Below are 72,089 nucleotides of genomic sequence, written 5' to 3'. Positions count from 1 at the left end.
TATGTTTGTGTGGCGGGACCGTGGCCGTGCTAGATTACAGTTTTCTTGTACACTGTCACATGTACTCTCAGCAAAATCACGAGTTTCATCCACTTCGACATCAGGGTCAGCTATAACCTCGGCCTCTTCCAAAAAGAATCCCCAATCTATCTTTTCATCTAACTCAGCGAAGTCATTAGACGACATCTTTACGCGTGCGGTGGAAATGGTTTGTTTTGATTCTGGGGAGAGCTGACGTAAAGTTTAGTTTGCATGTGCGCAGTAAGAAATACTGTGTTGCATCTTGGTCGTCAGGGTTAAAATTAGCATGTTTGTAATGAATATTCATAGTTCACACACAGTTACGCAAACGTACTTGTGTCAGGGATTACCGGATTATGTGTAAACGATATGTTTATCCGTAACGCGCATCGGAACAAAGGAAAGTCAGTGTTTCCAGACCGGTGGGTGGAGGGACGCACAGTAAGTGAGGCTACCCACAATTCTCCATGATCTGTACACACGGAGATCACTCACTGAACTGAAGCAAATTTCTTCTGTACACAGAACAACTCGGTCCATATTTCAAAATTCTGGCAACATAGTTCTGATAATCATAATTTTCTAATTTCTCATTGTGAATAATGAGAAGATCAACCCCTTTTCCGCGGAGGAGATAGCAATTTTGTAATTTTGTCGACGTAGATTTTTGACAGCCATACACAATATTTCCAAGGAAACTAAGGGAATAAGTTGCATCTGTGTTGGCAAAAGAAAGGGTATTGATTTTTTTTTAATGTTCGTAACAAAGGAAATTTGCATGTCTAACAGGTGGCATGATGAGACCATCTTAGTTGCTGATAACTTTATCTTGACAAGTGTGCTATTTTTAGCACCTTCAAACATCAACTTCTCATTCAATTTACTCTTGAATTTTTGACATAATCAATAATTTTGGAACATAGTCTTAACAAATAATCCTGAACTTAAATTGTAAGTTAAAAATTGTTAAGAAACTGATAAAATTGAAAAAGCCTTTAGCAAAAATAGTCTGAGTGAACAAATCAAGGGGAATTGTGGGTAGCCTCACTTACTGTGGGACGGTGGTTTTTCTTTGAAAAATCACCGATGCAAAAGTGCTGACTCAGCATTTTTTCACAATTTTTATTATATTAAATAAGGTGGAATCTTTGTTATTGGATGAGTAGCTTCATACATGATGTTTATATCGGAAATACTACATGTAGACAATACTTAAGAATCAAGAGTGTAATGAAATAATATTTTTATCCACCATGGCTATTGTTTTCTTTGAACAGGTCAAATTTGCAATAAAGTAATGTGTAGAGCTCAAAATCACAGGGTAACGGATAATTGAATGTACATTATCTCAAAAAGTAGACTGGGAACAGCCATTATACAAGCTACAACATAAGTGATTTCTACAATATGACAATATTCTTGGTACTGGGTAGTCCTCCACCTTAAAAGTCTATACATGCCACAGTCAAACATTTTTAAAGTGCTTTTCGCGGAGCTGCACAACTTCTTGCCGATGGAAGATTACTTCTGAAAACAGCAAAACAACTTGTCTAGTTAGTGAACACACTCTGCTGTGTACATCATTAGTATATAATTTCTTCCTCTGAGTACTTGCTACGAGTATGTAATGGTAAAAACAAGTTAGCAACATTTACAACCAACATGTTTGATATACTGTAGACAACTGATATAACAACATCTGGGACAAAGTTATCGTCAAAATAATCAAGGAAAGGTCTATAAAACAGATCATTTATAGTGGACAAAACGAAAGAAGTATACAACCTGATTTGTTCATTACTAGCCTTCCCAATAATGTGCCACTTACAGTCACTGCAATATATATATATATCCATCTGGATTTCAAAACTGGGTACATTGTCACCAAACGGCCTCAACATTCTTAGCTAAAAGTAATTTAAATAACAATTGCTCACAGCGCCCTCGGACAGGCACTATAAATAACCATTACCGCCAATTTTGAATTGCCACTTTCCATCTGCGCCACACATAAACGGTAAGAATTGTCATATTCTATATCCTTTGCAAGTTTATAATTTACTCAGCCTGCAAAGTCCGTTTAGCATTTAATTAGGATCAACACTATCCTTACACTGTTCTGTATTTGTCTGTATTCTCCCTTGTAGACATCTTCAACCTGATGAAGTCCTACTTTTAGGACGAAACGTTGTATCAAATTACCAACAGAATAAACAGAAAATATACAAGCAGATCAGTAGACGTGTGCAATTTTATTCATCTACTATATATATATATATATATATATATATATATATATATATATTATATATATATAATATATATATATATATATATATATATATATATATATATATATATATAATATATATATATATATATATATATATATATATATATACACACAGGGGTGAGCAAATCCAGTGGTCCGAGGTCCGGGACCATCGATTTTTTGCCGCGGATTATTAGTTTTATATATATATATATATATATATATATATATATATATATATATATATATATATATATATATATATATATATATATATATATATATATATATATATATATATATATATATATATATAATTTCCGTTTTCATAATCATAATTTACAACATATTTTGTGTACGTCATAGAATTATTCAGTAGTTATAAATATTCAAACTATTACATTGTACTCTTGGTGTGAAATCAAAATTTTACACTTTAAATTTTTGTTTGTGATGAAGCGTTTGATTTTAACAATGACAATCTTGGATTGTTCCTGTAGATATTACTTCATGTAACTTATAAAACGTTTGTTAAGCCATGTAGTACGTGTTCAAACATCCTTGACGGTATGTAAGAACTGTTAAAGGTGTAAATTTCACTTTTCTGTGATGTACACAACATTCAGGAATTTTCCCAACACATTGATGTTCGAAGCATTTAAACTTATTTTACTTATGGGGAACTCGAAACGAAATTGTCTCTGACTGATATGAAATCACAAAATAAATTGTATTGAAAATAATATATTACAAACGTGCAGTTATTGTTAGGCCAAACACACAAACATGCACAGGTATTTTCTCACACCCATAGGCATCAACCCAGATCACATGTGTCATACATACTTATGCTTATGTTTTAGAATATTCCACGACACCTGTTGCAAAAAATAGTTTTCAGCAAGATCAACCATCAAGGGGAAGCAATGTGCAGAAAGCATTAGTGAGACAGCAACCTAGACTGAAAAAGGAACACCTGTCGTCCAAGATTATAGCAAGACTTTTACACTGGAGAATACGAACAAAAGGTCACAGGGGATGGTGAGGAAAGGCCACTTTTGTGAAGAATGTTGTAAGAGTTTTACAAAGAAAGAAGACATGAAATACCTCACACAGATTCATATTTATGAACAACAGATTGTCTGCAAAGTGTGTGGTAAAGGCTTTAAAAGCAGTTACTCTCACAAAATCCATGTCAGGACACATAAAAGTGAACAGCCATATGTCTGCAACGTGTGTGGGAAGGGTTTTGCATGGCGTGGAACTCTCACATATCACATCAGGACACATACAAAGGAAAAGCCATTTGTCTGCAAAGTATGTGGGAAGGGTTTCGCATGGAGTGGAAATCTAAAACGTCACATCAGGACACATACAAAGGAAAAGCCATTCGTCTGCAAAGTGTGTGGGAAGCATTTTGCAATGAGTGGAAATATGAAAGTTCACATGAGGACACATACAAATGAAAAGCCATATGTCTGCAAAGTGTGTGGGAAGGGTTTTGCAACGAGTGGAGATCTAAAAGTTCACATCAGAACACATACAAATGAAAAGCCATTTGTCTGCAAAGTCTGTGGTAAGGGTTTTGCACAGAGTGGAAATCTGAAAGTTCACATCAGGACACATACAAATGAAAAGCCATTTGTCTGCAAAGTGTGTGGTAAGGGTTTTCCACAGAGTGGAAATCTGAAAGTTCACATCAGGACACATACAAATGAAAAGCCATTTGTCTGCAAAGTGTGTGGGAGGGCTTTTTCAAGGAATGGACATCTAAAGAGTCACATCAGGACACATACAAAGGAAAAGCCATTCGTCTGCAAAGTCTGTGGTAAGGGTTTTGCACAGAGTGGAAATCTGAAAGTTCACATCAGGACACATACAAATGAAAAGCCATTTGTCTGCAAAATGTCCGGGAAGAGTTTTACTGTGAATGGAAACTTAAAGGTTCACAGCAGGACTTAAAATGTAAAGACGTTTGTCCACAAAGTTTCTGTTCAATTTGTGCACATGGTTGAAGTCTCTCATATCACATGAGTACTCATGAAAAAAGTAAACACAATGTGTTCAAAAAATTTGTATTTAGAAATTTACACACATTATCAGTGCCTTTGAATAGGTAGAATTTATATTAAAAGCCATTGTCTGCAAAGTCGTAGATAAGAATTCGACAGAGTTGGGTTTTTTTCAGTGACAAATTAGAATGTTCTAGCCCTTTAAGAAGAGCATATACAGTGTCTCGTCCAGGATTTTTACGCTCCCATATATGCCTATGTATATATGCAAATGGGAGGTATTCGTATAAGGTGGCAAAATGGCGTCTGTGTGTATGTATGTCAGTATGTATGTATGTCTGTTAGTCCGTCCATATCAAAAACTCCTAAACCGTAGCACCTACTGTCTTAGTATTTGGTGTACAGGTGCACCTAGGGGTGGAGATGTGAATTTGTTCAAATGAACATGTCAGTGCCAAAAATATGCAAATGAGGGGGAAAAAAGGAAAAATCCTGCAAATGGCTAAAACTAACTCAGTAAGCATTGGTCAGATTTGGTTGAAACTTGGTATGCAGATTTCTTTAGGTATTCTAAATTATGTGTGCAAAATTTGGGATGAAATTTGCATGTTTGTATTTTTAGGGTATTTTTCTGTTTTAGTCAAAAAATCTTGTTCTCTGAACTCGCTCGTCTGATTGCTATGAAACTTAAAGGAATAGTCCACCCAAAATAACAACCTGCCTTTAAAAGTTGAAGAAGATTATTTTTGTAGCATTTATGATGAAAAGATGAAAAATGTGCTGTTTATTATCCTAGAATTTAATGTTTTATTAACTGATGTGTATGACGCCATTTTCGCGATATGGAAGCGCCACCTATCGGAATTCCTCAGAGAGGCTTAACTTTTGATGACGTAAAGTTTTCGTGTTTGGTTGAGGAAGTTAGGGGGTATCGCTAGGGGGTCTGGTCTACCGTACGTCTCTATTCAGCTACTGCCCCATAGATACACTTTGCCTTCAACCTATAACTTTGAACCGGAATTCAGCGACTCCGAACTCCAGGATTTCGAACTTGGTGTTTCCGACGAAAAGACGGACACATCGATAATTTCAGAAGTAAAAGAAGGGCACGTGGCTCCACCAGTTACCGAAGGAAGCTGTACAAAAGCATGGTTCTTTTGGTAGCTCACCGTTACGTGGCCATGTTTTGAGCTGAACCACGGTCCCTCCACCGTGGCTGAACACATCTTCGATATCGCCTGGTGACGAAACGAACTCTAACTTACCCACAATGGTTGTACTTTTGGGTAGAACATTTTGATCAGCATTGCAAACTAGCTGTTATCACTTGAAAAATACGATGTTGGATTTCAAACTCCCAAAGAGAACTGTATGACGACATTGCTCCGCATGTTTAGCCATTGCAACACTGGTTTTAAAATACGGTTAACTCTTTTTATAACAAAGAATGATCAGCGAAAATTGCCAATTCAAAGTGCTAGATTTTCAGTTACATATAGAAAAAGAATGAACGAATGAGGAAAAAAATTCCAAACACCGTTCCCCATGGGGGAGGGAGGAGAGACAAAGCGGACGACCGGAAACGGCTCAGCCGTCCGACTCTAAATGGTGCGTCCCTATCTAACAAGCAACATTTATACATACATACTTTCATATTCTCCGGGCACTAAATTAAACTTCAAACACACTTTCATGTTCTAGGAGGACTAAATGAAATTTCAATTTATCCTTTCAACGTACAGTCATAAAACACACTAAAATGTTCCTGTTCTCACAACTCACATTGAACTTTAAACGTAAGTTACCGGTAATTAGAAACCACCATGGAAAGAGATCGCGAATCGAGTAGCCGTTGCTGCTGTCAACTTGGTGCAGTCTTGGAAAAAAATAATTGAAAATGGTCAAAATCTGAAAGCTACGACTTCACGACCAGTCATTGGGAAACTTTTGGGAAAAATTCAATACTTTACAGCAACGTCCGGGCGACAGGTCGTGGAGAGAAACGACCGAAAAAATAAACCTGAAAGCCACGACCTCGCGGCCGGTCTTGGAGAAAAATGTCGGCAAAAATTCAACACTAAAGTTACAGCCACGACCTCGCGACTGGTCGTAGAGAAAAATTACAGAAAAAGGGAATGAAATAAACTACCTTTCGACAGATCGGGACGGGAAGATGGCAAAATTAAAAAGTCATGTCATGTATATAGCAATATGGAGAGAAACAGCTCTAAGAAAAAAAAAATCTGAATCATGGTTACTCTAAGCTACAAGAGTAATGGTGTCTGAATAGCCTGACTGAGAAACGTTAAATATTTTCGATCACATATATTGAGTATCTGATTCCCTTTTTTCACTGTGGAACTTAAAGTTTTCAGGCTTTAGCTCAATGATGTTATTCTATGTGCTTGCTTAAGTTGAGTGGCGTCTTTGAATTACGATACGATACTCTCAAATCGTTTCGTAGTTACATGGAAATTTCTAGAAACCCCACAACAGAGAGCCTCGTTTTCACTACAATCCAACATGGTCGTACGCCGGTCGTGCAGCGTGCTTATATGAAACGTTGGTTCATTTTGGACCATTTATTGAAATCCATGTGATAATATATTTGGGGAAAATCCCTTGTAATTCCGCACTGGCAATGCAGTAACAAACTTCACTTACTGCTTCTTGTTTTTATTTACAATTTAGTGGCAAAATTGCTCATTATTTTTTTCGACGCCACAAAAATATGACTCGCCGCCGTGGTATCGTAGAAATATTGAACTTACAGCATGGATGCCCGATAATAAAGTTTACTTTGACGTGCCTATTTTTTTCTAAAAGGAAGGAAAGACTTATGTCTGAAATTTTCCGACATCAATGAAAGTTGTCATCTACGCATGTACTTCTTTCTCGAACTCTTTTGAACCTATTCTTGGCTCCAGATAACTCGTTTCAACATATGGATCGTTTCCGTTGACTTGATGTGGATGCTGTAGTTGCGTTGATGTGGTTAAACATGCCCGAGCAAAAATACAACTTTCTGATTTCAACTGATCACGCAAACTTTATTATGTTTTAAATACCAATGCGATGTCATCAAAATAATAAGAATAATAAGTTAACTTTTTGTAAGAAAGATGATCTCAACAAACTCTCCGGCGGTTCAGAAAAATCATAAATATTTAAACCATGAACCTCTTGTCTTTTATGGAGAGTCTCTCCCACAATATATCGCCCTTGTATGTCCTCTTTTCACCAATGCATTTGCTTTCCAGTGTAAGTTTGTGGTACAGCATCATCTTGAAGTCTTTTCCTAATCCAAATTTGATTGTGGATCGTCAAACTGCCGACGAAGTCCTTCTCTTGGAAACGGCCTTTGCATACGTAAAAACATGCACTGCACTTATAATTTTCAAAACTTATGTCAGTGGCAATCTTTACCGGCAATAATTTTTAGAGGCGGTGTTTTCACTTCGGGTTTCGAATCATTCAGAATGCCTTATCGAATCTCGCCCACGATTATTGGTACATCCCTAATACTTACCGGCAGGCACGATGCTGAAGTTTTTTCGTATTCGTTTCGTATTCGTTTTCGTATTCGTATTCGTATTCGTATTGAGTCACTGACAACATTTTTTATTTTTAGTCCAAATTTCGTACGTATTATATAAAAGTTCTGTCTTTACAGAAGTAAAGTGCTTTTTATATGACAATATATCAATACTTCAATATTTGAGAATGTAAGTTGAAAAAGATCCAATCTTTTTAGGCCCTAGATTGAAAGATATCGTTGCTATCATTAGAGGAGAGATTTTAAAAACAAACGGCCAGTACACAGGCACTCCTCCGCTGGGTAGTCTGTTGAATAGATCGATTTTCGGCTCGATCTATCGATCCCGTAGTCGATATGCGCGCCATTGTAACCAAAATACTCACTAGGTTACAGTGGCGGGCATACTGGCCACGGGATCGATAGATCGAGCCGAAAATCGATCTATTTAGCAATCTACCAAACTATTAGCGCCTGTGGGCCAGTAGTCTTTGGAGGAAAGATTTTTTAAACAAACATCATTTTCGTATTCGTATTCGTATTCGTTTTCGTATTAACTTCTATCACAACAACCAACTTCAACATTCTGTTGACATCATTAGTATCGATAATGGAAATTTAGCTGACCCGCCCAATTTGACGAGTTGTAAACTTAAAAGGTAATTTTCTTGTTTTAAACTGATATCTCTGAGAAAGTGATCGTCATAACGACAGTGAATGCAGGGCTCAACGTTATCGCATGCCCGTAAGTCGAAATTTTAGGGGCAAACCTTGGACCTTGAAAATATCAGAGGCTTTTGTAGTGTCACGAAAACCTTAAAAATTATATATATATGACATGCTATATTTAGACTGCTGTCGCAAAGGAAAACGAGATGAATAAAATGGCATCATAGGCCTATGTCCCGATCGGTACATTTGTTTCCCTAATAAAGATTAAATTAATGTGTGAGCTGTTGTCAGAGTCTTTACTTGAGTACGGCCCATCTCTTTTTCTTTCCTTGCGTTTGCGTCAACTGTCATTGCCAGAACATGTTAATCAACTTGCGTTATGGTAAGATACACCAGAATGCATGGAAATTAATTTGTATCGCGAATATCGAGAAACACCTGTATTCTATGATAAATAGGCTTCAGCTAGTCTAGTAGCTGTCGCAACTGGCTCAATCGGTTTCCGTCATTTGTTACTGTGCGATCCAGTTTTAGAGTTACGCAGTTTGCCCCGCTCTACAACTCCGTTCTGCAGGTCACTCCAAAAACTTTCAGCAGTACTATTTTGGGGGACCAATTAAGCCGCTAGCCGTAGATAGCTACTTTTTTCAACAAAAACTCTGAATAGAAATGCAGCAGCTATCAACTTTCGATAGATATTTTGTAGGCAAGAGAACAAAACTCAAACGTATATGCGCATTGAATCCTAGCTGTGATATCGCAGCGGTACTTGTGGCGTGTATCGAACTCGCTCGGGTCATTGAGGTATCGCCACAGTCCCATCCATGGTCTGTTCATGGAAGTTTTTACATCCATGGTCAGTTCTACATAATTGCAGTCGCTACCAGGCAGATTTGCCATGATATTTCAACAAAGTTGCTTGCTATTTAGATCTAGCTGTAAACAAGAACCTTTATGAAACATGCTAATCTGGTCCAAGCTTGATGAAATCGATGCTTTCATCTGCTTTCCAAAGGACGATTTCCGGAAATGGTCTAGCCGGTCACATGCCACTAACGCAAATATTCATTACGCACGTGAACGCATGAAACATGTTGCAGTTACTGGTTGCTTGTTTTCCCCACAGGCGTACGGAATGTTTCCTAGATCGTCGTCGGATGGGAAGTGACGGACACTGCATGCACCGTGAGGCCGAAGGCCGAACCTCGGTACTTCCCATCCGACGACGATCTAGGAAACATTCCGTACGCCTGTGTTTTCCCTTGTCAGCTATATTTTGATGACATTTTATGCTGGGATTATGATTGGTTCAGTTGAAATGATGTGACAGCACTAAAACTGCTTCTGATACTTGATTGGATTGGGATATTTTGACAGATCATTCAAGATAACATCAGCAGACACATTGGCAGCGCTGTGCAGTGGAGAGAACGCGCTCAAACCTTTGAGTAACTCCGCTCAACGGCTATGCTTATTCAATGCGTATTTTGGGTCGCGGCCTTTCGGGACAATGCTCCGTGAACACTGAGCGAATACAATTTGATCACGTATACGGTATGGAGAAATGTCTTGAAAAAAATTCAGTCGCAATCTCATAAAATTTGGTCGCCTATGCGACTGAAAATGGTCGCTACTTTGAGCCCTGATTGAATGTATACATGAATTATCGGTCGGTCCGGTTTTATGTTATTATTGCTCACATCTTTACTCTGAAAGTTAAACTACCTATTGTGATTGATTTCTGTTACTTTCTACCCTGTAGCAGCACGTACAACTTTGTCCTAACTTGCAATTTTGTAATTTTTGCCTTACCACACTCGCTGAGTTTTGTAAAGTATTGTATTGTATTGTTATTATAAATTTATTTCAGGTCTACGTAGAGCCATGTCAAAATGAAGTAAAATACTTGAAATACAAATTGTAAATGGATATTAGTTTTCTAAAGTGAGTCCCAAAAGGATGACCGGATATAACAGTTTTCACATTTTTTTATTTAGATGGTTGTCCTGGACAAGTCCCCCGTTCATCATAGCTTTCAACAGTCACCCGTTTTGCAGCGCCTCACAAAAATCTGCCCTCCCCGCAAAACAATGGTACAGTCCAGGGCAGCTCCTTTGCATCCGCTCTCACGAGTCCCATTACTTGGCACTGACCACCTGATTTCGGGGTGCATCCAGCTGCCCGGTCAAGAGACATGGCAAGCGAAGATGCTGCCTTACCAGATCCCAACCGATTTTAAGTATGTTTTTTTCAAATAAAATGAGGTGAACAAAATTCTTTAAAATCTACAAATGCAAATTTATGTAAATTTAACCAAATTTGGCAGATGAAATTACGAATCAAATTATCACAATATTTAAACCTCAGTAAATATCGTATATTGCACGTTTCATACCTGAAACCTGGACTAAAAATAACATTTTCTGTCAGTGACTCCAATACGAATACGAATACGAATACGAAAACGAATACGAAAACGAATACGAAAATAACTTCAGCATCGTCCGGCAGGCATAAGCTATTTATGAGACTCCCTAGATCAGACCCCCTAGCCAATGCACCAAAACACGAAAACTTTACGTCATCATCCGGGCATTTCTCCGATATGCTTTGCGAGGAAGTAGACAATATGGCTGCGCACAGTCGGCTAAAAAGGTCTCCATATGCCTGATTTTGATATTTATTTTCATAGATAACTTCAACAAATCGCTGTTTCTGTGCAAAAAGTAATGATAAATGCTTTTATGACATACATAGAAACCTGTATAAGGCAGATTACATTTTGGGTGGACTATTCCTTTAATATTCATGTTCCTCAAGATGACCTCAGTCATGCTTGTACAAATTGTATTGATACTGTCATATTTGTAATTTTGGGGCAATTTTCCCAATTTTTGATAAAAAAATTTTTAATCCAAAAACTACTGATTTGATAGCTTTGATATTTGGTATACAGGTATCTAAGATTAATCTCAATATAATGTATTGAAGGTATGTTGAAACTGGTAATTTTTTTTTATTTTTGGGGCAATTTTTGCCTTTTTTGGTCCAAAAATTTTTCTCCTAAAACTTCTGATCTGGTAGCTTTGATATCTAGTGTACAGGTTCCTAGGGTTTATGTTAATTAAATATATTTAAAATTAGGATGAAATCTGGAATTTTGTATTTTGGGGGGCAATTTTTGTCATTTTTGGTCAAAAAATTTGTTTCTAAAAATTTACCAGTCTGATTGCTTTTATATTTAGTAAACCGGTTCTTAGGGTTTTTGTTAATAAGATATATTGAAATTAAGTTGAAATCCGGAATTTTGAATTTTTGAGTAACTTTGCAAAACTTTCAGTTTTACTGGGATATCTTTCATTTTGTATTGTTATGATTTTTTTTGGTAATTTTATACCTTCTTGAACTAAGAGTATATAATGTGGTGATTTAGTAAGCATTTGATATGGTAAACTGTATTTGGTGTTGAAATGCGGTAAAAAATCCTTGCAGATTTTGAAAAAATTCCAAACAAATGCCAATAAAAAATTCAGCTAGAGAAGGTTTGACAAAAAGAAAAGGTGGGAGAGTGGGGAAAAAAGATAATGTACCTCATCGATCTTCCAGACACCATCCCTAATCAAATGGTCCACCCCGATGTATTTTTGTGCACAATTAACCATGCAATTAATGTATTATAGTTTAAGATGTCAAGTTAGGTAAGGATTTGAAAGGAATAGTCAAGTTCACCACAGTTTAACTTTATCTCTTGTGTCATCATCCTTGTGTAATTGGTTAAGTTTGTAAGTTGTTCCAGATGTGGATGCACCAACTGTTCTGGAAGAAAACAATGTTTACTTTTCCCTGTAGGGTTTCTGAGTTGATGATTGTATGTTGAAATTTCTCCATGTATCTGGTGTATGGGCAAAGTGTAAACATTGGTTGCATGTTATGTATTTCAGTCTATGTCAAATATTGTAAATGAAAAATCAAGAACAGTTTACTGTGTGCTTGTAAAAGATAACATATTTGTCAATACATAAACTACCTTGCAGATTGATTGTCTTAAAGATTATCACAGAAGTAGAAAAGGAAAAGAAACTAATCAAAGTGCTGTAACATATTCACTCTCAGTGCCTGTATAGGCCTATACTTAACTATTTTATCATTACATTCAGCTGTTTGTTATATCTTTATCACTCTCCATGGGCCAAGGCACACTTGGGGTCAATGTCATCACTCTGTGACAGTCTGTGTATGTCAGTCTGTCTGTATATGTATGTCCATGTTTCATACAATTGTTGACTTGTTTAGATAACTATATGGGAGCGAACAGTGATGTTGTCACTATTTTTTAGAAAGGGGACATTCCCCGTCCCCCTTGCTCAAAAATGTAAGAGGCATTTGATTAAGAATAGCAGGGCCCATTATTTATGCAAATGAAGGTTGATTCTGCAAATCATATAAACAACAAGGCTACAGTATTTTATGTCCATAAAGTCCCAATTTATCAATTCCTCAACATTTTTTCATCACTACTCTAGGTTTTCATATCAAGCACTAAGATCTTTACTGCTGCTAGGTATGTATGTATCTAGGTAGGCATGCTTGCAAGCTTGTCTATTTGTGTACCCGGTATATGAATGTAGGTTTTATGTCCACCCGATGGAAAATCCCAGAAACCCATGTGTGCACTACCTCTATATTTCGGTGTAAAATCATGCATCCTGTGTTGAAGGACTACTATATTGTAAATGAAAATTGAAGTCTCAGAATTATGCAAAGAGCTAAAAATGTAAAAATGTTAAAATAAATCGATCTTCGATACTACTTTTCAGATTGCATCAATAATCATTCGTAGTTTAGTGATAGTTGATTTGCATTTTATGTGTAGTTTGTTAATTTTTTATAGCAATGTTGAATTTTGAACTTGTAGGAAACATTTTAGATTTTCCATATTAGTGACATTTTTATGATACGGTCATCTAAAAAATTCTTTTCTGGTCTCTACTGATGTTCTCACTCATTTTTCTTAAAATCATAAAACAGGAAATATTTTGTTATATTAAATATAAAATAGGATATATTAAAGCACATTTGTCTAATATTTTGATGTCAGAGTCCAAACGACACAACGCTTTCAGATACCTCTAGTCACAGCTCTTAAAAATTGGCCTGGTACCTTTGTGGGCATCACCTAATCACAGGGACGTCAGAACGTCAAAAAGCCTGTATTAGTCATTGAAAAACAATACGTTACTAGATCTAAGAAACAAATGCAATTGAAAATAACGGTATGGTGATCTTGTTATACTTTTAAGTGGTGGTTAGAAAATTATAGAAAACTGTTTATTGCCATTTTTTATTCACATCAATGTGGCTTACCTTTTTTCAAAAATCTTGTATTAAATTTCTTATCCCAATGGAACCAAATTTCATGTTATTATTTCAGTAATGAGTCATTCTTTTACGTATTAATGGAGGTGACATTTACCTTTGTGTAAATAGTTTAGGTTAATTCTGTCATTTTTATCATGCATTATTTTATCAGATGCTGCTAGTCATATTACTTTAAAATTTGTTGTGTAGCTTTCCAGGAGTGCTCTCATCGAGGTACGTTAAAATTAGCCTTATATTGGTAAATTTAAATTTTTTGGATTGTAATTTTTTTTCTCAATCTTTCATTAAAAGTGTTTTCCTAAAAGTGTCTAATTTGGTTTCTCTTCACGTTGCTGAATGAATTTGTGCATGACAGTTGCATTTCAGAGAACATTCTGATAGAAGGTGACTTTAAATGCACGTTACGTGAACAATCGGACAGATTACCATAAATTCTGAACAGAAGTACAGTAATGTTAGTTTTGTAAATAATTACACCAATTCATTTGTCCGTACCAACTTTAGTACACATGGAGAAAATTCCAACACATGGTGAATACCTTGTCCATCACCAATTCTCAGCTGAATCGATTCTAGTCTGGTCCCCAGCCCCATTTCTACTTGGAATGGGGCTGGGGACTTGGAATCGGAATGGGTAAGCGCACCCTGCTGGCATGCTGCACCTTTCAAGATCAAACTGAAGTGACAAAGAAACTATACGGTGATTGAATATATGCAGCTATCTCTTCAAGAAATATCATTTCTGGAATGTATTACCTAGAAAAGTAACGGTACAAATCCCACAATTTTATAAAATCTTCCGTAAAACATGGAACAGCATCAGTCAAATTTTCTAAAGGAAGAGTGTATTCTGTGTTTGATGTATTTTGTAAGTCTTCGGCATCAGCAGAGGAGGTAGATTGCAGAGTATGGAAAGGCCTTGTAACACTCTTTACAAAGAAAAATCTAAAACAAGCAAATTATAGTCATTGCCACAAGCACTTAATTTGAACAGCGACGAAAACATTGTTGTCATTTGGAAAAACTTTGGAATATAACAAAATAATTCCAATCATGTCGATTTCGGTGGAAACTACTGCATAATAGATTTCTACCCTGTAACAGGTGTCTTTTTTAGTCCCCACGGACACCGTCCAGGGGGACTCATTGGTTTGGTCATGTCCGTTCGTGCGTGCGTGCATCCGTCCGTCCGTCCATTCACACAGATATCGCAGAGATACCTGGAGCAATTTCATTCAAACTTGGTACAAGGATTACGCCTTATGTAATAAATATGCACATCATTAGTTTTCTGACCCGATCCAAAATAGCCGTTTGACGGCCATTTTATTAAAAAAAAAACAGAGGCTATGTCATTGACAAAGACTGAAAAAGAGCTCTATTTCTAGAGCAACTGCACTAAATTTCATTAAACTTTTTAAAGATGTTTGTTGCACAGATCTCTGATTGCACGCAATGAGATATATCAGTATTGCATCAGTTAATTGATAATTTGCATATTTGATGATTTTTTGTAACTAGGGTGATATGACCAGAAATACTGCCACAAATTTGACGAAACTCGGTACAGATTTTAAACGCACTGTCTCATAATGTCGTACAACAGAGACACTTAGCAGTGTCATGGGAAAAACTTGCTAATTTGCATATTTAATAAACTTTCCTAATTAGTGGGCTATCTCCACAACCACGTCATCAAACTTGATGGAACATGGTACAGATGTTGACCCAACAGTACTCCAATACTGTGTGAAGACATTAAGCAGTATCATGTCAATTGATTGCTAATTCGCATATTTGATGAATTTTCATAATTAGTATGATATGTCTAGAAATACTGTATCAGATTTGATGAAATGTGGCATAAATGTTGATCTTTTGGTAATAGTGTGCATAGATATGTAGAAGTATCATCTCAATTGACTGCCGATTAAACATTATTATTTCAATTGGTTGCTAATTTGCATATTTGATCAACTCTCATAATAAGTATGATATGTCTAGAAATGCTGTATCAAAATTGATGAAACTTGGTACAGATGTTGATCTTCCAGTAGCGATATTGCATGCAAAGATATGTAGTATTATTATACATCTACCATCGAGAACAATATAATTTTGCGTGCTTAAACATGAACGGTTTCAAGGTGCCCCATCCCCTGCAGCTGTATCTGGGCGTTCGCTGTTGAACAGTTTCAAGGGACGTGCGCTCTGTACATACGTACGTGTGTAGTGCACACACACAATCCAGAATTTGCAGAGCACATCCGAGATTGTGTTCCACATTAGCGTGATAAAATCGGAAGAAAAATTGTCGACATTACATGAAAATGGTCACTACTCTGACAAATTTGATGCCCCAGTCACGAATGTAAGATGTATAACAATAAGGTTATCATGAAAATATTCAAAGGATGCACTTGGACATTGGTACCGCGCATCACCCCCGCTTCGCTTTGGGGGATACGCTGCGCCAATGTCCTCGTGAATCCTTTGCGGTATTTTTGTAATAACCTCATAGTATCATGTCAATTTCCAGCTGATTTGCATATTTAATGAATTTTTGTAATAAGGCTGATGTCGAGAAACGGTTCATCAAATTTCGTGAAACTTGGTACACGTGTTGAGCTCACATTGCTATAACATTGAACAAATACGCTGTGCAGTGTCATGTTAATTATAATTTACATATATACTGAACTTTCGTTTAAAGTGATATGTCCAAAAACACCTCATCGAATTTGATGAAACTTTGTACAGATATTGATCTCACAGTGCTGTAATACAATCCATTGACACTTAGTGGAATTGTGTATGAAATGTGGTGGTACACGTGATTATTTTCAGTGTCATGATAGAATGCAAAAGTGTTTGGCAACATCCAGTCGATTTATTACTAGTTGACTTATTTAATGGCCTTTTGTAATTAGGGTGGAAGCCCGCATTGTTGTAACGTTTTCACAACCATGGAACTCATCCTTAATCACAGAGCCAATTAATGAAGAGGACTCTATCCTCTCCAAGGACTTGTAATCAAAGTACCCATTAAACAAGTGGGGACTTTGTCATCAACGATGACTTGTTCTGAAAAAAGTAGATTCTTTGCACTGCATCTTTAGAACAGATAACTTGAGTAAGCTCTGGCAAAATAGCTGGCACCACGTTTGTAGAATTATCTTCAATAATGTGTGAACTTATCATACTGAACAATTTTTTTACTACGATTTGAGTCAAAGTAGATAACATTATGTTACTTCTATTGTCAATATTTTATCTCTGTTTGACGCAATCCTTAAGTCTTGGGCGATAGATTGCAAAATATCTTTAAAGGGAAACCTAAGTCCAGCGACATTAACAGTTTATCCCTTCCAAAATCACCCTTGAGTAAAATGCAGCTCAAATTTGCAACATAATTGCACGCGCTGACGACTACGGCGCGACGAAAAGAGACTTTGAAGTAGACGACATTTATGAAAATGAGCTCGGAATTCCATGGGCGCGAAAGGGCTCATGGGAGAAGCTTGCGTGACGTCATTGGCGATACAGACGATTGTAGCTTGCAGCTGGAGGAGTACTGTGTACAGTTCAGCGCGTTCGTAAGACGACTATGGAGAGTTCGGACAGCGATATTTCTGACATCGAGTATTACTTTTCCCTGACTGAAATCAAACCATACTAATTTGAACCAAGATATGTAATAATTAGAAAGCATCTCAAAACATCGTTCATATCTTGTTTGCTTGCGTTTGAGGGAGTCACTGTGCTTGTACAGACCCCGAACTGGATTGGAGACACTGAGTGACTCTGCGATCCTTCAATGCTACGTTTCTAAAACAGAGTTTTCTGTATCAGTCGCTTAAAATTAATTTTTGGTTCGTGAATGATACGGAATGATTGACTGATTGTATGTGTTGCCGTGTAAGTCGAGCTTGGCCAGATCTTTAACGTTGCGAAATCTCCGATATGTATCGGAAAATATTTATACGCGATTTGAAAAATCTATTATAGTGCCGTCTATTTTTCGAACCTGGTGTCGAACTTAGAAGTCGGGCTTACTCAGATCTACAAAGTGATGAAATCGCCGATATAATGAATATTTGCCCGCTATTTAAAAAAATAGTATCGTCTTAAAGCTTGTTGTAAGGAATGTGTTTCATACAAGACCAGCCCAAAGTCCCGATGATTTCCGATATGTCCTCTGTTCAAGTCCCGATCGCCAAGTAAAAATGTTTACATGTAAAGAATGTAATTTGTGCAAGGGCCTCCCGAGTCCCGATGATATCCGATCGGCCCTCACGACGAAGTCCCGTGTGGACATTTAAAAAATGCTTTACATGTAAAAAATGTATTTCCTGCATTAATAAATCTAATAATGTAAAACATACAGTATTCTTGACTACCGGCCATGGATGCTATTTTTGAACTAAGAGTCGGACAGAGGTATTCGGGTGGTCAGATCTGTTAGGTGGTGAAATATCTGATATACATCGGATATTTACCCACGATTTGACAAAGTATCGTCTAGTATCAGAGTTAAAGTCCTAAGTCGCCGATATTTATCGGATAAATATCCGTGATTTCGTAGACCCGGCATGCCAACACCACACAGTGCAAGTAAATCTAGGATCGTCTGGTATCCATATTAGCCTAGGAGTTCCGGCGCAATTGATATTTATCGGGTAAATATAATATCGGCGATTTCTCAGACCCGGCGTGCCGAGACACAGTAGGCAAAAAGTCATTCCAGTATCTTGTAATATCAATATTACCAGGTATAGTCCCGAAATTGCCTATATTTATTGGTTATATATCGGAGATTTGGCAGACCCGGGATGTCAAGATAAGAGACGCTTTGTGTAGTTTCGTCTTCGGATTTTAGAGTCCCGAAATCGCCAATATTAATATTTATCTGGTTAAAACCGGCGATAGTAGGCTGACTCAGCATGTCAAGATACGAACCGCATTGTGTAGTATCGTCTTGTATCGGTATCAGAGTCCCAAAATCCCTTATAAAACAATCATCCTGAAAGAATTAGAACATAACGTTGTATCTTTTACAGATTTTTAAACTCGCCCGACTTTCTTTAGCCACTGTCTTCGAAAAAGCTGTTATGTGGGAAGACGGTAAAAGCTGACTCCGTTTGTTCTTCCTTGAGTGATTTTTGCACTCAACTGAACAACAGTTAATCATTTTTTATGCTACTGAGCATCAAAGAGTCGTAACGTGCAGAACTGCACTCCTGCAGTTATAGACTCCAATGCTTGGTAGGCTGTCACACACGTTCGTGTATCGCCGATGACGTCACGCACGCTCCTCCCATGAGCCCTTTCGCGCCCATGGGATTCCGAGCTCATTTCCATAAATGTCGTCTACTTCAAAGTCTCTTTTCGTCGCTCCGTAGTCGTCGGCGCGTGCAATTATGTTGAAAATTTGAGCTGCATTTTATTCAAGGGTGATTTTGGAAGGGATAAACGGTCAATGTCGCTGGACTTAGGTTTCCCTTTAAATGTTTATTCAAAAGAACGAAACCATTCTTATATATAAAATTGAAAAAGAGTCATGACACGACTCCGTTCATCGGGAAGAAAAGCGTAAAGTAATTGAAGACTCTTTGTCATGCCCCAAAGCGAAACTGACTTCAACACATCAAGCGTAAGCCAGAAGAAAATGGAACTTGCATGTAGCTTATAATAAAATAAATCCCTCAGTAGAGGCGGATTGCCAAATTTAAAAATGTAATCAGCGGGTGGGGAGAATAGGTCCATATTTACAGTGGGCGGGAAGAAATTTCAGTTTTTACAATGTGCGGGGAGAAAATTTCTGGCAGTGGGTACCGGAAAATAGTTGGGGGGGGGGGGGGGATGTCGTGGTCGATATACCTTCAGGGAAGACTAAACGCCTATTAGGGGACAAAGTCAATGTCCAAAGGTTGATCTGATATTTTTTTCCTTGAACAGTTTTGCAATGGGGAATTTCAACGGAGGGAAGTGGGCCGTGGGGAGATTGAATAGTTGTAGGGAGACCATAGATACTGGAGGGACGTAGGCATCATTATTCAGAGGGACGGCATATTTTCCGTATGTACCAGTGGGAGGGCAGTTACGAATAGCTCTTCTTTCCCTCCGAAATTTCGGTCAAGGTCAAAAATATGTAAAATCAGTACACTAGCCATCGAAACTGTTTTTTTGATGATTTTGCGAAATAGACGAAATTTACCAGTTGGCAGCACCTGAGAAGGACCGTGACTCGTGGACAATTGCGCACGGTAAACACAACTTCTGCCGGGGGGGGGGGGAGTTTGGCTGTATTCGATCTATAATACCGTGCGCAAAAATCGAACTTGATCTCGCGACACGTTTTTATATGTATCACAAAATATGGCGCTATATTGTCTGGCATGTACCCGGGGCATGTACCAGGCCAGTGCGGCACCGGCGCTACACCAGCATTCTTTTGACATACATGCAGCTCAGTGCACGTGTAAAAGTGACGTAACAATCATTTTTGATACTCTGTGGTTGCGTCATTGTCGACTTGGCGCTGACTACTGATGATTTTAGAGGGGTATACTCGGGTCGGTGGAGGGGTAGCGTATGCGTGGATTCATATGGACATAATAATTACGGATCTTAGATATGCTGATACAGAATGCGGCTTTGTTTGATTTTCGCACTTCCAAACTTTCGTTTGAGGGAGAAGGTTGAGGTCAAACGCAATTAGTTGCATTTACCGTTTTAAGGGATATGGAGCCTTCAAGGGGAACTCTAATCGACATTGTCTCTGACTGATATGAAATATGAGTTAAGTTGAAGTCGCAAAAATAAATTGTATTGAACAGAATACGTTACAAATTTGTAGTTGTTGTAGGCCACATACACAAACACCCATAGGCATCAACCCAGCTCACACGTTACAACAGAAACATTAATGTTGTTTTTACAGAGCAGAAAAAAAGATTACAGTGAGCCACTTGTTCCAATGCACAATATTTTTTATTTATGTAAAGACCACCCACAACTTTTGCAGCATTTTCTAGCGGACTCTGTAAACCAAATGCGAGTGTAAGTACATGAAGAGAGTGTACGTTGGGAGAGAGTTGCATTGGGTTAAATAATGATAGACGCCCTCGCAGTGTTTCTTGGGATATCCACATTACGTTTGAAACCACAACCCAATAGTTATGTTCGTCGAATTTTAGCAGTAAAAACGACGACGACGACGACGACGACAATAACAACAACAACAGCACGACTTAAATTAACATAAACAACAATAAAAACAACAACCAGATAACTGGCCCCCTGTGAAATGCCCTGTACAAGCACACGTCCAATGACGAAAAATACCAAGTCATTAAAAATCGATAGTTATGGGCAGATTTTCATCCTTTATAAATCTTTTTCACTTACAAATGTACCATATTTTGATACAATATAAAAAACAACATTTCCTTATTTAGATCACTGCACATACAACAGTAGCTTGAATATTATAAAGAGGTTGAAATCGGCAAAAGAACAGAAATCGACGGCCGCGGCTCAAACTCAGCTGCGCCTGGGAAGCCTTGTAGGATTTTCTACGCATGTGCGAAGGGGTTGCGGGTGGGGAGGGGAATAAAAACGGCACTGCACCGATATGCAGATTGAGCCAACGCTTTAATACGCGTACACAGTAACTGCTGTAAAAAGGGACCCCTCACAAATCGTACCTGGAAATGCACAGAAGATTAATTTTCAAGCAAAGAGAGTAGCAGGTATGAATTTCTAGAGGTTGTGGGAACCATCGATGCTCACTTTTTGAATGAACTGTGCCTTTTCGTAAGGTAAATCCGTCTCCTAACTAGCTCAGCGGCAGCCATTTTGTTTCCCTCCGGGGCTGATGGAGAAGGGATACTGTCTGGAAGGAAAAGGGTTAAAGAAATAATGCCAGGACAGGAATTGTAAGTCTGTGCTTTAAATTGAAATTAAAAAAATCGCTGAAATGGCAAGCAGCTAATTCAAAGTGTTTTATAGTGGTATGGGTAAACCCAGACACTGGCAATGTGTGACAGAGACCAATAAATCTGCGAATGTGCAAAGTGGGTAAGCCTAATTCACGTGCCGCGTGCCAGAAGTAGATGCATTTTCACTCCAATTTAATTCATTGACTCATTTTCATGAATAAATCAACATTCGGGTTTCAACGCCGCCTTCTAAATGCATGAACTGGGGACCAGCGAATGACCAGCGAATTCTCTGTGCATATGCAGAAAGGGACTCGAGAGAATTTATAGGGAGGGAGGGCCAGTATTTTTCAAAATTACACTGCGCGTAAATTTGAACCATTAAAAATTGATCAATCAAAATTCTGTATATTGATTTTGTAGACCATATGTTAAGGTTGCCAAAGGTGGAAAAATAGAGAAAAACTAAAATTATCAGCCACTAGTATTTCACTTTGTCTTTTCGGCATTGACTTTTGAGTGTGAATTGCTTCCTACCTAACGATCACGTGAACGGATAGCGTAGTCCTTGTGTCTCTGTCTGTAGCCAACTTTTCTACCTACACGCTGTGTTATTACCATAACATTTGTTGTTCCACATTACTTTAATTTACTTTCTGGTAATGAAAACAATGACTGACACCCTTTCCCAAATATCGCTGTGATTCACCATCAGTTTCTCACAAAGATCGCGAAGGTTTTGCAACAAAATGCACAATTGTGCCGGTCTTTACATGCCAATAAGTTTGAATACAATGAGAACACAGCCGGCCGCAAACTTCTCTGCTCTACGACAACTCGGCTCCAAGACGAAGTCGGCCTCTCTGTGTGTAGAAGTGTCGAAATTAGGTCAAGACTTTATCTAAATACTTCTATCCCATTTTGTGAGTTGGCGTAACAAAGGTAGTGTTGAGATGGGTATAGGTTGTTCACAGTTTACCTGACCGTTCTCTAATTAATCTGCAAAAATAAATATATGTCCGCATTTTTAAATTACGCTTTTGAGAATTACGCATGTAAAAATGACGAAAACACATCTTAGTACACAACTACTAGTGTAACAAAGAATACTAAAAGGCATATTCACGACTCAGAGTACAAGCTGCAAAAATGGCCATGTATGCAACATTGATAAAATTTGTCCGCATTTCAAGCTGCGTGTCCGATGTCGCGCGTGTAGAGCTATATTTAGTAACAAACCTGTAACCGTGAACAGCGCTATTGTGGTGTTGCCTGAATATACTCTTGGCATGTATAAACTAACGCAATTCCTAGATTCCGTTGTGTGCTTGGGTCAGATTCCATTGAATACTCTTTTTAATTAGGCCCTCCCTCCCTCCGTATAATTTCTCACGAGTCCCTGGCACCCGTGCAAAATGTTGGGTGTCCATCTACCAGCAGGTAATGGCTGCTCTGAACCAACGCCTGCCATGGATAGTCACAAGACAAAAATGAAATAGAACCAAAAAGGACTTGCACCGAGTGATTTGTCCAAATTTTGAGCTCACATTTGGTATAATGTATATATTTAATATACCAAAGAGAGCTTATATGGTAGGTCAGCAGCATCTGTATGAATGGATGCAAGGATGCATGCATGAATGCATGTATGCATACCCATACATACATACATCCATGCATGCATGTATCAGTGTTTTCTCTGCATGTTCACTGGAGGGGGCAATTTCTGCCCCATTCATCAAAATTAGGGGGCAGACTTGACGTTTTAGGGGGGCAGCATTTTTAATGCTTACTAATGATATTAAACAACATATCAATGGCACTGTAGTATCCATGGAGACTGAACTACAACTATGTCCTTGGCTGTTCTTTTTCGATGCGTACACTCCACGTTATGCACGTCACCAAAGTTGAGTGACAGGCGATATATTGTCTTTTCCGAGGCAGTATTCTGGCCAAAAATAACAGGAAATTTACAGCTCACTACACTATTATATGCGCTTGGGTCACCATCATATGGGCGTATTTGCTTTCTCTGTGTTTTGTGCGCGATTTTCGCGCAGTCAGTAACTTTTAAAGGGCAGAAAATGACTCGAAATGCGCAATTTGCGCAATCGCGCAGTCGAGAGAAAACCCTGATGTATGTATGTATGTATGTATGTAGGTATGTATGTCCCTCCACATCGAATACTCCAAAACCGCAGCACCTACCATCTTAGTATTTGATGTGCAGGTGCACCCAGTGTTTGGAGATGTGAAGTTGTTTAAATGAACTTGTCAGTGTCAAAAATATGCAGTGTTCTCCCCAGGCCATTTTAGCGTAGCGGTCCCGCTACGCTTTCGCCTCTACCCGCTACGCTTTGATTCTCCCCGCTACGCTTTAAAATATTCCCGCCATCCTTTAGTTCACACACTAGCGCGCTCTGCGTAGCTACCAGCTGTTGCATGCATTGTCTACACATAGCGCTCACTGCAACTTTCAACCTGGTGAAAGAGTAGAAGGTGTGAAGTATGGTATGCGTCCGATAAATTGTCCATAAGTGTTGAGAGGAACGTTAAAACAATAGAAGAATCAGCTGGGTTGTTCACAAGTTTTCATTCTACAATGACTATTACGACCAACAAAGACCTTTAGTCGGTATACATCGAGGACAAGTATTCACAGAGTTAGGCAGTGTAGCACTAGCGGGGCCTTTGATCACATTCCCATGCTTTGATCAACGAAATGGACCGCAAAAGAAACAAAAGAAGCAGTTGACTAGTGAGGTTGATTATGATTTTACAACGATGATCTTTTTTTTGTCCGAGTACGATCACGATCGCAATCGCGTTCACATTGCATAAATTCCAATATGGCGGCGGCCATGTTGGCCGACGTGTTTATAACGTGTTGACATTGATCCTGGCGTCGCGTGTGGTTCCACTCTGACACGTTCTCTGAAAGATTTTACACCTGATTTTCGAGTGATTCTAGTCGTACTTAGTTCATGTCTTGTGATCATCTTGGTGGTATTTTTAAAATCATGAACTCGAACGACGATGTTCAGTGGCAGTGGTAGTTACGCGGGGAGGGGGGGGGCGCTAGTTGAGATTGATCCCCATGATGAAACATTATTAGCGGTGTTTGTCGTTCAAAAATGATATAAAACTCAATTACATTTGAATTGTGTAAAGCTTAAACTTGTGAATTTTCCTCTTTGTTGGCAATTTTTGACAATTTTATTAGCAATATATGTATTAATGAAACTCCAATCAGACGAACCATTTCGTGCTTTCAATCTGAACTTGCTGTTACTGTTTGAATCTTCTATTTTAATTGCAATTGTACTATACTGTGATGATTTATTTAAGTGTAATAAAGAATTTCCATGATGTTCAAATTGCATACTTGTGTGTTACCATTGCATTTTGTTGTGAGTGTACATGAATGCATGGGTGCATGTGCAAGCTTATATCCATATGCAAATATAATTATTGATATGCAAATGATTATGCAAATCAGCCGCTACGCTTTTGCTTGATCCTGGGGAGAACACTGATACGGAAATGCGGTAAACAGGGAAAATCTAGCAGGGCAACTGTTCCCTTTTTTGGTCAAAAAATCATTCTCTGAAACCGCTTGTCCAATTGCTTTTAAACTTTGTAAGCATGTTCCCAGGGGTAAACTTAGGTAAGTTAGTATCCTCAATATGGCCAGCTACAACGAATCAAATGTGAGCCAAGTGTCATTGAATGCTATGTTTAATCTATAGTTTTCAATCAAAGCAGCATTCGCCATGTATCGAATCAAAAGCAATGTACAAGTGTCAATGTTGTGGATAGGTTAACATCCCTGCCAGACAATCTGCCGACAAAAGAACTTTCCAAGGACAGTGACAAGATATGTGTCAAAGGAGATAATGCACCAATGACTTGTCATTTTCTACCCCCTCCAACAATATTTGTATTTCTTGGTTTTGAACAGTCTCCTGGCAGTATTTAGTTGCTTATATCAATGACTGTACCAGTTCTTTTTAGTCCCCACGGACACCGTCCGGGGGGACTAATAGGTTTGGTCATGTCCGTGCGTGCGTCCGTGCGTGCGTCCGTCCGTCCGTTCACGCAGAAATCTCAGAGATGCCCAGGTCAATTTCTTTCAAACTTTGCACAAGGATAGTACCCTACCCCATACAGATGCACGTCGATTTGTTTCACAATGCGATCAAATTTGGCCGTGTTAGAGGACTTTTTAGTTTTCACCTCCATAGACTCCCATGTATAAGGCAGTCTCCATAGACTCCCATGTATAAGGCAGTCCATAGACTCCCATGTATAAGGCAGTCCATAGACTCCCATGTATAAGGCCAAGAAAAATAAAAATTTAGTTTCTCATCGTATTCATATTGCAAAAAGGATGCAGTGACACAGTTTTTAGTCCCCACGGATGAAGTCCAGGGGGCTTATAGATGGGGTCATGTCCGTCCATGAGTCCATCCGTGAGTCCATCCGTTCACGCAGATATCTCAGATATTTTGACAAAATGTCGCGTGACCTTGGTGACCTTTGACCTCAAATATATATATATGTCCATAACTCGGTAACCACAAGTGCTACACCCTTCATATATGGTATGATGGGACAGCTTATGACGCCACATATTGTACCTCATTAATTATGTGCATATCTAATTTTGAGCGAGCCAATAGAGCAAGAAGTCCGATTTTTGGTATATAGGGATAACTTAGCAATACAATTTGTTTTTCAAAATGTCACATGACCTCGGTGACCTTTGACCTCAAGTATACATATTTGTCCATAACTCAGTAACCACAAGTGCTACAACCTTCATGTATGGTATGATGAGACAGCTTATGACGCCACATATTGTACCTCATTAATTATGCACATATCTAATTTTGAGCAAGCCAATAGAGCTAGAGGTCTGATTTTTGGTGTATAGGGATAACTAAGCAATACAATTTTTTTTACAAAATGTCACGTGACCTCGGTGACCTTTGACCTCAAATATACATATTTGTCCATAACTCAGTAAACTTACAGTGCTACAACCTTCATGTATGGTATGATGGGACACTTTATGATGCCACATAATGTACATCATCAATTATGTGCATATCTAATTTTGAGCGAGCCAATAGAGCTAGAGGTCTGATTTTTGGTATATAGGGATAACTTAGCACTACAATTTTTTTGACAAAATGTCATGTGACCTCGGTGACCTTTAACCTCAAATATACATATTTGTCCATAACTCAGTAAACTCAAGTGCTACAACCTTCATGTATGGTATGATGGGACAGCTTATGACGCCACATATTGTACCTCATCAATTATGCGCATATCTAATTTTGAGCAAGCCAATAGAGCTAGAGGTCTGATTTTTGGTATATAGGGATAACTTAGCAATACAATTTTTTTGACAAAATGTCATGTGACCTCGGTGACCTTTGACCTCAAATATACATATTTGTCCATAACTCAGAAACCTCAAGTGCTACAACCTTCATGTATGGTATGATGGGACACTTTATGATGCCACATATTGTACATCATTAATTATGCGCATATCTAATTTTGAGCGAGTCAATAGAGCTAGAGGTCTGATTTTTGGTATATAGGGATAACTTAGCAATACAATTATTTTGACAAAATGTCACGTGACCTCGATGACCTTTGACCTCAAATATACATATTTGTCCATAACTCAGTAACCACAAGTTGTACACCCTTCATATATGGTATGATGGGAGACCTTATGATGCTTCATACTGTACCTCATTAATTATGCGTATATCTAATTCTGAGCAAACCCATAGAGCTGGATGTCTGTCATACATATGCACATAGATTTGTTCTGTGATACCATCCAATAAGGCCGCCATGTGGCCATTTTATTACGATTTTTTCATCTCCTGAACTACAGCTCAGACATGTATCAAGCGAATTTATTCAAAAGTATTTTTATCACAGACCTAATGAAGAGGACTCTATCCTCTCTGAGGACCTGTAATCAAAGTACCCATTAACACGTGGGGACTGTGTCATCAACGATGACTTGTTCCATATGCAACAAACCAACAAAAGTAAAGAGCATTTCAGCCATAGAGTTATAAGGAAGAGAACAGTAGATTTAAAAAACGTCTGTGAAATTAACATCAGTTCTACTTTTAATTGTGTAGGCAGTATCCTTTTCCTGAAAAAGATAGAAACAAATGAATTACAGACCAGCACACAAATACGAGATTTATCCTCAGAAAGAAGAGCACCTATATATCCCAATATAAGAAATGATATAATTTTGATCGTTTGTGTACAAAATGGTTTTCTGCATGTCAATGAAGTCAAACATCAGCAGATGATGGTGACAATAGAGCCAACTGGAACAATGCACACTGGTGATGTGTCTTTTCTTCTCCTTACCAATATTTGTATTTCATGGTTTTCAACCGTCTGCTGGCAAGAATTACGTGCTTATAATGATGAGATTCTAGTGTTCCATATCTTCGACTTGATAGGAATGACATCTTTTACGTATGTGCAGACGTTATTTTGATGTCATTGTTTGCTGGCTCTCCCTGGGATCACAGATCTGGTGCCGCTGAAGCTGAAATTGTGGCATCAGATTTATTTCCGCCTCACCCCCTTAAGCTGAGGATTAAGATATCCTATCTTTGTGTTCGTTGACGGGGAAAATTAAAATGCAATGATACCAATTTATTTGAAGTCAGTCCCTCTTTGACACATAGCATATATTTAATGTCCTCATAATGATACAAGCGACCTTCATCCGCTGGGATATAACTGGTGTTGTCTCAAGTTGTTTATTTGGTGTATTTTGTATGTCAAGCTGACCAAAATAAACAATATTGTTACTGGCACTCTATTGGCATCAGGTAATTTGAGTTGTTTAGCATAATAACAATGACAGCCTATTAATCACATTTTGTCTCATAGAGATGATTCAAATAGTCTGTGTATTTCGTTATATCGCTTTCATTTTTTAGTAAGATTTTGTTAAAGACAACATAGAAAAAATATGTTACAATTAAATTGTTTAACTTTCACTCAAATTTGACAAATGGCTATTCATCGTATCTATAATAAATCAAATTACTGTCACTGTTTGATATGGCATTTTTTAGCTCACATTTGGTAAATACCAATGTGAGTTTATCGTATAGTTGAAGTCGATGGCGTACGTATGTGTGTATGTATGTATGTACGTACCGGTACGTACAGTATGTCCGTCAACATCAAAAACACGCAAACCGCTGCACATTTCAGCTTGGCATTTAGTGTGTGGATGCATCCTGGGCTATAGATGGGATTTTGTTCAAATGAAGTCTGCATTGCCAAAATTATGCAAATGAGCTTTCAAAATGTGAAAATGGTCAAGAATTAATATCTCGAGAACCGCTGTTTTGATTGCTTTGAAAATTTGTGTGCAAGTACCTTAGGTGAACCTTATACAGTTTTATGAATATTGTGAAGATTTTGTATTTTTGCTGAATTTTTTGGTGATGTTTCTCATTTTTAGTAAAAATTATTCTTCTCTGAAACCGCCGGCCCAATTGCTCTCAAATTTGGGTTGGATCTTTGCAAGGGTGTTACTCTTCTAATTTGTTGAAATTATGACAAAATTGTGAAAATTACTATTTTGGAGCAAATTTGTCATGTATGGTCAAAAAATTTTAAACAGTATTTTCTTTTTAAAAGCCCTGGAGAGACATTTTATATTTGGTACACAGACGTACAGAGATGACAATAGTTAGATATGTGGAAATTGTCCTGAAATATACAAATTTGTATTTTTAAGACATTGTCATTTTTGGTCAAGAAAACTTGTTCTCAAAATTACTTTTTTAATAGCTTTGTAATTTGGTATAAAGTCCCGAGGGATGTTATTAGATAAACTTTCTGCTCAAAGTGTTGGGAAACCCCCAAATTTGTATATTTTAGGTAATTTTCTCAGTTTGTGACCTTAAATGACCTACACCAACCCGAGATATGTTGTGAGAGAGTTTCGAAGGCTGGGAACATAATTTTGTCATATTTGGTATCAATTTGTTGGAAAATTTGATCCAGCAAACAAAGCTGAGGTGAATTTTTCCATTGCGGACCAATTTTTGCAACTTTTCAATGTAAGACATACAAGAACTGATGAGAAATTTGGATCCAGGATAATTCCAGATGTTGTAATCACCGCCCACAGTGGAAGGCATTTCACTATCTGTGACTAACTTAAGTCCTGTTTACATTAGAATGATAACACTCATCGCATTGATTAAAAACTCCCCAAGGTTGTAAATACATTTCCTGTCATCTAGCGTTATGTAATATCAAGGGGTGGAACATTTGATATTCAGGAGGTGGTAGGGTCTAGAAGATTGATGAGGTAGCATTGCTCTTTTTACCAGATTCCTTGTACCTTTTTTTACCCACTCCCACCTTTTCTTTTTATCAAAACCTTTCCGTCTATTTTTTTGTTGTTGACATTTGCTTATGTACTTAGGATCTGCTTGTCCCATTGCTATAGAAGTTGATATGCATGTTCCTAAAAATGACCTCCAGTACCTAAGTTGGAGACCTTATTTGCTTTTGTCATTCTTGTTTTTCCTGGTTTAAATATTTCTCGAATGGACCAATTCAAACCAAATGTGAGCACACTGTCCTTGACCGTATTTTTTATTGTTGTTTATATTACAATTGTGAGTATATAACAAAGTCCACTCATGAAACATGTACAAAATGTACCTATATTAAACATCAAGCGATGAGAATACCAATTAGTGCAATTATAGACCCACAAGCTTTGATATATATCTTGCTCACATACTCACAATTTGCAAGTCATACTTTCTCAGAAATGAAAAACTTCGAAAGAAATTCAGAAAGGAAACTAATATATATCATGTTGACATTTTTATGTTTCCAATCTCTTATCACAAAAATTCATTCATAATCATAATCTAAAACATATCATCTCTACATGATTGAATTATTCAGTAGTTATTAATATCAAATCTTTTACATTGTATTCTCTGTCTGAAATCAGGTTTTACATTTTAGAACTCTTATTAATGGTGAAGAGTTTGATTACAATAAACGTCTTTTGTTGACCTTATATGACGATCCAAGATATCTATAAAGATATAACTGCATGCATCCTATGAATTGTATTTCAAACCGTGAAATGCATGTTCAGAGATACTTGTTGATATCGATACGTAACAACTCTAAAGCTGGAAATTTCTTGATTCTATGATGAATGTAACAATTCGCGAAATCTTTCCCAACACATTGAAGTTATAATTATTTTAAACTTATTGCACTTATGCTTATATTTCAGAATGTTCAAAAACACCTTTTGCTAGGAAGTTTTGTCATCAACATCGGCATCAAGGGAAACAATGTACAAAAACATGAGTGAGACAGCAACCTTTGTGAAAAAAGGAATATCTCATTTCCAAGATTGTGACTGGACTTTTACACAAAAAGAAAACGAACATAGTCACATGTGGCCTCATAGAAAGGAAAGGCAATTTGTTTGTAAAGAATGTGGCAAGAGTTTCACTGAGAAAGAGGACATGGAACGACACTCAGTGATTCATATTAGTGAACGGAAGTTAGTCTGCAGTGTATGCGGTAAAGGATGTAAAAACACCAACTCTCTCAAAATCCATGTCAGGACACATACAAATGAGAAGCCATTCATCTGCAAAGTGTGTGGGAAGGGTGTTACACAGAGTGGAAATCTGAAAGTTCACATGAGGACACATACAAACGACAGGCCATTTGTCTGCAAAGTGTGTGGGAAGGGTTTTACACAGAGTGGAAATCTGAAAGTTCACATCAGGACACATACAAAGGAAAAGCCACTTGTCTGCAAAGTGTGTGGGAAGCATTTTGCAATGAGTGGAAATCTACAAGTTCACATCAGGACACATACAAAGGAAAAGCCTTTTGTCTGCAAAGTGTGTGGGAAGCATTTTGCAATGAGTGGAAATCTGAAAGTTCACATGAGGACACATACAAACGACAGGCCATTTGTCTGCAAAGTGTGTGGGAAGGGTTTTACACAGAGTGGAAATCTGAAAGTTCACATCAGGACACATACAAAGGAAAAGCCATTTGTCTGCAAAGTGTGTGGGAAGGGTTTTACAATGAGTGGAAATCTACAAGTTCACATCAGGACACATACAAAGGAAAAGCCATTTGTCTGCAAAGTGTGTGGGAAGCATTTTGCAATGAGTGGAAATCTGAAAGTTCACATCAGGATACATACAAAGGAAAAGCAATTCGTCTGCAAAGTGTGTGGGAAGGGTCTTTCAACAAGTGGATATCTAAAAATTCACACAAGGATGCATACAGATGAAAAGACATTTGCCTGCAAAGTGTGTGGGAAGCGTTTTGCATGGAATGGACATCTAAAACGCCACATCAGGACACATACAAATGAAAAGCCATTTGTCTGCAAAGTGTGTGGGAAGGGTTTTGCGCAGAGTGGAAATTTAAAAGATCACATGAGGACACATACAAATGAAAAGCCATTCGTCTGCAAAGTGTGTGGGAAGGGTTTTACACAGACAGGAAGTTTATACATTCACATCAGGACACATACAAAGGAAAAGCCATTTGTCTGCAAAGTTTGTTGGAAAGGTTTTGCAACGAATAGAAGTCTACAAATTCATATCAGGATGCATACAAATGAAAAGCCATTTGTCTGCAAAGTGTGTGGGAAGGGTTTTTCAATAAATGGAAATCTAAAAGTTCACATTAGGATGCATACAAACGAAAAGCAATTTGTCTGCAAAGTGTGTGGGAAGGGTTTTACACGGAGTGGAAATCTCAACAATCACACGAGGACACACACAAATGGAAAGCCATATGTCTGCAAAGTTTGTGGGAAGGGTTTTGCACTGAGTGGATATCTCAAGTATCACACAAGGACACACACAAATGAAAAGCCATACATCTGCAAAGTGTGTGGGAAGGGTTTTACACGGAGTGGAAGTCTCAACAATCACAAGAGGATACACACAAATGAAAAGCCATTTGCCTGCAAAGTGTGTGGGAAGGGTTTTGTACAGAGTGGAAATCTTAAAAGTCACATGAGGACGCATACAAATGAAAAGCCATATGTCTGCAAAGTGTGTGGGAAAGGTTTTGCACAGAGTGGATGTCTTAACTATCACACAAGGACACATAGATGAAAAGCCATATGTCTGCAAAGTGTGTGGGAAGGGTTTTGTAACAAGTGGACGTCTTAAATGTCACACGATGACACATACAAATGAAAAGCCATATGTCTGCACAGTGTGTGGGAAGGGTTTTGCAGAGAGTGGAAAACTCAAACGTCACATCAGGACACATACAAAGGAAAAGCCATTTGTCTCGAAGTGTGTGGGAACGGTTTTGCACAGAGTGGAAGTCTCAACTATCAAATGAGGACACATGCAAAAGAAAAGAATTTTGTCCATAAAGTGTGTGGGAAGGCGTGTAACTCTCAAAGAACACATCTGGACACATACGAATGAATAGCCATTTGTCTGCAAAGTGTGTGGAAAGGGTTTTGTACAGTGTAGACATCTAAATGTTCACGTCAGGATTTATTAACTGAAAAGCTATCTGTTTGCAAAGTTTGTGGCTTTTTTAAATGGTAGAGTATTCACAAAAGTGAACAAATTGTTCTAAAACCGTGTGGCTAGAAATTAACACTCATCAGAAATGTCTTTGACATGATTGGAGTCATATGAAAAGCCATTTTCTACAAAGTCCTGAATAAGCAATCGACAGAGTTGGTATTTTTATTGACTCATCAAAATGTTTTAGCCTAATAAGAATAGTATACATATAAAGTAGCTCCACCGTCAGAATTGTGTAGCTTAGATGATGGTAGGTGTAGTATAGCTTCCGTTGTCTTTTGTGCGTTACCTGTCATCCTCTGTCGACTTTGCTTTCTTTCATGGGAACACTGTTCAGAAATCTTTTACATTTTATGTGCAAGTCGCCCAGGATGACTGTACTCTTGGTTTGTCAACATGATGAGGATATGTGCCAGTGCTAATAAATATGATTGTGTATACTGCATGCTGTACACAGAAATTTCTCAAAAACTGCTAAGTAATATTATATTTGGTACGATGGTAAATTAGGCGTTCACATGTCATTCATAGTTTAGTTGATAGTTGGTTTGCATTTTATGTGGATTTTTCTTAATTTTTAATAGGAATGTAATATTTTGTACTTTTGGGAAACATATTTAGATTTTCCATCATAGTGAAACGTTTTTTGCCGTGATCAGCAAAAAAACATTTCTTTTCTGGTGTCTACTAATGTTCTCACTAATTTTCTTTAAATCATAATAAATCAGCAAATAGTGTAATATTTTGTTATTGTTATATTTGATTTTAAGAAGCTTGATATATTTCTTAATTACTCATAATTCTTCAAAATTTGTGTATAATATTGTGTCAGTGAGACACAAATACATAGGTACCGACAAGCGAAAAGCGAGATCGCTTTTCGCTTGTCGGTACCTGATCTCACGAATTACGAATTGAATCTTCGATCCTTTTTTGACACCATAATTATGGTCGATATATATTTCTATGATGACAAATCTTTTTCCAACAAAAAAGAGGTTACAGACAGACATACCGGTAGATTGTCGAAATTGCTAAAAGAAACTTGACTGAATTCATGAGAACCAAATCGTCCTTTGAAAAATTTGTAGGCCTGATCGAAGGGAAAGTTGAAAACGTGCAACCCGAAGTTTTGCAGACCATGTCTGGAAATGTTTATTTATATTTCATTTTTGGAGGACCGAAACTACGACTAGAGCTACTTTATTATTTTCGGCAACCAAATTTTTAAGCCAAGGAATGCACAGTACAATAAATTTACCCACAATTCTCTTTGATTTTTATCCATGAAGGTTACTTTTCTAAAAACGTTTTCAGTTCTGCATGTAAGCACTAATGTTCAGCATCCGAATGATTGTCAAATAATATCTAGTAAAAGTACGTTAAGATATTTCAGTGAAAAATTCAAAATAACCACTAAACAACCATATAAGTCACATTCTGCAGGTACTACAAATGCCTTGCTTTTTGGACAGTAAGTTATGACGAACTGAAGGGGTCATTCTCTGAGAAAACTTAGCATGCAAATTTCTTTTGTCACTTCCATTGCAAAAAATAAATATCCTTTTGTTTCATTAAACAGGTGTAACTAGTCTCCCTACTTTCCAGCACATTATTTTGTATAGCTGAGGACACAATCAGTGGCAAAGTTTACAAAAACGCTATCTCCTCCCTCAATTATGAATAATTTTCCAAACCATTTAAAATGAGAATTGAGAAGAACAGTGTGCATAAAAGTACGTTTTCAAAATTTTGACAACTAGTCTGTGAATTTTTCTACACATGGGAGATATGGTAGACTTCACTGAGGAATCGCCGAGGATACAATCATAATGAATTATGGGAAATATACAGTACTGTGGAATGGGTACGTGCGATCGCGAGCGTGCTTAGAGCACAAGAAAGGGCCAGTGTGGACTCTGTTGTGCCGTGTAACAAAATAAATGCGGCCACTGACTTTTTACAGACAAAACACACAAACAATGTAGCAAATGTCATGAAATCTTTTTTATTTAAAAGGCGTGTTGGCGTTACCAGGACCTGTAACTTTTTTTCTTGAACACGGTGTCGATTTCATCATGGATGTGTTAGACAAATATATCCCTGTGTTGATCAGAAAAAAACGAAAAAATTTAAATTTCAATGTTATCAATGATTTTATCCAACTCCGAATCTTTGGGAAAAAAACAACTGATGCTATACACGGATAGGGTCTATTGAAAAAACGCACTAAATTTTTAAAATGAGAAGGGGCAAGAAAATGTCAGCAAGTTAGTAAGCCTGGTAATACTAGGAAGTCTAAAGTCGTATAATTCATGGTGTCAGTGAAGGCGGCATGAAATAGTATAATTATGGATAATAATATATAGTATGCAAGGTATTACGATGGCAGCAATCTATATTGAGCTGCCTACTGCGGTGTTTGTCAGGTTAATGCCGTCCCAGCCCTTTCTGTACAGGATTTAGCGTATTTTTGGTTTTATTCTCGATCTAAATTGGATATTTTGTTTGATTTGTGGGATGGATTGAATAGGCGCTGTGCCTTTGATGACGTTAAGTTTGGGTGTTGTGTCTGAAAAATTGTCAGTGGCTGCATTTATTTTGTTGGGTTGTACAACCACAGGCGCTCCTTAGCTGGTTTGTCTGCTAAGTAGATCGATTTTCGGCTCGATTTATCGATCCCGTAGTCGATATGCCCGCCACTGCAACCTAAATACTCACTAGGTTGCAGTGGCGGGTATATCGACCACGGGATCGATAAATCGAGCCGAAAATCGATCTACTTAGCAGACTAACCAGCTAAGGAGCGCCTGTGTGTACAACGTCCAAGTTGATCGTTTTTTTTTTCTGCAAGCTTGGGTTCGCCGTTGAATACACGCTGTTGATGATGGTACCAACTTGAATGCAGACGTGTTTGTCACATGTGGTCACCTGGCATGGTCTAGTGGTAGTTTGGTCTTGGTATTTCAACACGTATACTGTTAATGGTTGTTGTTGCTATCTCAGTTACCCGACACAAAGTCCGCTAATAACGCACATACAGTCGAGTGGTGCACCATGTTCCTAGTCCAGTCAAAATAGGGTTAGACCCACCACAAATTGCAACAGAATTTTTTTCTTCAGAATGCATTTCAGAGAGGTACCCAGAACCAACATATTAAAAGTTTACTCGAATCTACCTTGGGGAAATATGACTAATTTGCATAAATCAAATATGGCTGCCAACCATCCGACAAAATAACATAATTGGCCATATATCACATGTTAAACAAGCTATTTCAGTGATTTCAAAGTTTGACACTATTAATTTGGCTCAGGGAATCATTTTGGAGGTATAATGTTTCATATGGGTACTTCATTAATTTGCATAATTCCAATATGGCGGCCAACATTCCTACAAAAGACATTTTCAGTCATATACCATGTATTAAACAAGCTATTTTAGTGATTTTAAAGTTAAAAGTATATTTCTTAGGCATGGACAAATAATTTTCGAGATGCAATGATTTGCATAGTTAATTTGTTAATTTGCATAAATCCAATATGGTGGCCAACATTCCTACAAAGGACGTTGTCGGACATATACTACGCATTAAACAAGCTATTTCAGTGATTTTAAAGTTTTGATATTTTTCTTGGGTATGAAGATACACTTTTAGTGGTTAAATTTTTACAAAGGCCCTTTGATAATTTGCATAAATTAAATACGGCTGCCATATTAATGCCCCATTGCTTAATAGCTTCTAATATAAATAAGGGTTTGGTATAGTTTTTAGCACGAGGAAACTATCAAGAAGAAACTGTTAAGTCCTTGGACATTTATTTTTAAAATTTTGATTTTTCTATATATGACGACTATTAATGATTGTTAGTCTTCTGAATAATATATTCTCTTTCTGAATATAACATTGGATTCATCTGTGTAGGGCATTTTTGTGATTTTTTTTGGTGTTTAACACAGTACAGTGTCAAAACATGTAATCTGTAATGTTTACTTTTAAAAAAAGACGTGTTCAAAATCTTAAGTTTAGATTGAACCCCCTTCTTATGGATGGGTACATCTTTATAAGATGCCCTAGATGAGGATGGGTACATCTTTATAAGATGCCCTAGATGATAGGCAAGAAGTCATCACACATATCAGCAAAAATACAATAAACACAACAAAGCTAAAAAACAGAAAAAATGATACGACCAAAATAAAAAATGCCATAATACACACAAATTAAAACTTAGCACTATTGCAAACAATGTCAGATTCATAAAATTTTATGGACATACAAACTGAAAAAAAAATCTGAAAACTGCATGCTTTAGCAAAGGACAATTAATCCAAACACAGAATCCAACTATTACACAATACAACAAAGTACATCTTGAGTCAGTTTTCCAAGTGTCATTTTCCAGATTTACATGTATGTATCGTGTAACTATTGCCTTTGCTAAGCATGTAAATTTCAATTTTTGTGAGTTTGTGTGTTGATCAAATTTTTAAGAGTCTGACATTGTTTGCAACAGCGCTAAGTTTTAATTTGTCTGTATTGTGGCATGTGTTATTTTTGGTCACATTATCTTATTTTTCTGCGTTTTATTATCTTTGTTGTGTTTATTGTATTTTTGCTGTTATATGTTATGTCTTCTTGCCTATCATTTAGGGGATGTACCAAAGATGCAATCGTCCATAAGGAGGGGGTTAAGTCTAAATTATAAACTAAAGATTTTGTACACGACTGTTTTAAAACAGTAACCATTAAAGATTACATGTTTTAACACTGTAGAGTATAAAACACCAATAAAATCACAACTAATGTCTTACACAGATGAATCCAATGTTATATTCAGAAAGAGATTATTATTAGACGACTTAACGGTTAACGGTTGTCATATTTAGAAAATAATTAAAATTGCATGACTTTCTGAAATCTCAATAGTGAAACGCACATCAACATATACGTATATTAATCCATTCGGAAGTCACATATTTAAGTCTACCAAATTAGCTTTAACATTCTTTTAAAAATACAATATATTTATGGAGTATTTTAACAAATTCAGGTATCAAAGACACCTATTAAAATAAACTTGGATCGTTTTTGTAAGTAAATTTATAGTATATTTTCCACATTTTTAAAAATAAATGTTCAAGGACTGAAGGTGGAGCTGCACGTTGCAAACACAGTTTTTTCAAAGGAATATTTCTCATCTAAGATGACAAGGAAACCAATAGAAACTATTTTGTGAAATGTAATATTTCACTTGAAATAAGAATATATGTAGAAAAAAATACGACAATATTATTTTTCATTATCTATCCTCATTCTAAAATGGCATGAGTTGAAATACTGACACTCAAAAAGTGCTTAAAATCGTGATTAGCAAAATAATAACCTCTAATTCAAAATGTAAGAATTTTATTGCAAAACAAAATAATTGTTTGTTACATAGCATTTAGAAAACATAATGTGAAAATTTCAGAAATTTGACCCAGCCAGACTAGAGTTATATTCTTGGAAATCTTGAAATTGGGATAAAAGGGAAGTAGGAAATCGGGTGATTTGCATACATTTACATACATTAACCCTTCTATATCATGCAACTTACGACTGCTTGTCCAGCTAAACGGTGAACCTAGCCAATTTTGAATCTTGGGTTAACAATTAATCAAAATTGGACGAATATTTGCAAAAAAAATTGTTTTGAGGAAAATACGCTGTGTTTGGTGCAGTGCCCTCTTAACAGTTTTTTCATGATATTCCTATTGCTAAAAACTCAACCAGAACCTTGTTTATATTAGAAGCTATTTGGACATTAATTGGCAGCCATATTTAATTTCTGAAAATTATCAAAGAGTCTTTTTAAAAACATTGAACAGCAAAAAATGTCTCTTCATGCTCAAGAAATATATTTAAACTTCAAAATGGCTGAAATAGATGTTCAATACATGATATATGACAAAATGTCTTTTGTGGGTATATTGGCCGCTCTATTGAAATTATGCAAATTAAGAAAGTGCCAATGCAAATCATTGCACCTCAAAAATCATTTGTCCATGCCAAAGAAATATACGTTTAACTTTCAAATCACAGAAATAGCTTGTTTAACCCTTTGACTGCTGTAATTTGTTACACCAAAATTTTAATGCAATATTTTACAAATTTCTGTGAACATTTCTGAACTTTTTATAATTTTGGACGAAATAGATCTCATTTTTCAGCAGCTATATTTTTTTATCAAAAGTTTGGCAAAAGCAGAAAAATTGACTGTGGTACACTTTAGAAAGTTGACAAAATAGACTTTGGCGCCCAAAGGGTTAGTAGTATAGTAGTATATGACAGAAAATGTCTTTTGTAGGTATGTTGGCAACCCTATTGGATTTATGCAAATTAACGAAGTACCTATGCAAATCATTGCATCTCGAAAATTGTTTGTCAATGCCAAAGAAATATACTTTTAACTTTGAAATCACAGAAATGGCTTTAAACCCTTTGACTGCTGTAATTTTTTACACCAAAATTTTAATGCAATATTTACCAATTTCTGTGAACTTTTCTGTACGTTTTTTCATAATTTTGGACCAAATGGATCTCAGTTTTCAGCAGCCATAGTTCTTTATCAAAAATTTGGCAAAAAAGTAGAAAAATTGACTGTGGTACATTTTATAAAGTTGACAAAAATATACTTTGGCGCCCAAAGGGTTAATACGTATGACAGAAAATGTCTTTTGTAGGTATCTTGGCCACCATATTGGATTTATGCAAATTAACAAATTAACTATGCAAATCATTGCATCTCGAAAATTATTTGTCCATGCCTAAGAAATATACTTTAACTTTAAAATCACTAAAATAGCTTGTTTAATACGTGGTATATGACCGAAAATGTCTTTTGTAGGAATGTTGGCCGCCATATTGGAATTATGCAAATTAATGAAGTACCATATGAAACATTATACCTCCAAAATGATTCCCTGAGCCAAATTAATAGTGTCAAACTTTGAAATCACTGAAATAGCTTGTTTAACATGTGATATATGGCCAATTATGTTATTTTGTCGGATGATTGGCAGCCATATTTGATTTATGCAAATTAGTCATATTTCCCCAAGGTGGATTCGAGTAAACTTTTATTATGTTGTTCTGGGTACCTCTCTGAAATGCATTCTGAAGAAAAAAATTCTGTTGCAATTTGTGGTGGGTTAGGTGCCAAAATCTCGTAGATTGACTGGACTATTCGGTCAGTTTAATCACATACTTCTACAGGGTTACAATATCATGAAAGGTCGGCTGTATACAAAGCCGTGGTGCACCGTAGTGAAACTGACTGGGTTTCTCACAGAAGTCATACGTCAAAGGCCCATAGCGTTTACATCCCTGTGTATAGTCGAGGAAGAAGTGCCCAGAAGTGTGTCTCTCTCCAGAAAGAATACAATTGAAAATATCTGAAAAAATCTGCATATGTCATGCTTTTGGTATGCATCTACTATCAACTAAAGATGAGTAGGGGAGAAAGGCCACTCCCATCAAGGTACAATGTCAAACAGGATGAACGGTCTGTCGTCTTTGTCAATGCCTTAAGCGATCGCTAAAACAAAATAATCGGAGAATACATGGTTACTTCAAAGGTCCGGAAAATACAAGAGGGATTATTGTCACGATGCATCACGTGTACGTTACCGTCGGTCAGAATCATTATCAGTCGTTACAACTAAATTTAGGCGCCCTTCTCAATCCCAGGTTCTTACATTAGCAAATGTGTCAACAGCCCATTAACAGTTTGTCATTCTTTTGTTTTCCATTGAATATTTTGTCAAGTAAATAATATTTACATTAGATAAATCTGATAATTGAGTGGGGGCTTTAGATTCTGCTCAATCGTTTGGCGATATTTTTGTGTATCTCGGGGACAAACTCCGAATTTTGTTCGCATTCTTTTCTGGTGTACAACTGGTTGGAATTCATTTATGCACTCTGGGAATAAGGAAATAATTCTCGCAGACGTTTTAGCCACATGCTTTCATGTTATCCTTTATTCCCCTTTAGAAAAAAGGAATGATAGCTGAAATTTCACTTCTTTCGCTCTATCTCCATATTTTAGTCAATACTGTATAAAGTTATTCTTCGTAAGAGAGATTACAGGTGCTAGGAAAACATGCCCAACCACCGACTGGTCTTGCCAAGCCTAGCATAGCCGAACCCTGGTAGCAAACAATACAAAAAAACAAACTCATTTCCACCCCGTCGCAGAGTTCTATAAAAAAGGAAAACACTGATTCTTATCACGCTGGGCAACATCGGCCGCATATATCTACAGTTGCACTCAGAATTTCAATGGCCGGCTGCTAGACTTGACAGCTCGAATTGCCTAATTATGGGAGAACCATATGATTTAGGGAACCTAGAGGATTTTCGGAATATAAATTTGTTGGCAGTTGAAGAAGGAGAAGGAGAAAAAAGCAATCCAACAATGTCTTGCGAAAACAAAATTATCATAGCAGATTAAAGCGAAAATTGTCATACAAATTGGGAAATATGACTCTCTCATTCTCTCTCATTCCGTCAAAGGCGGCACTAACATTTCAAAATACATGAGGAAGTTAAGTCCAATGCGTGTTTGCCAGTATTCATGATAGAAACACATAACCAAAGTTGGGTCAAAAATCGTTCCACAAAAGGATTATGTTGTATGCTAAGTCCTGGCAAACACATGGTTTATGTTGCAATAAACATTGCCATATCAAACTTAAATAGAGACTGATGTTTTCGATGGACTTGCTCAGTATAGCGAACAATTTAAATTGGCAAGATTCATTACAAAACTTATGTTATTATTTAGATTGTATTTATGGACTGCAAAGTGTGATGCGTTTCTAAAGACGTCACAGGGGACATTAGATTGTTTTCTCTACAAGTTGCTCTGTACATTTCCCCCTTTTTTGCTATTTAATTTCATTAAGGTAGAACGCGCCTCCGGGACACAAATTTGGACTCTCAAACTTTTACAATTCTTTTCTGATATACCACTTGAGGGGGTTTATTTTAAAGCTCTTGGTGCAAGAAAACTTTTCACCGGCTTAGTTTTTCGAAATTCGGAAATTTTTTTTCTCTATAGAGTTAACATAGCAATGGCGGCCATTTTGAATTTTAAATATCGGTAAATCTCGGGTTATTTGTTTCCCTAGTACCAAAATTTGCACGGTGAGCCCCGATTTTTATTCTCGATTTTGAAAGAGAAGGGTTTAAAAATTCTTCAAGGAAAGTTTGAGCAAAAGTTTAAGTCTTTCACTTTCGAGCGCGAACCACCTTAAAGAAGTATTTATGGCCAATCCTTTGTTTTCACACAATCAACGTCCTCTTATCAATGTCATCTATCCTGTGCTCATTTACTTTGTTTTTAATAGTTGAACAGGTGTTAGACCAGTGACATGTAAAACCGCATATTCAATCAACCAATCATTTATTTCATAACTGTTACAGTAGACCACAGGCCCATAGAGAAAAAGTATCACAGAGACTTTAACTAACGGGGAGAGAATCCATCTTCTTTTCATTGCAAAGTAAATGAATGATGCTAAGTTGGTTAAGTAAGTCACGTTACTTGTGCTTATCAGTGAGATAAACCTATCGAGTGGCGGATTGATACAAAACCACTGTAACAATACATTGCGAAGATCGCTATTGAGTGGACAGACAGAGATAAAATGGAACTCGTCCTCAATACAATAAATGTTGTTTTTCATAAAAAAAAAATAACAAAACATTTAATCAGCTGGAATATTTTTGTGTCGCCCATTCTGAATTTCCAAGACATGTGACGAATAAAGGAATCTTGGCATTGCAGTTCTAAATTTAAATAACTGATTGATTTGTGTCAGAGTGTAGATTTGTATATATCTGATCCATCGACCACATCGTCCGCACACATCAAAATATTAATATTTTGGCTTCTTCATCATCGTAAACACCTTTGTAACCGATCTCATTAATGTATGAAACACGATAGTTGATAACTAAAGAAATAGCGTAGGTCTTAGCCTTGTAATGTTTTATTCAAAATAATAGGTGATACTAGCTGAAGTGTTGAAAATTTATATACAATGATTTAAGAATACACAAAAACTTATCCCTCAATAACTTACGCTGCACAGAGTCAAAGACCTTTGAAAAGTCTATGAAAATACAATAAAATCAGCATTTTCGTAGCGTCAGATATTTGCCTGGCTACCATAGCTTGTAGTGTGAAAATGTTGTTATTGGTAGTATAGCCATATCGAAATCCGGCCTGGGCCTCTGAAATAATTTTAGTAAGGTAACAATAATTTGTAGACGAAAATTCAAAATCTTTGTAAATACAAGAGTACAAGAGGAAGGGAAATGCCTCTTTAATTATATACATCATACAGGCTTATGGCCTTACTCCAACTTGAAGGAAATGTACCATCGGACGAAAAGTATTCCCGTACAAAAAACATAATTATTACTTGAACGCGGCCAACTACCGGTATATTTGACTTATTCAGTGACACTATCATGCTTCCCTATTTGGCATACAATAGATAGCTTTCTAAATCTAACCCTGTGAAATAACTGCATTAAGGCCGTAAGAAATATTATCGAGACAGTTATCACAATGTAACGTTTTGCAGAGTGTGATGGCCGATTCGGCGAGAGCTAGACGCTGACACTGCTTGTTGCATTGGATGTCAACTTTCGTCGCAGTCACCAGGAGTAATCCCATTGTTATTTTAAACATCTTGGTCTACATCGTTGGAACATCCTCGTCTGTTACAGCCCAAACTTTGGCAAAGAATATCTGACATACCATTACTGTGAGGAAGTGTCCGTTTATTTGTGTATGAACGAATACTAGCTTCATGGCATTTTAAAGAGCTGTGTGTCGCGTTTCGACTCTCGTTGAATCAAGCAAAAATGCACGGTGCGCCGTTGCCCTAATGTAATGATTTGTGTACATCAAACCCAAATGTGCTGCTTCAGAGGTGTTTTTCATCATTGACCCCAATTTATTTTCACCAAGAGGTGAGTTACAGACCTGTACTTTTATCTGTCTATCGAAATTAGGACTTTGATCTTTCGGATAAATCGGTACATTCAAATGTATCGACTTGGCAATTTTCGACAATGCTGGTTTAGGGGCCCGTATTACCACTGCTAAAATAGTATTTTAGCAATCGGTGGAATAAGCTCTCGTCCAATCAGAATGGTGCATGGTAGTATAATATAATTGATATTTTTGGATGAGACACCATATCGGCCACATCATGCCTTCAGATAGTTAGTACACAAAATAATGACCCTCTTCAAAAGGCATGCGCTAAAATTCGTGGCCCTTAAAAATGCTCTCATGACAATAGCAAGCCACCCATGAATACTGGCCTCCCTCGTAATTTCTGTCCAGTCCTTAGTCGGAACGTTTGATTTTTGAAAATATATGTATCTTATAGTCCGTCGGTCATACGCTGATACAGTTGTCGAAATTTATTTTCATGTTTAGACTTCCAGGCATCAAAGAAATGTTGATTTTCTTGCACCTCTTTGCCCTTACTGGAAAGATTTCATTTTATACGGGGGAAGGGGGGGGGGGTGATGGAATTTAAGCTACAAATGAAATGCCAAAGGCCCCCTCCAAATTAAATTCCTAAAATTTGATCCTCCCAAAATTCATCAGTTGTAAAATGTGACACCCCAAAAAAATCATTTGATTTGATTCATTAACCATCTGTGCCCTAATGCGGTCCTGGGTGAAAAAAAGTGACCCTTCAAAGTTTTTGCAAGAAAAAGTGACCCTCCCCAATTATTTTATTTACAAAAAAAACAGTGACACTCTCCCTGATGTTATGGTCCGTATCAATAGTGTCTTAATTGACATATGATTTCTCAGTTGACCTTTGACTTTTCAAAGGATCCTTTTTGAACTTACAAATAATAACTTTGGTGAAATTCCAATATCTTATTTGTTGTTTACATCTGCTTTGTCAATCATGTTATTCTCATCAATGTCATTGCCAAACATTTGTAAAAGCACAGATTTAGCTAGTTTTGTATTGTAAAAAAACATTCATAGTTTCCTCAAAGACTCCCATGTATAACGAATCAACATTGCGAAGAAATTCCAAAATCAAATCTCTTGCGCACGCATGCACTTGTAACTACTCTAGTCTTATTAAGTACATTAATTTCAATTATCAAGTGTTCATTAGTTTTATATTGGGAAAATACTGTTCATAGTTTCTTCATAGACTACATTATAGTAGGTAAACATTTCAGTGAAATCCAAACATCAAGGATCTTTTTTAAATGTATGTTTTAAATTACAAAGTCCAAAAATCTTTGCAACCACTTCATATAACAGCATATTTTCAAAAAATTTGAGCTGTTTTTCTCAGTATTCAAAGTGTTATAAAAGTTATATCCACAACATAGCATGACACTTATTTCTCTTTTCAACTTGAAAAACATATTTTTTGTGAACAAAAGACTTAGTGGGTTGCACCATGTTGTATTAATTGTACAGATTCAAGTGTGTAGGCCTACATGCACCATTTAGGATGTTTATCATGTAGTTGTATGGAGGAGGCAATATTTGGGTGCTGCACCCATTTAGGCCTATTACTTTGAGGAGGGACCGTGTCTTACTGAAACCTCCCAATGCACTCCCATGAATGGATAATTATACTTGAGTAACTATCTCTGAGCAAGAACATTTCTATAAACTAACTTTAATCTAAATTAAAAATCATGAAAATAATGCCAAACGTATCAGCTTATGTGCCTTTAATGACGACCAACGAAATCAGCAACAGAACAGCTAATCTCACATCGGCGAAGCATTGTAGGATTTTTACGCATGTGCGGGATGAGATCGGTGGCGACAAAAACGGCACTACACCGCGGCAAGGGATAAAGACGGCACTACACTGGTATGCTAATCAAGCAATCGAGCCAATGATTGCAGCCGGCCTGCAGGGGAGCTGTTGTCAGAAAGGATCACCTCGGAAATCGTACCCCGAAATGCACAGAAGATCAATCTTGACGCAAAAAGGATAGCAGGTATGAACTTAGCGATGTAGTGGGAGTCATCGATGCTGCTTTATTGAATGAAGCATGCTTATTGTGAGGTAAATCCGTCTCCTCACTCAGCGACAGCCATTTTGTTCCCAAAGTTCCTCTCTCTTGCGCGCAGCGTGCAGCGGCCTACGCCGCGTATTAAACAAATCACAGGCGCATAAACCGTCGATACTCGAATCCTGCCTGTATAGCGGAGGAAGAAGAACCAGGCCGGCTTCGCGTAGCGATCGACGGTTTATGCGCCTGTGTAACAAATCATAAATGAATCATAAATGAAGCATGAATCTCTCGCTTATAAAAGTCATGCTGTGAGTCAAACCGACCCAAACGAGGCCATATCCATCCAAACTGCATCAAAGTAAGATTTACGGCGATGACACTCAAACTTGCGATATGTCACAGCTAGTTGCCAGCTAGCCCTGCTCACAGGTCTGTGTGTTCCCGGCGTTATACGGCCTCCACCACAGTCCTGCAAGGGTCCATAGAGATAATAGCCTAGATCCTTTCCGTCCGCTTGCCTCCGTACCTCCGTCCCCACTACCGTCTAGTCTCGTGAGCAGTATTTCGAGCTGGAGTTGTAAAAACTGCTCAATTGAATGTCAATGGTCACCAACTGAGACCATGATGTCACCAGCGTCCCTTTCAAAGTCAATCACTGAAAATGACCCTCTCATGATTGGCCTATGACTTGGTTGGGCAGAGCTGCAGTGTCAACACAATTAACATATTTGACGTCATATTAATTAGCTCTGCCCAACCAAGTCATAGGCCAATCATGAGAGGGTCATTTTCAGTGATTGACTTTGAAAGGGACGCTGGTGACATCATGGTCTCAGTTGGTGACCATTGACATTCAAATGAGCAGTTTTTACAACTCCAGCTCGAAATACTGCTCACGGGACTAGACGGTAGTGGGGACGGAGGTACGGAGGCAAGCGGACGGAAAGGATCTAGGCTATAGAGATAACTGGCGAGATTCAAAATGGCGATCTCCATGGGTAAACAACTTGTCGAGTACGTTATGTTTCAGAAAACGAGCGGTTTTGAACGTTAGGAGAAGTTAATCGCATCTTTTCTGGGGTCGGTTAGGAGGTAAAGGTGGGCAGGGAAAGGATTTTGCCCCGATAGAGCAGAATTTCGGGCAAAAAGACAGTCTTTTCGTTGCGGTTCGGATCTGGACCGCATTGTCGCCAGTCATCTCCATAGACCGTTGCAGGGCTTTGGTGGAGGCCGTATCACGCCGGGAACACACAGACCTGTACGCAGGGCTAGTTGCCAGCTAGCCCTGCGTACCGTGCTGTGTGTTCCAGGCGTTATACCGTCTATAACGCCGGCAACACACAGCACGGTACATACGCTGGACTAGGTCGCCAGCTAAATTCCACTATGCCCTTATATATTATGTGCCCTTACATGTATATCATATTTTAATATCATGTAGAAATTCAACATTGACTGCACACATAACACTAATAGTAGTGTGGGGATCATACTATGACGAGGGTTGAAATTGGCAATAACAGAACTGAAATGGTAGCAGGTATGAATTTAGAGATGTAGTGGGAACCATTGATGCTGGTTCATTGAATGAACTATGCCTTTTTAGTCCCCATGGACACCGTCCGGGGGGACTTATAGGTTTGGTCATGTCCGTGCGTGCGTGCGTGTGTGCATGCGTGCATCCGTCCGTCCATCCGTTCCCTTACGAAAGTTACCTGCTTGTAACAAACTTTAGACAAGTTATGTTTTCAACTTTGTGACAAGTGTACAGACCATATGACTCTCCACCTTGTCACATCCGTGTTAACAAGCTTGTCAACACGCTTGACATGAAACTTACACAAGCGTGGGACAAGTTTGAATCTTACAAGCTTGTAACAATTCAAAAGGTTCAGGAAAGTGGAAGGTTGAGAATTACAAGCTTTTAACAAGGTTGTGGAACACTATGTGTGTCTGCTGGTATATTCATCTATCGAAGGTTGTATCAAGGTTGTATATTACCCATAAGCCTTTGCTTCATTGCCAGCATTATTGCTGACCGTTGCCATAGGCAACTATATTGAGCCCAGTTGGGGTCATCATGCCACAGGCACTCAGTGCCACATTTGCGGGATATTAAACAGATTTGACTGATTTGATAACACAGTGACTTCATTATTTATTAAAAGAACCAATATTGTATGTGTTAAGAGTGCAGGTTTGGCAATCAAGAATGAGACAACAACATGCTAGAGAGTATGTGTACACAAAGTATGTCCTCAATTATGGCTGGAATATGGCTCTTATCACCGAACCTCTATTTGAACTACCCTACCCAAAATCCAAAGTACATCGTTGGACTTAAAACTTACCTCTTACATCAACAGATCTCAATTTCAATTACCTTACCAAAATTTTAGGCCTCTCGCAAACTATTACTGCAAATTTGCCGCAAGCTTTGCAGTAAATTTGCAGCAAACTTTTTTCTGCAAATAAGCCGGCGATTCATTTTTCAGATGCAATTTAGGTTTCTTGTGAACTTGCTGCAAATATGCAGCAAACTCCCTGCTGCAATGTTGCTGCAAATTCTTTGCAGCAAATTTGCGGCACAATCCTTGCAGCAACTTCCGCCAAATTAATTTTAATGTTACTGAAAATTAGCCGCAAACTCCATACAGCACATTATTTTCCATGTTACTGCAAATTTGCTGCAAATTACACATGCAAAATTGCCTTCAAAAGTTGGTATAATTCCACAACAGTCAGCTCTGGATCAGTAATAGTAAGAAAACTGAATACATATTGAAAACCAAAGAAGCGACACAATTAAGAGGCAGCAAAATTTCTTGTATTGTACCACAAGTTTCATAATTTTTATCTTCTGCAAAAATATAATAAGTTCAGCTCAGATGTGTACACACAGTTGTAAAATCATTTGTAGACATGGCCAATGAAAACCTGACAAATCTTAAGACAGACTGTGGACAGCACAAGATGTGTTTTATCCAACTAAGCTCTGAAATACCAGTTTCACGAGAAACAATGGTCAGCGCAAATAGTTATTATTTAATAAAAAGACAACAGAGAAATAAAAAGGTTAAATTCAAATTGTGGTACAATTTATTTTATATGCCATGTTCATTTCATGCCACATAAGTGTCTTCAAGATATTTTCTTTTGGCTTGAGAAGTTTCATTATATTTACATTACTGTCAAAGGCTGCGATTTGGCTTTCTGTTCTCTGAATTTCTTGTCCCTTTTAGGCTTTAATTAGAGAACCAGCAATGCATTCTGAAAAATACAAATCGTTCAGGGAAGAGTGTAAGTCTTTTACCGTTTGACCAAACATTGTAAATTTCATGAAAGAAATCAATAATTATTTGAAAATGAGACAGAGTCAAGTTGAAAAATTGATGCAGAAAAATGCATAAATATTCACGATCGTTTAATGATTTAATGTCCGACAACGGACAACTCGCCGTATGTTGTTTACATACACGACGGCGACAATCTGCAAAAATCTCGGCACTTAGTTACTGCATGGAGGTAGTACCACCTCCATGGTTACTGTAACTGTTGTGAAACGAAAGTTAATTCAGTATGAATCAGTTCTCAACGAAAATTTATCTGTAGGTAAACATAGGAATACAAGGATTACAGAACATAATAGCGATGTACAGACGGACGGTACATTGACTTACATTTGTGAACGGCTCGCAGACGCTGGAAGATTTTCGGTTGCAGGTCTCCCGTCTCCGTGCTGTACCACGGTCGACGGTCCCTCCACGACGACCGTGGCTGTACATACTACATACAAATATAGTCAGCATCTTTACTGCTTTTCGCGTTCACAAAATTAGAACTCCGTCTGTCCCTGGTACTGTATACACGTTTTTCCAACACTGTGATATCATTTGGCTGGCGATTCCATAGAAAGATCACGAAATTGTCCACTAGATAACTCCCTGATCACAAGTACACAGCCGATGGTACCAAAATCTAACTTCGCGCCGATCAAGCCTGATGACGTTAACGGAAGTGATATCTATATATCATTACGCGATTGATAATGTAGTTCCGATTTTAAACGCTGGAATTGACTCTACATCTGCACCAATCCATTATATATCATACTTAATATAGCATTTAATTTATTAGTTTAATGAAAATGGTTATTTTTACCACAGAAAGACTAAAAAGAGAGTACAAATTCTTTCAGCACGAAGAATCAATATCAATACGCGAACTGAACTTGATGAACTGTGACCTCAGAGTGTAACCATGTCGGCTGGGCTCCTTGTCGCTGGATACACAGGACTTGTTTGACGTTGCAAGTAGCGCATTTGATTTGCGTACAGCGGCTCGGGATGGAGTGTAATCCTAAACCTCAAATTTGTGCTCGGCAATATAATTCTAACGCTGAACACATGGGCAAAAGCCTTTTACCTCAATTCATATCATCAGAAGGCGAGATTTTGTTAGCGACATCGATGGGACACACACTGTGGATTAGAGGGACTGAATGTACGTACCATGGCATGGGCCTACTATGATGTGATATTTAGCTAGCTTCGAGCACAGCCACTACTCTGCTTGGAGGGAGTAGCGGGTCCTTGCTTATACCAAACATTGAATGCATTGACATTTACTTGTCTGTTTCTAATAATGAAAAGTTCTCATTTAATAGTCGATATTTTTAAGGTACAGATTTGCAGTATACAAAAGTTTACGACGTGTCCGTACAGACCATAGCAGACGCACATTTCGTTCGAAACTGCTTGCATTTTGGTATCATTCGTAGAACATACAAGGTGTAACTTGCAAGACAGACAAGTCCCTGTTTTAAAAATTTTTTTTCCAAAAAATTCAGTTGTCGATCCAAGCATGATTTACCCAATCGGATTGTCAAAGGGTACTATTATTAATGTCACTACGGTATACTATAGATGCGCTCTTATATCCATGCAATGTTGCCGAGTTATGCCAGCTTAACTGAAGTGTCAATTATATACCAGTTATTATTATTTTAACAAGAGGATTGTCTGTTACGAAAATAAATGAATATCAAATACAAATGAAAGATCAATTTTGTGTTACTTGCATATGACAGGTCACGAAGTGCAATGGTACACACTATACTCCCTGGTAATGAAATAGTGGGCAATCTGTCAATCATGTGTTGCTGCATATTTGCAGCAATAACCTGGCTTGACTGAAGTGCTTGTGAAGTGCTTGTGACAAACTTGAAGTTACAAACCTTGCAATTTAATTATCACAAGCATGGTACAAGATTGTAAGTTTTCACTGTGATGTCTTACAACCTTGTCAAACCTTGAAACAAGTTAAGGTCTTGCCTTTAAAACTTGTGTGAAGGTTGTCGCAAAATTGTACAAGCATGGCACAAGATGATATCTTTGGCAAGGGTTCACACAGATATCTCAGAGATGCAAGGAGCGATTTCATTCAAACTTGGTACAAGGATTACTTCATATGTCATAGATATGCACGTCAATTTGTTTTGTGATACGATCCAATATGGCCGCCAGGCGGCCATTTTGCTATGATTTTTTTCATCTACAGAGCCATAACTCAGAAATGTTTCAACCGATTTTATTCAAAGTTGGTACAAGGACATTGACCAATGTCATAGATATGCACGTCAATTTGTTTTGTGATACATTCCAATATGGCCGCCAGGCGCCCATTTTATTACGATTTTTTCATGTACAGAGCCAGAACTCAGGTATGTCTCAACCGATTTTATTCAAAGTTGGTACAAGGACATTGACCTATGTCATACATATGCACGTCGATTTGTTTTGTGATACAATCTAATATGGCCGCTAGGCAGCCATTTTATTACGATCTTTTCATGTACACAGCCATAACTCAGACATGTTTCAGCCGATTTTATTCAAAGTTGGTACATGGACATTGACCAATGTCATAGATATGCATGTCAATTTGTTTTGTGATATGATCCAATATGGCTGCCTTGCGGCCATTTTGTTACGATGTTTTCATATACAGAGCCATAATACTCAGACATGTATCAAGCGAATTGATTCAAAGTTGGTACAAGGAGATTGACTTATGTCATACATATGCATGTCAAGTTGTTATGTGATATGATCCATATGGCTGCCTTGCAGCCATTTTGTTACGATTTTTTCATGGACAGAGCCATAATACTCAGGCATATCTCAACTGGTTTTATTCAAAGTTGGTACAAGGACATTAACCTATGTTATACATATGTACGTCAATTTGTTTTATGATATGATCCAATATGGCTGCATGGCAGCCATTTTGTTACAATTTTTTCATGTCCATAACCAAAACTTGGGCACGTCTCAACTGATTTTATTCACCGATTTTATTCAAACTTAGTACAAGGACATTGACCTATGTCATACATTAATGCACATTGATTTGTTTTGTGATTCAATCCAATATGGCCGCCCTGTGGCCATTTTTTCCCGATTTTTTCATGTCTGGAACCACAATTCAGACATGTCTGAAGCAAATTTATTCAAAGTTGGTACAAGGAGATTGACTTATATATACCGGTACATATGTACGTTGATTGGTTTCTCGAGATGGTCCAATATGGCCACATGCAGGGTTCTGCCCACGCCGGACGGCGCTGGACGGGCCCGTCCGGCACTCAGAATTTCCGACCAGCATTGACAAGTGACCGACCGGCACTTGCAGTTCAATGCTTTGAACAATCAACATGAATGTCTATGAGTGACACTTTTGAGGTCAAGCAGTTCATAAAAATGCATGAAGAGTTGATGAAAACAATGGTACTATAGAATGTCTTTCAATAAAATGCTATTTAAACAATACCTCTGGTTGATTACCGTACGCTGATTTTGCATATGAAAAGCTGTTCAGCTGTTGAACATACGTTCACAAGATCATCACCCTAATGAACTAGACACGGTTTTCCTGTCACACAGTATCTCTGTTCGATCGAAAGAAGGAGAAAAACTGAAGTTTTTTTGCTTTGTATCAAGGTTTATAACACCACAAAAATGAAGTACGGAAGCGAAAATGAGCACAAAAACCAGGACTTCTAACTAAAACGTACTCTTCAACGTTCAGTTCAAACTCAATGAGTGGCATTGTGGAAAGACTGCATGCAATGAAAGTCACGAGCAAGTTTGGTGTCAACGAATCCAGTCTTTGAATTATCAATGAACACTCACTTATTTTTCAGGTCAATAAGACAAAAGTTACTTGTCCGTGGCAACAAGCCTCTCTGTTTGTGAATTTTCCCATTCTACAATGACTATCAAGAAGCAATTGAAGTGAATTTGACATCGAGAAATTCCACTTTCAAAACTATGGCCGATTAGCCAACCCCTAAGTTCTTGGTTTAAACTCTATAGAGTCTGCGCATGAGCAGTAACAAGACCACCTAGGTCATTTGAAAAACACTGGATGCTGGTACAGTGCAATGGTAATCCAAACTTCATAGTGGTGAGGGATGATATAAGCACAGGAAAATGATGACAAAAAAGTGGTACATTATTTTTCAGAAGCTTCAAAAGATTCCTTTACAACTACTAAAGATTGTTTTCTTTCTGTTTTGTTCAGTTAAAACTGAAAAAATACTTTGAAGGTACAGTGGAAATGGCTATTATTTGTATATCAAGCCCTAAGAATGTAAAAATACAAGCATATAAATGTTACAGTTTTTCATGAATATTAATGCTCATGAATATTAATGAGCCGTCCAGCACTCTTTGAACTCTGGGCAGAACCCTGCACATGGTAGCAATTTGTTATGGTTGTTTCATGTCGAGAGCCATAACTCTGGCAAGTCTCAACTGTAGTCAAAGTTGGTACATGGACATTGACTTATGTCATGATGCATATATGTGTTGATTTTTTATACAATAAGATCAAATATCACTGCATGGCGGTGATTTTGTTACAATTTTCTAATGTACAGAGCCACAACTCGGAAATATTTCCACCAGTATCATTCAAAGTTGGTACAAGGACATTGACCTATTTCATACTGGTACATATGCTCATCAATTTGTTTCACGTCATGTAGCAGTAACATGCCAATTATTGAAGTTTCGTAAGTAGGCTGATATGTTAAGAAATACTGCATCAAATTTCATGAAACTTTGTACAGATGTTAAGCTCACATTGCTTTAACATTGAAAAAGACATTTATCAGTGTCATTTTAATTAATTTGTAATTGCATATGTAATGAACTTTCCTAATTAGAGTGATATAGCCACAAATTAATACAACGTTAAATTTGATGAAACTTGATACAGATATTGATCTCATAGTCTTGTAAATACTGCATCAAACTTTATGAAATATGGTACCGGTGATAATCTGTTAAGTGTTAGGATTTGTATGCAAAAATGTTTTGCAACATCCTGTTGATTAATTCCTAGTTGACTCATTTCATAAACTTTAGGATGGTGGCCTACACTGGTTTTATGTTTTCATCACCATGAAACTCATTCTAGGCCATTTACTTGAGTGCCATCTGTATTAAAGTATTTTTATCACAGACCTAATTAATGAAGAGGACTCTATCCTCTCTGAGGACTTGTAATCAAAGTACCCATTAACAAGTGGTGACTGTGTCATCAACGATGACTTGTTATAAGGTAAATCAGTCTCCAAACTCAGCACCAGCCATTTTGTTCCCAAACGAACAGCCGCTCTTTCTAATGTTTACAGTGACTCTCGCCGTGTATCAATCACAAGTGTGTATTGTGCTCTTGTTTACATGCATGCTGTGAGCAAAACCAACCCAAGCGGGGCCATATTGACCCCAAACTAACTTCTGCTCCTTCTTATGTTTACAGTGACCTTCGCAGTGTACCAATCACAAGCTGTGACTCTGGTGCTCTTGATTATATGCATGCTGTGAGCAAAACCAACCTTTTAAAGTCAGGGCCATATCGACCCAAATGTGATCAACGGAAAATTGGCGGCATTTGACTCTCAACCTGAGATAAAGTACCGGTATATTCAGCAACCAGTCCCAGGGTAAGTAAGGGTGCCTTTATTTTGGGATGATATAATTAGTATGAGCTGTGGAAACACAGCTATCCGTGGCATGGGTAGCGGGGTTGAACGTTTGATGACCGGCATAGACACATGCTACCCATTTCCACAGCTAAATGAGGGGCCGCTGACTCATGGCAAACATAATTCTTTCATTATAGGGCAAAGTCCAGCGCCGTGGCACACAATACGCAACGTTGTAGTGACATTGGTTGTTGGCAAACACTGGGCGAGATGGTTAAACACTTGCTTAGTCATTGGCTTATTAGTGAAACATAAACTATCTGTTACACCAGGGCCTACCGATTATCACCTTTGCCTGAATATTACGAAAGTGTGCAGGGTTCACACTATTTGAGCCTAGCTTATATAACTAGGGTTTGTGGAGTGGCCGAGGGGTTGAGGTCTGGTCGACAGACCTTCCTCGACTGTGATGTCTTTGCTAGGTGACTGGATGCCGTACGTTGTGAGTTCGAATCCCATCGAAAATTTACTGAATTCGAATCACAGTGTCGTGTGTGGTTTGGAGACGAATTTCCCTCATACAATTTACTTGATAAAACAACACGATGCATGGCTTTCAGTACATCTCTGAAGTTCTGCTAACCTTTTTGCATCTAAGTAGATGTGTGCATATTCTGTTTCGATTTCCAACGGGACCCAGTTTTCAACCCCGGCTTTCAACATGGAACAGCTTTTTCACAACAGCAGCGGATGATTTGAACGTGAAGGCGCTGTGATGGAAGACAGCCGTCGAAATGGATATATCACGAGCTTCGGAAGGAAGATAGAAAAAGAAAGTCTTGACTTAGTTGAATTTCCTTGGGCACTGTATTGAGTTCAAATCTAGCCCTGAGCGTCTCGCGACGTGTTCGGTACAAGCGCGAACACTTGACATGGTAAGGGGGAAGTCTAGCAAATAAATTATAGCCTCAGAGGATGGCAGCAGATTGTGATTGTGAGCAATCGTAAGCCAGAACCTTCTACTGTTTGTAGCTTTGTGATTTTTTTGTAGGCAGTGATGTCGATAATAGCCGGTCACCGGTAAAAAACGCAGGGTTACACGCAGCTTACAACCGGCTATAAAGACGCATGGGAAAAAGATAACAAGAAGACATGCAAAAAAACCTTGTGAACTTGAAAAACAAATCTTCATCCATCCATATTTTCAGTGTAAGTTTAGGTATTTCAAAACAAATCACAGAAAAGGGTGAAAAAATTTTGAGTAAAACTGAACTAAAACGTTACGATCATTAGAGCTTGGTATGCAACGGCATGACCCAAAGTATAGTAAGCGCAGGTTGCATATCCGGTTACCTCGGATAGGGAACCTTGGAAAACATAGACAACCGTTCGTAATATGCAAATGACATATGACTGAGACAGTGGAAAAGTTGTCCGTAGTTCCGTAAATGAGCATGCATACCGGGATTTGAATGCCATATACGCTGCTTTTCCCAATATGTAAGCCAGAAAACTTCAACAAAAGGAAACTACTAGTAATCTGTATTAAATGGTCAGTGAAGTATTTTGAAATACCGTACATTGGTAAAGAAAACTAATAAAGCTGATGTGGCCCTCAGGACAGCTGTGCAGGCCCGCGATTGTCATCGATGAGTGTGGAAGATCACTGTGAGTCCGATCAAACAACGCAATGTTGACGTAGCCAGTGACAGTGGTAACGATGTGATTGACGGTGAAATTTCAAGTCAACTCAGCTCAACTAAATTGAATCAACTGATATAAACAATGAGTGACCAAACTAAACTTGTCACAATGTCAAAGTAAATTCCTCAAAATTTGAGAGAAAAGGTTCAGTTTTGATGTCTGAAGGAAGAAATGAAATTTTGATTGCCTTCCAAACGACGTGTCAAGACTCAATGTTCATAACTTTTACAGGACCGCATACAGAATGGTTTTTTTCAGGACCACCAATCATTTCCGTTTCTTGCATGTTCATCAATTATGTCTTGTCGTGTAGGTTGTATGTGGCTGTGTATGCGTATGTTTAGGTACATAACGGTGATTTTAGTGATAAGTCAGTACGCTTTGTTAGTTGTGCTTTGCTGGGATCAGGATCGCCAACGCCACAATTTGAATTTTAGTAATCGTGATTTGCAGCATACATTAACATTACAACAGAGGTCAAATGGACGTTCTGGAACCACTCTTTGTGAAAATATGCATTCTCTGTTTTAAATAACAGTGCTTTTCAAAGTGTTTTTCGACATAAATGCAATCGCTATACATTTACAAGTATCATGTATGAAATTGGTGGAAATTCACGTCGTTCACACGTCAAATTTCTGGAAATCTCTGAGCAAATCGAGTGCGTCTTACTCATAGCGTGGCCTTTTCACAATTGCATAGTCTTACCATAATCCCCTTTTGAAGGGGACTTTGGCATATAAGGAGGGGAGGGGAAAAATCTCATTTCGTTTTGTTTGTGTCAAAATCGCGTGAGGATTTTTGTCTAGTGTTTTCTAAACCATGACCACTTGTGCTTGTGGGAAAAATGCAGAGCTGAATTTACTGCAGGATTGTGGAGTAAAAAAAAAGAGTTCAAACATGAATTACAAAAGAAACACTATCGCAATTATATTTTTGAATTGAAATTGATACGCTTGTCTGTATAGAGCTGTGCAGTGCCGTGATATGTGTGGTATGTGGTGCAGTCAACCGACATTTTGAACATTTTGAACACAATACTATTTTCACAGTCATTGAGAACAGAATGATTACTAAATACGAAGACAGAAAAAGACAACGGAAAGACATAAATGTGAAAAAAAACTTGTATGATTTTTCAACGTGAAACATGTACGTCAAACATTTCCGATGTGCGAAATACATTAAAATGTTCTGTCTTAAAAAATGAAATGTGTAAAGTGTAGGTTTATTAATTAATATGCACTTATGGTATTTTTTCAAGTGTGTGCGGATCAAAGAGGTGCTTGTTGGTTTGTCAGAAACACCATCATAATATGAAATTGATTTGGCATAACAACTTTTGTTTTGAGGAGGGAGGGAGGGAGGGGTTTCAAGTAAAACGGAGCAATAACGTTTCTTGTGCGTTATTATCGATGACCCCTTAGTATGGTTCAGGTTTAAAAGGTGGACTGTTTTATGTCGGCGGAGGGGGGGGGGGAGAGCTGAAAGATTGAGGGACACTAGTTTCAGTAAGGTTACCTTTGAAAAAAATCAAGCAAAAGTCAAAGATATCAGTAATAATTTGTCTTTCTGAGTATTATTGTTGTCAGTGGATTTGCTTTTCAAACCCGCCAAAAAGAAAATATTGTATCTTGTACTATGTCAGCATCTTGGATTTAGAGTTAAATAGCATTATACTGCTTTCTTATAACTGTTGGTTCAGAGAGAGGATACAAATAATCAGAAGGTATTGTAATCTCGCTTAATTTTTTTTCCCACCATGATTTTGCAGATAAAACTTAAATGTAGGGTATATGATCATTTAATTATATGTGTGACTCACTTATTTCAATGAATCAAAATGGTGGCCAGCTGAACACTTGTCTGTATTTAAATATAATCCCATGAATTTTTTCTCCGCTAGTCATCATCGTATACGTGTGTTTTTCACGCAGCCCTACAACTTTGAGCTGTAGTCTGATTCCCTGACCCATTTCTGCCCCTGGCTGCACTGCTAATGAAAATAGGTTCAGGTATGTTGCTATTTTCAGCATGGCTGTCAGCATGGCTGTCATTGGTCAATAGTACGAGTGCAATGATTGCACTGAATTTACTTCCATCATGGAGCTGCCTCCGAATTTAGATTTTGTATGCCCAAGGAGTAATTTTATCCCATAGTTTCCTGCCTCGAGCATCCTATGTTAACATTGAATGAAAAACAAAAAATTATGTATTTTTGAGACATTGTCGTACAAGCCAAAGGTTACCTTGGTAACAAGGCCATGTTTGAGAAAGATAAACATGGACGATGATCTTCATTTCGCCACTAAATACCATTATAGAAGAACAGAGTTGGAGACTTAAAAGTGAAGACGTGCAAAGAACTTCAACATTCAGTGTTTAATCATCTAATTTCTGAGCTTATGCTGATCACATGATCTTGTCATGTGACAATTTTACAAATTAAACTGTTGTTCTTGGTGAAGGGTTTGATTAAAAACAAAGACAATCTTATATTATTCCTGAAGATATTACTTCATGCAACTTATAAAACGTTTGTCAAGCCATGTGATGCATGTTTAAACATACTTGGTGATATGTAAGAACTTTTAAAGATGGAAATTTGATTCTGTGGTGAACGTTAAAATTCACGAATTTTCCCAACACATTGATGTTAGAACTATATAAACATTCCATTTATGCTTGTATATTTCAGAATATTCAAAGATGTCTGTTGCAAAAAGTGTCTTCAGCAAGATCAACCATCAAGGGGAAGCAATGTGCTGAAAGCATGAGTCAGACAGCAACCTAGACTGAAAAAGGAAAATATCTCATCCAAGATTATGACAAGACTTTTACATGGAAAGAACATGAACAAAGTCATAGGAGATAGCGAGGAAAGGACATTTGTCTGCAAAGAATGTGGAAAGGGTTTTGCACAGAAAAGAACTCTGAAAAGTCACATCATGACACATACAAAGGAATATCTATTTGTATGCAAGATTTGTGGAAAGGGATTTGCATACAATGGAAGTCTCAAAGTTCACATCAGAACACACACAAATGAAAAGCCATTTGTTTGCAAAGAATGTGGAAAGGGTTTTGCACAGAAAGGAACTCTACAAGGTCATATGAGGACACATACTAAGGAAAAGCCATATGTCTGCAAAGTATGTGGGAAGGGTTTTGCAAGGAGTGGACATCTACAAGTTCACATGAGGTCTCATACAAATGAAAAGCCATTTGTTTGCAAAGAATGTGGAAAGGGTTTTGCATGGAAAGGAACTCTACAAGTTCATATGAGGACACATACAAAGGAAAAGCCATATGTCTGCAATGTGTGTGGGAAGGGTTTTGCAAGGAGTGGACATCTACAAGTTCACATGAGGTCTCATACAAATGAAAAGCCATATGTCTGCAAAGTGTGTGGGAACAGTTTTGCAGAAAAGCGAACTCTGAGAGATCACATCAGGACACATACAAATGAAAAGCCATTTGTCTGCAAAGAATGTGGAAAGGGATTTGCACGGACTGGAACTCTAAAAAATCACAGTAGGACACATACAAAGGAATATCCATACATATGCAAAGTGTGTGGGAAGAGAATTAAGTATAGTGGAAGTCTCAAAATTCACATGAAGACACATACCAATGAAAAACCATTTGTCTGCAAAGAATGTGGAAAGGGTTTTGTCCTGAGTAGCCTTCTGAAAAGACACATGACGACACATACTAAGGAAAAGCCATATGTCTGCAAAGTATGTGGGAAGTGTTTTGCATGGAGTCAACATCTCAAACGTCACATCAGGACACATACAAAGGAACATCCATTTGTGTGCAAAGTGTGTGGAAAGGGTTTTGCACAGAGTGGACATCTACAAGTTCATATTAGGACACATACAAATGAAAAGCCATTTGTCTGCCAAGTGTGTGGGAATGGTTTTACTCAGAGTGGAGATCTGAAAATTCACGTCAGGACACATACAAAGGAATATCCTTTTGTCTGCAAAGTATGTGGGAAGGGATTTGCATGCTGTAAAGGTCTTAAAGTTCACACCAGGATACACACCAATGAAAAGTCATTCGTGTGCAATGTGTGTGGGAAGGGTTTTGCACAAAGTGGAAATCGAAATGTGCACATCATGACCCATAAAAATGAAAAGCCATTTGTCTGCAAAGTATGTGGGAAGGGATTTTCATGCAGTGGAAATCTCAATGTTCACATAAGGACACACACAAATGAAAAGCCATTTGTCTGCAAGGTGTGTGGAAAGGGATTTGTGTACAGTGAAAGTCTCAAAGTTCACATCAGGACACACACAAATGAAAAGCCATTTGAATGCAAAATATGTGGAAATGGTTTTGCATGGAAAGGAAGTCTAAAAAGTCATATCAGGACACATACTAAGGAAAAGCCATTTGTCTGTAAAGTGTGTGGGAATGGTTTTGCACAGAGAGGACATCTACAAGTTCACATGAGATCTCATACAAATGAAAAGCCATTTGTCTGCAAAGAATGTGGAAAGCGTTTTGCATGGAGTAGAACACTCACTGTTCACATCAGGACACATACAAATGAAAAGCATTAGTCTCCAAAGTATGTGGTAAGAGTTTTTCACATTGTTGAAGTTTCTTATGTCACATGCAGAGAAAACGAACAAAAGGGTGAACTCAGCAGTTACGTTTAAACAAATTTATTACAAAAATAAAACTAATTGCTAAGTCCGGGATAGAGTACAAGCTTTAAAAGTGTACAGACTACTTATCTCAGCTGGGACGGCAAAGCTCCAGTCTCAGAGTTGTAACAGTCAGTTGGATGAATGAACAGTCCTTTGGCTTGCAGCTTGAAGCTGCACAAAGTCCACAGTATAAATCCAGCGTTGGCAGTGAAGGTCTTGAAAAGTCTTGAGAATGACTACTGCTGGAGTTTAGTAACACACAAGAGACACGATCCCAAAGTCTGACTGGAAGCTGTGCACGTCCCTTTTATAAAGGCATGTAAGAACAATCTAGAACTTTTATTGACATGCTAATTACTGTTCTAAAATTATCTCCCTTACACAACTAATCAACTTTCCAGAACATTCCAAACATGACTAATTGAATTCAAGGTTGTGAGGTCATCAAGGGCAGTGACTTGGGAATGTTCTAGACTAATTGAACTCAGGTCATGATGAGTGTGGGGGAAATGACCTACATAACACACCCCCTCTTCAAAAAAGAAAATTTTTCAAAGAAAAATCTTTCTTTTGCAAATGTAATCTTGAAAAAGATTTAAGTACTCAAATTTGTTTTACTCTAAAGTAAAATTTCTTGAAAGTGAACAACAATAAACTCTAAATACGAGAGAGACAGTCTGCAATTAAATTGTCTCTGCCTTTGATATGTCTAATGTCAAGATTAAACTCCTGTAACATTAAACTCCATCTTAGCAATCTCTGATTTTTGCCTTTAAATTTCTGCAGAAAAACAAGAGGGTTGTGATCAATATAAACCACTATTGGCTGATTTGAAGAAGTAACATAAACTTCAAAATGCTGTAAAGCTAATATCAAAGATAAACACTCTTTTTCAATTGTAGAGTAGTTTTCTCTGGGATTTGTTAAATTTGCGTGAAAAGTAGCAAACAGGATGATCTATCCCATGACTATCCTCTTGCAATAAAACAGCACCAGCAGCCGTATCACTAGCATCTACAGCTAATTTGAATGGCAAAGTGAAATCTGGTGCAGACAACACTGGAGCACTTTGCAGTATGGCTTTAAGTGTATCAAATGCCTGTTGGCATTGCTCTGACCAAACAAACTTTACTTTCTTTTTAAGTAAGTTAGTCAAAGGCTCAGTAATTGTGGAGAAATTTGGACAGAATTTTCTGTAGTAACCAGCCATACCGAGAAAGCGCATCAGTTGTCGTTTGCAGTTTGGTATGGGAAAACTTGAAATGGCACTGATTTTGGCATCAACAGGTTTTACCTCACCCTGTCCTACAGTATGTCCGAGGTAAGTTACCCTAGCCCAACCAAACTCAGATTTGGCAAGGTTGACAGTCAACATTGCTTTACTCAGTCTCTCAAAGAACTTCCGCATGAGCTTGATGTGTTCCTCCCAGGTGTCACTATACAGGATGACGTCGTCAACGTAAGCTGCACACCCGTCTAGCCCGGATATGACGTCGTTGATCATCCGTTGGAACGTTGCCGGAGAGTTCTTCATTCCGAATGGCATCACCTTGTACTGGAACAATCCGTCTGGTGTAACAAAGGCGGATATTTCACGAGCACGATCCGTCAGAGGGACTTGCCAAAATCCCTTCAGTAGGTCAAATTTCGTCACATACTTGGCTTTTCCCACTCGGTCGATGCAGTCATCAATCCTCGGATTGGGAAAGTGTCTGTCTTTGTTAAAGTGTTGACCTTCCTAAAGTCCGTGCACATACGATAACTGTGGTCTGATTTGGGAACAAGTATGCACGGCGAACTCCAGTTACTTTTACTGGGTTCAATAAAGTCATTGTCCAGCAGGTATTTGACTTCTTCCTGGAGATATTTCGCTTTTGTTGGATTCAGTCTGTATGGATGTTGTTTTACAGGCTTACTGTCCCCAACATCAACGTCGTGATAGATGACGTTTGTCCTCGTTGGAACATCTTGAAACAGGTGTTTATATTCATGGAGCAGTTCTTTCACCTGTTGTTGTTGTTCTGGCTGGAGGTGTGCCAACTTTGTAGACTCCAGCTTCTCCAGGATTTCTGAGTTCTGAAGCTTGACCGAGCCCAGCTTTGAGTTTAGAGTATTTTCACTCAAGTCAGTTTCAGTATCACTATCTTCATAATGGTTTGAACTGACTGCACTGACAGGCTGAGTTATAGTAGGATTATCCCTATCCAAATATGGCTTAAGCATATTTATGTGACATAGTTGTTTTTGTTTTCGTCTGTCAGGTGTTATTATGATGTAATTTAAATCACTCAATTTCTTATCAATTAGGTATGGCCCAAAGTAACGAGCATGGAGTGGTTTGCCAGGAATTGGAAGTAGAACAAGAACTTTTTGACCTGGTTTAAACTTCCGTTTTGAAGTGCTTTTATCATATTTGGTTTTCATTGACTGCTGAGATGACTCAAGATTTTCTCTGGCTAATTCACATGCTTTAGAGAGTTTTGTACGAAATCTGACACATATTGCAAATATTCAGACAATCATCATCGTCTGATAGGAATTGCTCTTTAACAAGCTTAAGTGGGCCACGGACTGTATGTCCAAATACAAGCTCAAATGGGCTAAAACCAAGAGACTCTTGAATTGACTCTCTAACAGCAAAGAGCAGAAAATGAATTCCTTCATCCCACTGCTTCTCTGTGTCAAAACAGTAGGTCCTAATCATGTTTTTCAAAGTTTGATGAAATCGCTCAAGAGCACCCTGACTTTCTGGATGATAGGCGGATGACCTATACTGTTTAATGCCTAGCTGATCCATTACTTGTTGAAAAATTCCAGACATAAAGTTGGAGCCTTGATCGGACTGGACACATTTAGGGAGGCCAAATAAAGTGAAAATTTTGACTAAAGCTTTCACTATAGTCTTTGTCTTTATATTCTCAGTGGTATGGCTTCTGGGAACCGAGTTGATGTACACATTATTGTCAGCATGTACTCATTCCTGATCTTGTTTTTGGTAGGGGCCCAACACAGTCTATTAGTATCCTACTAAATGGTTCTTGAAATGCAGGAATTGGCTGTAAAGGGGCCTTTGGAATGGTCTGATTTGGCTTTCCTACCATTTGACATGTGTGACAAGTTTTACAGAAATGTGCTACATCCTGCCTGAGATTAGGCCAATAAAAGTGACTGAGAATTTTATGATAAGTTTTCCTTACTCCCAAATGACCAGCCCAGGGCGTTTCATGGGCCAGGCGCAATATTTCAGCACGATAGGGCTTTGGAACCACAATTTGATGTTTTATAGCCCAGTCGTCATCAACCAAGACATCTGGAGGTCTCCATTTACGCATGAGAATACCAGATTTTGTATAATAGGAAACAGAGCTATCTGAAGTTTTATCTTCATCATCTACCCTGTCAAACAAACACAAAATATCTGGGTCTTTGTGTTGTTCTGCAATGAGATTTGATCTAGAAAATGTCTGACTTTGGTCAGCAGAAGTTTTACTGGAAGTTTCAAATCCACGAGGGATAACGGAATGATCCGTGTCAAACACCTGACTGAGAAAGGTGTCATTTAAGTCAACATCTGTGACATTATTTTTGAGAGTATTTTGATTCTCAGAAGTTTTCTTTGACATGGCTCGAGTAATGGCACATGATGGGAAAAGGCCGGGAATGTCTTCCTCTATTGGCTCTGGATTTTGATCTAAACTAGGATTATCAGTCACAAGTGGATTAGTAATGACCTTGTCCCCAGCAAGGTCGTTTCCAAGAAGAAGGTGAATCCCTTCAAAAGGCAAAAAAGGCCTAATACCTAAAGTCACAGGTCCAGAAACAAAGTCCGAAGACAAATAGACATTATGGAGAGGAACAGGAATGTAGTCATTACAATCTACCCCCTTAATAAGAACTTTAGAACCTGAAAATGACTTTTCAGAAAACGGCAGGGTATCTGCCAACAAAAGAGACTGGGACGCCCCGGTACTCTTAAAATTTTGACAGGGGTAGCGGAAGAGAAATCACTAGAAAGTGATATAAAACCATCATGAATAAATGGTTCGAAAATACCCATAATGCTATCTTGAGAAGAATTGACCTTGACCTCATTAATTGGGGATAAGAGGGGTTTAACCTCAGAAAATGTGTTGCACACATTATTAGACTCTAATTGAGTTGATGAAGAAATAAAGCCGGTGGGCTTAGATCCACTTTGACCACTTTGACCTTCACGTTTTCTTTTCAATTTGAAACAATCTGACACTAAATGGCCGTCTTTCTTACAATAATTACAAGAAAGTGTACCGAACCGTTTGTCAGAAGGAGATTGAGACCTGGGATCTGATGATGTGGAAGTGTTACTTGAATTTTGTGAACTGTTGTCATTTGATTTCCTACTCTCCTTTGAAAAATTCTTGGATGAAAAGGAGGAGTTAAATTTACCTGCATTGTTTCTGTAGGAAAAGGACTGGGATGGTTTGCTGAGAAATGAAGATTTGTGGGTCAATGAATAATCATCGGCCAACGTGCAGCAACCTCTAATGTATCTGCCTTTTGTTCATTGATAAACGTCTTGATGTCACTCCGAATGCACCTTTTAAATTCCTCAATCAAAACAAGTTGTCGTAATTTGTCATAATTCTGACTGACCTTTTCCGAAGAACACCAACGATCAAACAGTTGTTCTTTTGTTCGAGCAAATTCAACATAAGTTTGATCCTTCACCTTCTCACAATCCCTAAATTTCTGACGATAAGCTTCAGGCACCAACTCATAGCCCTTGAGAATTAATTCCTTCACAGAATCATAATCTGAAGCCCGCTCTACTGACAACTGAATGTAAATTTCTCTGGCTTTACCCACCAAAGCACTCTGCAAAAGCATAGACCAGGACTCCTTAGGCCAATTCAGACTCTGAGCAATTTTCTCAAAATGGAGAAAATATTTATCAACATCCTTTTCTTGGAAAGGGGGAACTAACCTGAAATGCTTAGTGATGTCAAAATTGTCTGAAGGGAAGAATTTTCCTGACTTTCCAAGCTCTAAACGTCTCATTTCTAACTGCAGTCGGTGTTCTGCTAATTCTCTTTCCTTTTCTTTTTCCTCTCTTTCTTTCTCCTTTGTCTTTCTTCCATTTGCAATTCTTTTTCTTTCATTTCCAATTCCCTCTCTTTCTGTCTTTCTTCCATTCTAATCTTTCCTGCCTTTCTTTTTCTTTCTGTCTTTCTTCCATTTGCAATTCTTTTTCTTTCATTTGTAATTGCATTTGTATTTTTTCTTTTTCTAATGCCAATTTTTTAAGCTCCAAATCTGCCTGAATTTCTAATTCTAATTTTTTGAGTTCGAAGGAAGACTCAGGCTCATAATCTTTTAAGGCAGACTCTTCAAAATGGCCAGAATTAACTAAATGTTTTGCAATCTTGAACTGAATTTCTCGCTTGCGCATAGATCTTTTGACATCTACTTTAAGGAAATTTGCCAGTGCTATGAGGTTGTCTTTTCTGAGGGAATTAAATGTGTCCTGATCAAGGTCATCCATAAATTCGTCTGGCTTCATATCCGCCATGATTAAATTTCGCTGAGTTCACAGTATACAGTAGTTTTGAAAAGGCTGTCAAAATGTTGGCAAACGGCTCAAAATATTCGTATCCCGGACAAGCCCCCAATTTTGTTACGTGCAGAGAAAACGAACAAAGGGTGAACTCAGCAGTTAACGTTTAAACAAAATTTATTACAAAAATAAAACTAATTGCTAAGTCCGGGATAGAGTACAAGCTTTAAAAGTGTACAGACTACTTATCTCAGCTGGGACGGCAAAGCTCCAGTCTCAGAGTTGTAACAGTCAGTTGGATGAATGAACAGTCCTTTGGCTTGCAGGCTTGAAGCTGCACAAAGTCCACAGTATAAATCCAGCGTTGACAGTGAAGGTCTTGAAAAGTCTTGAGAATGACTACTGCTGGAGTTTAGTAACACACAAGAGACACGATCCCAAAAGTCTGACTGGAAGCTGTGCACGTCCCTTTATAAAGGCATGTAAGAACAATCTAGAACTTTTATTGACATGCTAATTACTGTTCTAAAATTATCTCCCTTACACAACTAATCAACTTTCCAGAACATTCCAAACATGACTAATTGAATTCAAGGTTGTGAGGTCATCAAGGGCAGGACCTTGGGAATGTTCTAGACTAATTGAACTCAGGTCATGATGAGTGTGGGGGAAATGACCTACATAACACTTATGTCACATGAGTATTCACAGAAGTGAACAAATTGTTCGAAGACTGTGTTGTGAGAAATTAACACTACTAAGGAATGCCTTTGACTAGATTTGATTCATACAAAAAGCCATTTTCTGCAAGGTCCTAGATAAGAAATCGACAGCGTTGTTTTTTTTTCAGTGGCACATTAGAATGTTCTAGCCCGATGAGAAAAGTACATATTACGTTGCTCAACTGTCACCATTTTGGAGCTTAGATGATAGTAGGTGTAATGTGGCCTCCGGTGTCTTTCGTCTTTTATCTCTCATCTTCTAACAACTTTTTCTCTCCTTCATAGAAACGCAGTTCAGAAATCTTGTATATTTTATATGCAAGTCGCCCTGAATGATTATACTTTTGGATTGTCAACATAATGAGGCTATTTACTCGTGCGAATTGATATAATGTCACATGCCTCAAAAATTGTTTAGTAATTTTTCTAGCTCCACTGTCATCGACGCGCAGCTTATCAAAAAGTCTGATTTTCAATCGTCCTTGTCTGTCAACAATTGCCTTCTCCTTTGAATTGAAACCACAAGTCTGATGACTTTGAAATTTCATATGCAGTTCACTTGGGGTGACGTCACTTAAGTTTGTTCAAATTGCAGTGAAATTTGCATATTTGTTTTTTGTGGCATTTTTAGCTCCCATATAGCCATCCATGCATGTGCCAATGGAAGCTATTCTTATAGATAAGAAAAATTGCCTGTCTGTATGTAAGTCTCTATGTATTTATTTATTTATTTTTATTTATTTAGACTTTATTTAATCTCGATAAACTGTTGAGCCAATGGCTCTTCTCACACAGTGTCGAGAAATCATTAAAATTTACAATATATACATTAAAAATTGCACACATCCATGAAGACATGAAAGGCAAAACATACAATAGGTACAAAAAACAAATGGACAATAAATAACACTACTGAAAATCTGTGTCACAATGAGGAGCATGACTTTAAGTCAACCGGTAAACTGTTCCATATTTTTACACCACTGTATGTAAAACTTTTCTTAAAAAACTGTGTTCTATGTTTTGGAATGTATAAATCTTCTCTGGCAGCAGATCTAGTATTCCGACTGTGAATATTGTGTATCCTTTTAAAAACATTCAAATAATCTGGTGCTAAATTGTTTTGTACTTTATACATTAAAATTGATTCATGATAAAAAAAATCTGTTTTCTGAATGGCATCCAATGTAATGTACGGAATAAAATATCACTAAAAGTATTAAAATCACAATCTAAAAGAACTCTCGCAACAGCTTTCTGGAGTCGCTCAATGCGCCCTAAAAGTTTGATAGAACAATGACCCCATATGTTGGAACAGTAATCAAAATGGGGTAAAATAAAACAATTATACTCATCATGGCCCTTTTAGTTAGAAAGGGGCGAATACGCTTGAGTTGAAGTAACTTAAATGCGATACTTTTACAAACAGAGTTAACTTGTTTTTCCCAGCTTAACCCTTTCACCACCATGGTTTGTCTCAAATCCATCGTTTTCTATGGTAAAGTTGGACCTGTACACAGGGAACTGGGGGTGAAAGGGTTAAGGTATCATCAATAATTGTACCCAATAATTTATCATGTGTAACACACTCCAAATGATCTCCATTACATAACACATGAATTGATTCATCTATTCTAGCTTTTCTTTGAGTAGTTCCAAGGACCATAACTTTTGTTTTCTGTGAGTTAATACACATGTTATTACGATCACACCAGTGTGTGATGTGATACATGTCTTGATTAAGCTTATTTTCAATTTCTTTTAACTTAGTACTGGTGACCTGTGCAGCAGTGTCATCTGCATACTTGTAAAGATCACATGTATTTGTAAATAAAGGAAGATCATTGATGAAAGTTAGAAAGAATAAGGGGCCTAAGATAGATCCCTGTGGTACACCCACAGAGACTTGACAAGAATCACTAAGTGCTCCATTAAATGAAACAATCTGGGTTCTTTTCTCCAAATATGATGTGAAAAACAGCAAACTATTTTCTGAGCATCCATAAATCCTAAGTTTTTGTAGTAAGATATTATGATCAACAAGATCAAACCCCTTTCTGAAATCAACAAGTAGGATACCTATCAGATTTCCATTATCAATTTCTTGGTACCATGAGTTTGTGATATTTGTTAATGCAGCTTGACATGAATGAAACTTGCGAAAACCTGATTGTTTGTTTGACAATAAGTTGAAAGTGCACAGAAAGTTATAGAAGTGAGTATGAACATGTCTTTCTAAAATTTTGGACAAAATAGGCAAGACAGAAATAGGTCTGTAATTTGAAACAATATCCCTTGCACCTTTTTTATACAATGGTGTCACTTTTGCCGATTTCCATTGATCAGGGAATGTCCCAGAGGAAATTGCGTAATTGAAAATTGCAGTGAGACTGGATGTTATTTTGGTTGCTCCAATCTTCAAAAAGCGAGAACTAATGCCATCTAAACCAGTCGACTTTTTGCAAATAATACTATGTATGTATATCTGTATGTATGTATGTATGTATGTATGTACTGGTATGTATGTACCGGTATGTATGTACCGGTATGTATGTATCGGTATGTATGTATGTATGTATGTATGTATGTATGTATGTGTGTCCATCCACTCCGAAAACTCCTAAAATGCATCATCTCCCGTCTTCGTATTTGCTGTGCAGGTGCACCTAGAGATTGAGATGTGAAATTGTTCAAATGAATATGTTCGTGTTGAGGGGAAAAAAGGAGAAATCCTGCAAATTGCTAAAACTAGTAGACGTGGTCAGATTAGGTTGAAACTTGGTATGCAGGTTCCTTTAGGTATTTTAAATTAGATGTCTACAGATTTTGGTGAAATTTGCACGTTTGTATTTGCGGGGTAATTTTTTCATTTTTTTGGAAAAAAAAAATTCGTTCTTTGAAACAGCTTGTTTGATTGTTTTGAAAATGTGTATCCATGTTCCTTTGGATGACCTCAGTCAAAATTGTATAAATTGTATTGAAATTTTGATATATGTAATTTTGGGGCAATTTTTGCAGTTTTTGATCAAAATATTTATCCAATTAGTGCTTATCTGATGGCTTTGATATTTGGTGTACAGGTTCCTAAGGTTGATCAGAATGTGATATATTCAAATTCCAATGAAATCTGCAATTTTGTATTTTTGGTTCAAATTTTAACATAATGACTGTAGGTCTTTTATGTTATTGTAATGGGCTTTGGTTGACGTCGTCTATTTAAAATTTTCCGTAATTGACAAAAAGTCAAACGCTGCGGAACAGACTGCATTGATATTTGGTACAGATGTTTAGAACATGTTCAAGGTTTCGATTTGTTAAAATGGAGCCAAAAGGATCAGCGGTCAGATAGATATGGGAAATTGTTGACCCCTTTTTTAACTAATTGATTTTTAGGGGCCTTGCATCTATGTGTTTTTGGAAGGTACACCAATCGTGCATTTTGGAGTGTTTAATGAGTTTTGGAATGGAAATGTGTGTTAGATGAATGCTAGAAAGATGGAGGATGCATTGAATGGAGGTATCAGAAATTTTCACGCTCTATTGGGCAACAAAAGCGATAAAAAAACATTTCATATTTTAGATTCTCACATTTGAGATGACCCTAGGCATTTGACATATGACTTAGTCACATGACTAACTACCTGACCTACTTATGCGTTCATTGATTTCAAGACCAGATCATTCTATATACATGATATAGTGGTAGAGATTTGCAGTGTCACTCAAGCATGGTCTGTTACCCTAAAAACACGATTTGTCTCTGACTTAAGAACACTTCTCGCTGATAACGGTGATGCTTTGAAAGTGGACTGACCCATGTTACACAGGAACATTTTTTTGTGTCTGTATTTCACCACGATCATTCAATTTTTCACATTGAACCATATTAATGTTGTGTTTTGAGGTCTCTGGT

At 37.6% G+C, this 72,089-nt stretch overlaps 3 protein-coding genes and 1 long non-coding RNA gene across 5 annotated transcripts in view; 3 read left to right on the top strand and 1 right to left on the bottom strand.

Annotated features, from left to right (window-relative positions):
- The window catches only part of LOC139127609 (gastrula zinc finger protein XlCGF57.1-like), an 8,058-nt gene extending 3,251 nt beyond the window's left edge, over positions 1-4,807 (top strand). Inside the window, exon 2 of the mRNA XM_070693521.1 lies at positions 3,157-4,807. Within this exon, the coding sequence (XP_070549622.1) occupies positions 3,332-4,255 (924 nt within the window). The 5' untranslated portion in view covers positions 3,157-3,331 and the 3' untranslated portion in view covers positions 4,256-4,807. The remainder of the gene's footprint in view (positions 1-3,156) is intronic.
- Positions 4,808-21,543: 16,736 nt separating this feature from the next.
- On the top strand, positions 21,544-33,277 carry LOC139127608 (zinc finger protein 26-like). The gene is made up of 2 exons (XM_070693520.1): positions 21,544-21,645; positions 31,184-33,277. The coding sequence occupies exon 2, from the start codon at positions 31,245-31,247 to the stop codon at positions 33,045-33,047; it is 1,803 nt and encodes a 600-aa protein (XP_070549621.1). The 5' UTR covers positions 21,544-21,645; positions 31,184-31,244; the 3' UTR covers positions 33,048-33,277.
- Positions 33,278-46,386: 13,109 nt separating this feature from the next.
- LOC139127582 (zinc finger protein 26-like) lies at positions 46,387-61,881 on the top strand. 2 transcript variants are annotated; one of them, XM_070693485.1, is made up of 4 exons: positions 46,387-46,543; positions 55,391-55,574; positions 59,198-59,275; positions 59,959-61,881. In XM_070693485.1, the coding sequence occupies exon 4, from the start codon at positions 60,086-60,088 to the stop codon at positions 61,829-61,831; it is 1,746 nt and encodes a 581-aa protein (XP_070549586.1). In that variant the 5' UTR covers positions 46,387-46,543; positions 55,391-55,574; positions 59,198-59,275; positions 59,959-60,085; the 3' UTR covers positions 61,832-61,881. The 2 variants fall into 2 exon arrangements, with proteins under 2 accessions (XP_070549586.1, XP_070549587.1); XM_070693486.1 differs by lacking the exon at positions 59,198-59,275.
- LOC139127553 (uncharacterized) lies at positions 49,638-50,552 on the bottom strand. Its single transcript, XR_011551045.1, has 2 exons — positions 50,242-50,552; positions 49,638-49,831 (listed from the first exon to the last, which is right to left on the bottom strand). It is a non-coding gene; the product is annotated as an uncharacterized lncRNA (long non-coding RNA).
- Positions 61,882-72,089: the final 10,208 nt, after the last annotated feature.

Source organism: Ptychodera flava, unplaced genomic scaffold (genome assembly GCF_041260155.1).
Source record: "Ptychodera flava strain L36383 unplaced genomic scaffold, AS_Pfla_20210202 Scaffold_33__1_contigs__length_2856901_pilon, whole genome shotgun sequence".
In the NCBI taxonomy this organism is placed as follows: domain Eukaryota; kingdom Metazoa; phylum Hemichordata; class Enteropneusta; family Ptychoderidae; genus Ptychodera; species Ptychodera flava.
The sequence above is the reverse complement of the archived record's forward strand: the minus strand, read 5'-3'. Positions and strand labels throughout refer to the sequence as shown.

Bases quoted from the DNA above. Each gene is read 5' to 3' on its own strand.
- LOC139127582 (XM_070693486.1), top strand. From the start codon at position 60,086: ATGACAAGACTTTTACATGGAAAGAACATGAACAAAGTCATAGGAGAT.
- LOC139127608 (XM_070693520.1), top strand. From the start codon at position 31,245: ATGTACAAAAACATGAGTGAGACAGCAACCTTTGTGAAAAAAGGAATA.